The sequence below is a fragment of the Papio anubis genome, chromosome 6 (genome assembly GCF_008728515.1).
Source record: "Papio anubis isolate 15944 chromosome 6, Panubis1.0, whole genome shotgun sequence".
NCBI lineage: Eukaryota > Metazoa > Chordata > Mammalia > Primates > Cercopithecidae > Papio > Papio anubis.
This window is the reverse complement of record NC_044981.1, coordinates 49150579-49217059: the sequence shown is the minus strand read 5'-3', so window position 1 is coordinate 49217059 and position 66481 is coordinate 49150579. Positions and strand designations below refer to the sequence as shown.

The 66481-nt window shown below is 40.7% G+C and overlaps 1 protein-coding gene and 1 pseudogene across 2 annotated transcripts; one reads left to right on the top strand and one right to left on the bottom strand.

Annotated features, from left to right (window-relative positions):
• Window positions 1-23344: 23344 nt before the first annotated feature.
• LOC110743079 lies at window positions 23345-23821 on the top strand (annotated as a pseudogene).
• Window positions 23822-33423: 9602 nt separating this feature from the next.
• TFAP2B (transcription factor AP-2 beta) lies at window positions 33424-63695 on the bottom strand. Of its 2 annotated transcripts, none has more exons than XM_003897726.5 (7): window positions 61991-63695; window positions 57152-57610; window positions 52376-52436; window positions 44786-45005; window positions 42979-43097; window positions 40742-40883; window positions 33424-37948 (listed from the first exon to the last, which is right to left on the bottom strand). In XM_003897726.5, the coding sequence occupies exons 1-7, from the start codon at window positions 62069-62071 to the stop codon at window positions 37648-37650; spliced, it is 1383 nt and encodes a 460-aa protein (XP_003897775.1). In that variant the 5' UTR covers window positions 62072-63695; the 3' UTR covers window positions 33424-37647. The 2 variants fall into 2 exon arrangements, with proteins under 2 accessions (XP_003897775.1, XP_021793056.1); XM_021937364.2 differs by lacking the exon at window positions 61991-63695 and adding an exon at window positions 58845-60084.
• Between the last annotated feature and the right edge of the window lie 2786 nt (window positions 63696-66481).

The following is a 66481-nucleotide window of genomic DNA, read 5'->3' as shown; positions in this document are numbered from 1 at the left end:
GTATCCTTTGTTGAAGCTCCCAGTTTATTTTGTTTGGCTGAAACCAGTGCTTTTTGTCTGCTTGTTTTAATGTGATGCCTTTAAGGTGGGTACAAGCTCTCCTGGTCAGCCCAGTTCCCACCACTCCTAGTTGCCTTAGATGTTTTCCCACTTAGATAATTAACATTGCCTGTCTAGCCCATAAAGGAATGTTAAGTTTGTAACTCCTGTCAATCAACCTAATTTAATTCCTGTCCTTTACCTTTTTGTCTTACCCATCTGCCCATATTTATACCTCTCTCTTAATCTGGAATATTTTCCATGACCTCTTTTCCAGATTCAACTGCCATACTCAATTCTTGCCAAAGGCCCAGCTTAAAACCTTCTTAGATTAACCTCAGTACTTTAATAACCTTGTATATGTCTTGAATTCTAACAGTACCGCATAGTTTTCAGATTATCCTTTTACTCACTGGCTTCATTAATGCACACCTTATAGCCCTCCTGACTCTCCATCAGAGTGTAAATATAGTTGATGGCATTTGTGATATGCCACAATAACTAGACCACAGTCTAGTTATTCAATCAAATACTAACCTATATGTTACTGTAAAGAGATTTTGCCGATGTATTTGGGGGCCTTCTCATCATCAGTTGAGTTTAAGGAAAGGAAAATATCCTGAATTACCTGTTGGAGGCTTTACAAGTGGGGCTGAGGCTTGAGAAACAGAGAGAAAGTAATATCATCTGTGGAGTTTCATCCTGCTCATAATTTTCCTTTCCTGACTGCTTGACCTATAGACTTTGGATTTGTTTTCCCAGCTCTGACAATGCAAGGCAATTCTTGTTTTTCACACACACACACATACACACACACACCCATTCTACAGGTTCTCTGGCTGAACCCTGGCAGATACACAGTGAGTGAAAAGAACCATTTTTTTCTTTTTGAAACTCCTACCACACTAACACACACACACACACAGAGATATGCTCACAGTTAATATCACTGAATAAAAGATAAAACTGTGAAAAAGTTTGTATGTTTGGAAAAATATGCAAGATAAATTAGATAAATAAATGCTGAGAAATAGAAAACAAGAAATTATTAGAGCAAGTTAGTATAAATCATGGAAACCTTTTGAAAAGAAAAATGTTTGAAATGAAGTCTTAAGTTTTGAATGTAGATTAGTAGAGTCTACATAACAGTGGAGGAAGAAAGAGAAAAATATTTCTAAAATAGTGGCAGTACAAGTACACAGTAAACCATATGTATACCTGCATATTTGTTTGAACAGTTTTTTCAACATATAGAGCTCCAATAATTAAAATGCAACAAAACATGTATTTTAACTGTCTAGGTTCCCCCATCTTTTAAGTTCATTCTACCAAGCTGTCACAGTGATAGCAATAATTGATGTTTACCATTTTAATATTAAAGTTTTTTCACTAATGGCGTTAGATATAAATGACTTTGATTTGTGATTTTCCCCCAACACTGTGCTTTTAGAATGCATGACATGATTATGTATGAAATGGGAATTGAAAATTCCCTTAATATCCATGAGCATGTATTTATGCAGTCTTTAAAATTTAGAATTATGTAGGTTGCCTAAGCACTAGATTCAAACTTACAAATATAAACAATTACATATATATGGTAATCTTCCCATATTTGAAGGAATTGCAAAAAGCAGGGAAAGAAGCAGTGAGTACACAAGTTCAAGGTTACAACTTTCTGGACATCTCACTATCCACACAGCATGCACATTTTTTAAATATTCTGAAGCTTCTAGTTAGCTATGCAACGACTCAGAATTGGCACAAAATGTCACTAAAACCAAAGGATATTATTTCGGTTTTAAAATTGGTTTCTTGTGTCAGTTAAAAATTCAGAAACATATTTTCTACTCCATTCCAACTCATTTCAACTCTCCCACTATGATGTAAAATTATTTTAATCAAATGAAACTATGTAGATCAAATTTAACTCTTCACCGAGTTATAAACCCTGAGTGTAAGAGTTATAGAATGGAAATATTAACGTTCCACTGGGCAAGTAGAAGAAGCAGCCTTTTTATGATATTGTTTTAGGAGCTAGAGAAAGAATTCTTGCCCCTAAAATATTAAATTTAGTTCAAATTTAATTTAGCAGACATATATAAAGTGCCTTCTATTTACTAGGTCCTGAGTTGACAAATGTGAGAACATAGTTGTTGCCCTCAAGAAAATCACTATGTAATGAAAACAATAGCTGTGAAGTAATGTGATAAGTATAATAATAGGTATCTACACAGAACATTATGGGACTAGAAAAGAGGGTCTCCTACCTCTGGAAAGGACAAGAGTATCGAGGGCGACTTTTTGAAGTAGTTATCCCTGAGCTGAGTCTCAAAAGATAAGCAGGAGATAGCCAAGTAAAGAGGAAGGATGAGGGCCTTACAGAAAAAGGAGGACGCATGAATAGAGCCAACATCAGAGCCACACTGTGTTTAGGCTACTGAAGATAATTTAGGGTTGTTGCAACATAAGGAATGTGGCAAGGGGTAATAAATACAAATACACCTATTTAAGTCCATAGCTAATTATATATGATGGATCATAAAGCCTCCCCTGCTAGAATAGATGTACTTGCCATTTGAGAGTGTGGAGAAAGGGAAAACCATGACCAAGACGAAGCCTCAAGACATTAAAGGCAAACATTGCACCTTCGTAATTTTGGTTAGGTGGGTCCTAAGCAGAGACAGACAAACAACTGCCCCTTTAACATCAAAAAATCATCCACAGACAATTAAGCTTGCCTACAACATAAACAATGAAGCCACAAACATGCTCTTAGACAGTGTCAAAAATATCGCCAATATTATGATGAATCAAAATATTATTATGAGTAATAAAATTATTGTTTTAACAGCTCTATTCCCTGTCATCACAAAAATTGTCCAAGTTGTATGATATCTCATATACCCCTCCATACTATACCGTAAGTATTAGATTCCCTGGATATTTTACATGTAAATAAACAAACAAAGGAAAACAATGTTAGGGTATGTAACATGGAATACTTTCCTTCAAGACATTTTAACTGTTAAATTTCCTGTCTACTATTCTGGGAATAGTGGTAGGCAAATCTATTTATTATCATTTCAAATTCTGGTGATAGTCTTACGGACGTAGAATTAAATGACATAATGACATAATCTTTAAAAATCAGATTATGCCTGATCACTAAGAATGTGTGATAATTTTGTTCTAACTCGACTTCTATCTTCTAGACTGAGGGCGGAAGTTAAATAGACATGAGATTATCATAAGAAAAAGGTGCCACATAGGCAAACATTACAGCTTGGTAGTTAAATAGAAGGTTTTGAGAGTCACACAGATCTGAATTAAAAATCTGTCTTCTGCCACTTGTTAGCCCTGTGACCTAAGGAGATGTACTTAACTTCCCTAAGCCTGGGGGACAATGAAAGAGACACATTACATACTGCTCCTCAAAAGTCCAGGCAAGATCAATCCCCAGTCCCCCCAGTGTGGCCTAATCAATAATACACACTCTTATATCTTTTAATTTTCTCTCCCTCATTCCTTATATCAACCCCTCCTCCTGAATTTTGGCTCCCTAGGATGGAAATGCCCAAATAAACTACCTCCATCCAAACTTTTGTCGCAGGCTGTGCTTTCAAGGGAATCCAACTAAGGCAGCACATGAAAGTCTACAACTGTGGACTTTAACTACAGAGTCAAGTCTCAAGTTCAGGTTTTTCACTACTCCAGACAGATCCCTAAGGAAACTGGGTCCTTCCTTGACTGGCTTGAAGGAAAAGAGCACTTCTGTGTTAAATACTTCTTACACTTATGGGACATTTTGTTTTCTCCAGGTGTTTCCAAGGCATCCAGAAAGAGCTCTTTCCAACTGTACCAAGTTCCATTTGCTTTCCACACCCTGTCCCTACAAGGAGTGCTGCAGAAGCACAAAGTCAGCCAGATGCATGAGCACACTTGGAAGTATAAGGCAAAATGTTCCAGGAGCAATTCTGAACCATTTCTGGAGCTTGGAAGCTGAAGGGTATACATTTCTTTCCTTGGTCTAAATTTCGCAAAGTATTGATCAGTTCCATAATGCACATTTTGATTGTTTTTAAATTGTTCTTGATTTCACATTTTTTAGTCCTTTACCCCTGTTCTGTGGACTTTCTTCCCAAAGTAACCACATCAAACACTTGTCTCAGCCTCTTTTTTAGGGGGACCTAGGCTAAGAAAATGTTAGCAGGTTACAGAGTACAACAAACATACCCTGAGAGCATGTTGTGGTCTCAGGTTGTTCCAGAGAGCTGGTCCTCTAGTCAACTGGATGAAGCCCTAACTCTCATCACAAGTGGCCAGGCCTTGCAGGCCTGAGATGCCCAGGGTCACAAAGTGTCGCTACCCCTTTAAAATACATAGCAAAAAGTCATCATACTTATATTTCCAACACAGCATTGGTGCTATGGTCAAACTATTGCATTATCATATTACAATACAGTAACATCAGTCAAATTTACATCAAAGGCCTCCAGTCTTCAGTTATTTTAGGTTGTTGAACAAAGCTTTAAAAAAAAAAAAAGTTTCATCATGAGTGACATTAGTTTGGAAGACCCCTAATCTCAGTGACATAGTATATCTCCTACCTATTACTAAATCAAATCTCTACCCAGGAGCTATGTTTAAATGGAGGAAACAGGATGCATAACTATGAAAAACATTGGTATCAATGTAATTCCATAGAAATTAAAGTTTTTATATAGTCTCATATTTTATAATTAATATCAAAAGTATATAAAAAGCTAGTGAAATATTTAAGTAAATGATCTAGACAATAGAGAATATAACAATAAAATTAAAGTTTAAGGGCAAAAAAAGTAGAAAAAGAGATAGAGAAAGGGTATAGTCTAAGGGTTCCAAGTTACCCTTCTGAAGCTCTAATTAAGGGCCACCTGGAAAGAATGGTTCCTGGTTCTTCATACGCCACAACAGGAGTGGAAGTAGGTTTACCACTCCTCAAGATAGAGATCCATTGTCTTGAGGCAAGAGAAATGGAAGAAGCAGGTGCAGGAAAAAAAAAAAAAAAAAAGATTGGAGATGTTAGGAGCCCTGCCCATTAAGATGGGAGCACCACAGTTCAGTGCTCAATACAGCTGCATTGCCAGTACACTGAGTCAAGGATAGCTGAGGAAAACAACTCCTAGAATACATTTCCATTCATGTGAGTGCACTTCTTAGTAGGGGTGGGGGAAATTGGAGCGGGGGGATTTGCTAAACTAATATTGATTTGAATTATGTAATTTGCCAGGCTTTGTGCTAAGTGATTTACACTCCTTACTCACTACTCACTTTAACATTTGGAATATTTCTATAAAGCAAACATTAAAACTGTACTTTTTAGATGAGAAAACTGAAGCTTAGATTTTAAGCAACTTTCCCAAGACCAGACAAATTAGTAAGTGGTAGGGATAGACAGACCTTTCTGACCACAAAGCTGCTGTTCTTTTTACAACACTAGGCTGCTCATCATCCTTTTTGTATGAATCAAGACAAATAATTACCAAGCTATTAATTTACATCGCAGCTTTCATTAATGGAAAAGTAATGTGTTTTCCCTACAAGGATGCCAGAATTGACAGAAGCATCTCACTAGCTTAATAACAAGAAGAGCAATTTTTTTTGTTCCAATATTGATGCTTGCATTTAGAAATGTAGACCTTGTTTTAGTATGGAATTGATTACATAGAAATTGACTGAACTAGGTTTAAGAACCGTGGAATACAAATAATTTTGGTGGGCATTGTATATTAAAACAAATCTGATGAGGAATGAATACCCAGGACTCATAATTTTCTTTTAAAAGAGAAAAAGCAAATACATAAAAAAAAGAAGCAGTATTTCCACACAGACATTCAGCAGAAAGGAAATTTAAGCTCCAGGTCTTCAATGATTCCTTCTAACTCTAAGACCATTCTCCAGAGAATGATCTGGAGGGCTCTCTGCTCCGAGCAAGTCTCTTTGGGGATGGCTCTGTATCTTCCTTCCTGCTCAAATTCTTCCCTTTCTAAAAATGTCTCAGGCTTGTCTTTGAACTATTTGTGACATTAAAATGCAATTCTGTCTTTCCTCTTGCCTTTTCTGCGAACAGTAGTCCATAATTACTCTCTCTACCACCACTCATAAACCCCTAGAATGTCTGCATGTATAATGTATCATGCATGTGCTCAACAGAATATGTTTTTTTTCTACTGAGAGAAAGCCTTGGACATCTGACAAAGTATTCAAGTTTCTATAGCTGAATTTTAAGCACAGTATCTTCTTTTCTGCATTTAATATTGACCTCAGGCATCTGCTGTGGCTTTAAAGTCTACAAAATTATTATTCAATTTACATTCTTAGGGTTATACGAATGCCAGTTCCTCAGAGGCACTGTAGTTGGCTTGTCCTGGGATACTTGAGTTGCCTTATCCCCATTTCTCTTGCAAACTTAGTCAAGACTTAAAATTCATGATTTTTATTAGCCTTTGGATGTCATGTTTCATGGAATGCCTCATCCATGGTCTGGAGTTCTAAAGAACTCCACAGTCACCTACATTGTTGACAGAAGCAGCTTTGCTTAGGGTGTTACACCACTTGGGAAAGCTCCAGATAGAGGAGAGTTTATCACAATAATAGTATAGTATGAAGTTATTTGCAGTGAAATATATTAATACCCAGATAAATACCCATCATGGATATCAGGGAGGATTATCCCTGAATACCATTTGGAGAAAGAAAACTACTTTGTAATGGGAAAATTATTTTTCTATCTCTGATCTCACCTGCTGCATTTCCCTCCCATTCTGCTGATAATTTCTTACACTTTTATGAAGAGCAATTCCAGACTCCATTATTGTTCCAAGCTCTGACATTCTCATAGAAAATGAAAAACTGCCATAACCTTCCCTCCTGCTCATAAAGTCCTAGAAGAGATGGAACAGACCAGAGAATCTTCTGACTTAGGGTAAATTTTTTATTCTTTTACATGAATCCCCCAGGCAGAAATAAGGAAAAAGTATTTCCAACCCAATTCCAAATATTTCACTTGGAATTGCTCCCTGAGAAGAATGGAGCAGCTGCCAATTAGCATATCTGTAGATCTTCTGAACAAACTCAGGAATATTTTCACTAATAAGTTGACTAAATAGAGCCCCCAGCTGTCATGTGGGTACATACTCCAACAGGAGATTTTTGTAAAAAATAAAAAACAAAGAAGGCTAATTGATTATTTCTCAAAATGCCTTCAAAAGGCATGGAGTTAAAGAGCTGACAAAGTCTATAAAGTTCAACTGTCTACCAAAGCCCCCTCATTTTATAGGCAAAGAAACCAACTCCCAAGGAGGTTAAGAGAATTAACTAATTACAAGGTCATGTGACTACTTAGTGGTAGAGCCAGCACTGGAACCCACGTATCATGAACACATATCTGGAGTCCTTCTTACATTGATAAAAATAATCTATAATATGCTATTCCATTGTTTTCATAGCTTGGAAATCTAATGTAGTGCTTTATTTTTCTCAAGAGCTTAATTATACCTACTAATCCCATATCATTATTCTTTCAGATATCCACTGAAACAACTGTAATGTCATCAAAATATATGTGTTGTGGCCTGTAATCTCAGCACTTTGGGAGGCCAGGGCTGGATGATTGCTTGAGGCCAGGAGTTTGAGATGAGCCTAGGCAACATAGCAAGACCCTGTCTCTACAAAATAAATAAAAATAAAATAAAATGTGGTGGTCCCATTTTCCTGAGGAGGAAAAGTTGATATGATAATCATAAGGCTTAGTGTATACGCTCTCAAAAATTCTCACAATAAGGAAATGGAACTACTCATCAGACCGTACCAGTATCTAGTTTTCATTGTTTTCTATTTTTCTCTGATTTTTCTCTTGAGTTACAGCATGCCCCTCCTGCTTTTATCAGATCCTCACTTTAATGCATAGCCCTTGACCTGTAACAGGCATTCTTTTTCAGTTGGAATAAATTGAATTCTTATACAAGACTTACCTAAACAAAAACAAAGCCTTATATTCAAAAACATTTGAGTATTCCTGAGGGTTTAAATATCGAGACAGACAGGAAGGGGCAAACAACAGAACCATAAAAGTCTTTGGAGTACCCATGAGTTCAGCAGCCCCTACATCAAGCTTCAGAGCAGCCCAATTTAGGGAGTCTATTTCAGGCAAACCAGAAACAAAATCAAAATGAAAATGGCTGAATGAAAGAAAAACTATGAGTTAACACAATCTATACTGCTTTGCACTACCATCAAAATTCTTTGCAAAACAATAATAATAATAATAGTAAAAGGGCTGAAAGTCAAATCAATGTAGGGTGTACCTAAACTTAAGTAAAAATTAGCTTTTCATTCTAGAGAGTCATAAAATGGTTCTCTGTCCAGAGTTGTTCTGGGCACATTGAATGGCCGTTGCTCCCCACCTCCAGAATACCTGTAACAAGAGGGGAAAGCCAGCACTATAATATCGACCTGACTCTCCAGGTACCCTCAATAAAGTTCCAGCTCTAAACTCCAGTATTCTTAGGACATCTGAATCTTCAACTGAAATCAAAATAGGTCAATACCACAAATGGTCTTTCTGAGTCCCTTAAAGGATCAGGGAGTTAGGTACAGGCACATAGGATAACATATCCTAATACATATTTGCACATATGAGAAAGAAATACCTATTTGGGTTCTGGGTTTAAAAGGAAACGGGGTTATCTTAGGGAGTGTTCACTCAATTATGCCTATATAATATGAAGTGTACAAATGCTTCAAATGAACTTAACATTACTAGTTCCTTGAGTTCTTTGGGGAAAAGGGAAAATCTTAAGAATTAAATTATTACTCTTCTGGAAGAGAATGTACTATTTATTATCTCTTTGAATTTTATTAAATTTCTATTTGTGCACCATACTTCAATTTTAGAGCAGATAAATACATTACAGCCAATGTCTGGACACTTCAGTCTTCTGATACTTCAGACATTGCTCATCAGTTGCACCAATTTGAAATGCTCTTTTTTGTACATATTAGTGTAGACAGAATTCTTTATTGGAAGAAGTTTTGTTTCTTTTCTAAATTCCTTATACCTCTAGGATGGGAAGTCTAAAGTACTCTATGAAAAACATTGAAAAATAATGAAATCAAAATACAATATGGCAACTACCTATTACCAAAACCTAGAGAACGGAAATTTGTTGTACAAAACTCCTACCATTTGACTCTGATAAATATTTTTAGATTTAAAAATTACATCTGCAAATTCTAAATAGTTTCTGAATTAACCTTTGATGACAGACTTCAGAGACTGAATCAATTGAATTTTAGTAGTAGTAAGTACTGAGATGCTGTGTTAAAAGAAACAGTAAAGTGGTCCCTTCTTTTAACAACATCCTCTCCTTTTAACTTGGTGCCAAATAAACACAACTCCTGGAATGAAGATTTAATAGGGGAAAAAAAAAAAGGGAAATTTCCCAACAAATAATAGCAGCAGCATGTAAAACCCATCAGGAATTAAGATACATCTCTGCCACCAGATTAATAATGAATAAATAGGGCCCACTAATTTTTACTGTGCTTGCAGTAAAATAGACCACACAGGCCTTCTCCTCTGGAATCTGTAAAGCAGTGCTTTAAACTCCGTACATGGCTGTGGCACCTGTAATGACTTAAGATGTTCAGGGATGTCTAGAGGAAAAGGTACTCAGCATTTTCTTACACACACAGTTAAAAATAATTTCCTGACTGTTACCTACTATGACCCAGAGGACAGCTGCAGGCCCAAACACCAGGGGTACTATTCTCTACTCATCTATTATCTACATTAGCTTTTTTTTTTTTAATGTGGCTCATCAATTAACCCTATATAAATTCATCCTCTAGCCCTAATGATTGATATAAATGTTCCCCATCTGTGATAACATAATTTACAGTACTAACTTCCTTTCATCTATAATTCTGCATAGGTTTTTGATTTGTACTAAGATCTCACATCACTTTAATTTTTCATATTGAATTCATTTCAAGAGCGGCACCCCAGGATCCCCCTCACAGGACATTTCATTTCCAGAACAATCTGTAAACACTCTGGCAATCTGTAAGCCAACCTGATAGGAGGCTATGTTTATGGAGACCCCAAGGAACTACTGCTGCTGAAGGGAGACTCTCTCTTACCATGTTGCTGCCCCTACATTTGTGACAGTTCCTGCTAATGGCTATGTTCTGACTGATGCTGCTACAGCGCTGACTCAGATACGGCAGAAATCACTCTTTGGTGGAGGCTTGGACCACTGTACAATCCTTAGTTGTCAGGAAACAAGACAGGGATCAGAATGTTTATATAGAAGCAGAAAAAAAAACCATGTTCCCCCTTCTCAATCCTAAATTTCCTATTCCCACTGTACTACCCAGCTGTGTCCTATGTTATGATGAAATCTTGACAGTAAAAAATTTCAAGAGAGCCCCATGGGTTCTGTGCATTTTCACATTTTGTCCTCTAGCTAAATTCTAAACCTGCTACTTTTTAAAACAGGGTGTGTCTTTGAAGATTTTAGTTTAGATCTAGGACCTTTTTCATGGGAAAACCCAATGAAATCACTGGGAGGCGTGTGTGTATGACATACTTAAGTGAGCCTGAAACAGTTAAACAGCAAAAGCCTGTCAAGGAATCAGTGAACAGCTTTTAACCAAGGGCTGCTGATGTCATGGGGGGTTATTGATAGCAAAACACAGGAAGTAACAATAAAGTAAATTACTTCTGAGTAGTGGGGGAGACACTTTTTAACTAGTGCTCAGCCTGAAATTTGTTCTGTTTCCCACCCCTAAAATCCAGGAATATCTACAAAGTCTCCCCATAGCTACAGAAAAAAAAAAAAAGAAAGAAAGAATAGAAAAAGAAAATGTTTCTGGGCAGCTATAGAATAACCAAACAAGTACCAAATGGGAGGCTAATCACATTTCCAGCATTAACATGAATCCATGTAGTAGGAGATAGGAAGCAAATAGCTAAAGCCAGCAGATAAGGCTTTATTTACCAGTAAACAGATACCAGTAGATAAGGATTTTGCACTTCAAATGCTAAACTTTGTTGTCGCAGGCAGAGAGACAAAGAATTCTACATAATTCATATATAAATATGACAGAAGCATGACAAGGCCTCTATGGACCACTGTAAGATGCAACACATCAGCATGGGTACATGGGCATGGACTGATGTGGACTCCGGCGGTAACAGAAAAATTGAGTGTCTGGACCTGAACCACAACAGAGATGTTTTTCTAGCCACATCTGCTGCTGGCTTTGGTGGGAAGAAATGAAGAAATAACACAGAACTATAATATCACTATTCCCAAATAATACTTAAAGTTCGTTTTGTCGGGCCGGGCGCGGTGGCTCACGCCTGTAATCCCAGCACTTTGGGAGGCTGAGGCGGGCGGATCACCTGAGGTTGGGAATTCGATACCAGCCTGACCAACATGGAGAAACTCTGTCTCTCCTAAAAATACAAAATTAGCCTGGCGTAGTGACGCGTGCCTGTAATCCCAGCTACTCGGGAGGCTGAGGCAGGAGAATTGCTTGAACCCGGGAAGTCAGAGTTTGCGGTGAGATCGCGCAGAGCCGGGATCGCGCCATTGCACTCCAGCCTGGGCAACAAGAGCAAAACTCCGTCTCAAAAAAAAAAAGTTCGTTTTGTCTACAGTTGTGTGTAATTTAATGATTTAGTAAGTACATCTATTTCATTCTATTATGAGCATTTAATTATTCTTAATATTTTTGTATCTTTATAAAGTGTCTTTATATATATTTCAAATAACTCCATTTGATCATTTTTAAAGAGAGAAAATTCTACCAAATGGTCACAAATCAGGTTTTCAATCAAGATTTTTGTGTTTGCATATTAAACAAAATGATATCTGACCTAGGCCTAACCCATTGTAGAGTATCTTGCATTATATGTTTATGCTGAAAACATAATATTACATATTACAAATGTGTGAGCTATGTTGTTTGACCAATGTGAACTTTCAACACTGCTAGTTTTTTGTATTTAATGTAAATAAATATGACAGCATCTAAGCCTGTTACTCTTATTCACTAGTGAGAGATGAAAAGTTATTAGTTGTAGAAACACAGTCCAAATGCATAATTCAATTTTCCTCTCTTTAGCAGCAGGAAATTCTTTCTGGAAAAAAAAAATGCTTTTTCCACTTTTTACAACAGTTTTATGTAGAAACATTATCAAACTTACACAAGTGATTTCAGAAGAAATCATTCCCATATTCACACAGATTCACCATTTTACCTCATTTTGTTACCTTCCTTCCTTTCTCCTTCTCTCATGTTCTCCTAAAATATTTAAAAATAAGCTCTACCCTGTAAGTGTGTGTGTATAATATACATATATATATGCATTACATTTTACCCTATAAATACATATGATTATGATTTGTCAATCAAAAGTAATATTAATTTTGCCAGGTGCAGTGGCTCACACCTGTAACCCCAGCACTTTGAAAAGCCAAGGCAGAATAATTGCTCGAGCTCAGGAGTTCAAGACCAACCTGGGCAACACAGCAAGATCTCATGTCTACTAAAAATTTGAAAAATTAGCCAGGTGTGGTAGTACAGGCCTGAAGTCCCAGCCACTTGGCAGGCTAAGGTGGGAGGATGGTTGAGCCTTGGAGATTGAGACTGCAGTGAGCTATGATCATACCACTGTACTCCAGCCTGGGCAACAGAATGAGATCCAGTCTCAAAAATAATAATTTTTAAAAAGAATAAGTTGCACATATCATGTCACTTTATGAAGGTACAAATATCAAAACTAGAAAACATTTGTGCAACATTATTTTCTAATATATTGATTATATTTCTAATATATTGATTATATTGATTAATATATATCAGTTTCTCCAATAAATCCTTACAGCAATTTTTTCTTGGATCCAGCTTCTATTCTGGGATTATAAATTGCATTTAGTTTCAAGTCTTTTAAAATCTGAAAGAAAGAGTTCCTTGGCCAGTCTCTATCTTTCACAGCACTGATATTTCTGAAGAGTGAAAGTCACTTATTTTGTACACTGTCCCTAAATTTGGGTTTACCTGATGTTTCTTTGTGATTAAATTCAACTTATGCATTTTTTTCCCCAAGTTTCAAACAGCAGTGTCAAAGTTTAAGTGGCTTCTTATGAGGAGACACATGGTACTTGTTGAAACAGTGGTAGTCAACATTTTCTACTGATAATAATTTTTCTCTTACAATTAATAAGTAATCAGTTGGGTGCATGCCTTGCAATTATATAAATAACTTGACATCCATCATATTGTACTCATTAATTTTAGGATCTATTGATGACTCTCATCCAAATCAATTTTTACAATGATGGTTGCAAAATGGTGATTTTTAAAAACTCTTATCACTCTCTCTACATTTATTTTGTTTTTTGTTTTTTTGTTTTTTTGTTTTTTACAGCAAAAAATATTTTTTACTAGACAATTTCAAGCATACACAAAAGACCAAAGTACAATATGAACTTCATTATAGCCATAACCCAGATTCCCGAATTAGCAAGATTTTGCCATTTGTGCTTCCTCTGTCATTCTTTTCTTCTCTCCCCTCCTCCTTCCTGACCTTTCTTCCTTCCTTTACTTTACTGAAGAATTTCAAAGCAAATCTCAGATCTCATTCCATTTCACTCCCACATACTTCAGTATGCATCTATACAACATGCAAACCTTTTTCTTTTCTTTTTCTTTTTTTTTTATTATACTTTAAGTTCTAGGGTACATGTGGATAACGTGCAGGTTTGTTACATATGTATACCTGTGCCATGTTGGCGTGCTGCACCCATCAACTCATCAGCACCCATCAACTCGTCATTTACATCAGGTATAACTCCCAATGCAATCCCTCCCTCCTCCCCCCTCCCCGTGATAGGCCCCGGTGTGTGATGTTCCCCTTCCCAAGTCCAAGTGATCTCATTGTTCAGTTCCCACCTATGAGTGAGAACATGCGGTGTTTGGTTTTCTGTTCTTGCGATAGTTTGCTGAGAATGATGCTTTCCAGCTGCATCCATGTCCCTACAAAGGACACAAACTCAGCCAACAGACACATGAAAAAATGCTCATCATCACCGGCCATCAGAGAAATGCAAATCAAAACCACAATGAGATACCATCTCACACCAGTTAGAATGGCAATCATTAAAAAGTCAGGAAACAACAGGTGCTGGAGAGGATGTGGAGAAATAGGAACACTTTTACACTGTTGGTGGGATTGTAAACTAGTTCAACCATTATGGAAAACAGTATGGCGATCCCTCAAGGATCTAGAACTAGAAGTACCATATGACCCTGCCATCCCATTACTGGGTATATACCCAAAGGATTATAAATCATGCTGCTATAAAGACAGATGCACACGTATGTTTATTGCGGCACTATTCACAATAGCAAAGACTTGGAATCAACCCAAATGTCCATCAGTGACAGATTGGATTAAGAAAAAGTGGCACATATACACCATGGAATACTATGCAGCCATAGAAAAGGATGAGTGTGTGTCTCTCTACATTTATTATTTGGCATCCTACGACCAGAAAGAGCTTTCTTCTCCTTTCCTTCTACTTAATTATCAATCAACTGATTATTAGTATGGAATTATCAATTTTTGTATTTTTCATGGGTTATAACCCATTACTATCCTTACTCATTTTGATGGCAAATTGTCCCAGATTTGTCAAATGTGAACCCCTAAAGTTGTCTCATTTAACAGTCTCTTCTCAACCAGACAAAATTCTAATAATATATATTTTTAAAAAACAATTTTCTGGAGATCACTTATTTTGTGTATTATCCATTGATATTATATGAGAGAAGGAAAATAACCTTCTATTTTCAAATAAATTTCAGTAATTCTTAAACAGGGATAAATAGTTTTTTTATTGCAAGATTTCTCAGACCATTTACCATGCATCTTAAAGCTGTAAGAGACGAAAATCCTGATAATGGTTTCAAGTCAAAGGAAACTTTTTCTAATGTAGCATTTGGCAGGACCATGTACTGAAGAACACAGCTTATTAATGATAAATTAGTTAAATCTGAAAAGAATGTTCTTACTTCCAACAAGTTCTGGTTTAGAGAGTAAATGAAAAGTAACACATTTTGGTCTAAATCTAATGTATTCTGTCAGACGACATTCTCAAATTAAACCAGAAACTTCCCCTAGTATGTACTTATTACCCTATCAATAAAATTATCTGATTTCTAGAGCTAATTTCCTTGAAAGGACATTGAAATGAAATTTTTCTTAGCATTATCTGAAGCTAATTGGTATCAATCATGCCTACAAGTAAGGTGAGAGTTTCCTATAAAACAACCTACCAGACATTAAGTAGAAATAATGAGCTCTAGTTTGGTAATTTGTTTCCCTCAATGCTCAAGCAGTAGGTCTGAAACTTAGTTCGCGTTAGAATCTTCTGGGTGGCTTAAAACAACAGAAATGTAGTCTCTCACCATTCTGAAATCCAGAAGTCTGAAAATAAGATGTTGGTGGAGATTCTGGGAGAGAACCTATTCTATGCCTCTCTCCTAACTTCTGGTGACTCTCCTTAATTTCCGTCATTCCTTGACTTGAAGACACAGCAGTTTAATTTCTGCCTTTGTCTTCTCATGGCTTCTCTTTCTGTGTCTCTTTGCATCTTCTTTTGTGTCTCTTTTAAGGATACCCACCATTGAGTTTAGGGCCCACCCTAATCCCAGATGGTCTCATCTCAAGATCCTTAGCTTAATTATATCTGCAAAACTCTTAAAAAAAAAAAAAAAAAAAATCAGGTCACCTTCACAGATGCCAAGGTTTAGGACTTAAACATATATTTTGAAGGACAAAATTCAACGCACTCCAGCTAAGACAATAAAACACATAAAGGTGATTTGCTTTCCTGTCTTTGCTTTCCTTATGTGCAACCTTAATGAAAGCAATTTATGTCTCTCTTCTTTCACATGCAAAATACAGAATAGGGTTCCTTTTTATTTTTCATTTCACGTGAAGTGCTATATTAGTTAATGAAAAAATCCAGACTCCTTGTAAACTAACATTTGTAGCACTGAAACAGAACACTTTTTCATATATTAATTATACTAACCATCATAGCAACTCTAGGAGGCAAGTGTAAAATGATATTTCCATTTTATAAATGAATAAACTAAGATACAGTCCCTTAAAGCCACAAGTAGCTAGTAATTGAATTTAGAGTAAAGTCACCTATCTCTAATTATCTAGTACTTTTTACTTGAAGATTCATGCCTTTCCTCTCTTTTACTTGGATACATTGGCATGTATAAACCTGGAATGCTAGGCCTTTGTTTTCTTGATTTCATTACAACAACAACAAAAAAATCAGCCTTTCTAGGAACTAAGGATTATCTCTGCTAAACTGATGAATGCCAGACTTGCTGACTTGCTTTGAGTAAAAACAAAGCTGGCACTCAAGGAAAAAAGACACGTGAGAAGAAATTTAAAAAGAGGACGGATGAAAGGATGGAAGGTAGGGAGAAGAGAAGGAAAGAGAAGGGAAGGGAAATTCAACTTAGCTTTAAATTATACATTTTTTTAAATTTCTCTTCATCTTATCCAACTTAAGAAATAGCATTGCCTCCTTAACTCAACTTTATGTTCTTTTGGATCTAGAAAGCTGTGTCTCTTCACCTTGTTTCCTCTGCAGAAGCTAGTGCATTGCACTCTATATAGTAAAGTTTACTATGTTGAAATTAATTGAATCATTTGCTCAGACTTATAAAAATATTTACCTGCAAGACAAAGTTTTCTGAATCTTTCTCTAGGGTTTGGAATTTCTCTTTGGTTTAGAAAAACCATCATTCTCTAAATCCGTCATCTGACTATATATCTGAGATGTATACCTTTGAGAGATGATCAGAAAGGCTACTACAAAGTAAACTGTCTAATTACACATATCACATTTACTAAGACATCGCTATGAATAACCTGTTTGCCCATACGCAAGTGCATGGATATAACCAGGTGCAAATTGTAAAATATCTCTTTAGAGTCTCCAGTGACTCCATTCATTTTTTGTGTAGTGGTAGCTCCACCTCATTATTGAAAACACAAAGAATATTTTACTGTGAATACAACTCGTATATCCAAACAAAAAATAAGCTGAAATTACCCTTTATATTTTGACAGAAAATCATTTATACTAATGTACTCTTTTACCTATAGATTTGTGCTTTAAAAATCTTTAATTTGTAATAGAGAACTGAAAAACTTTGCCTCATATTAAGAGAATTTCTGGCATTCAAGAATCAGGTAGAAGAGATATTTAGAGTGAAGGAAGCCTTTTCTTGTCTCGAACTCATGTTAAATATCTGGCTGAGTCAATTTCAACATCATCTTTGAGGGTCCCAAAATTAGCCTTCAGTCAGAAAGAACAGTGGTATTACCAGCTGTTTCACTTACTTTCCCAATTGTTAATCTATTTTTTCCTTTATTTCTCCATTCTGTCCTATCTTGCTTTCTTTTCCATCCTTATATTCCTTTCCTCATTCCCCTTTGGACAATCATTTAACATATCCTTTGTCTTTTCATGCTCTTAAATCCTGATGATTAAATGCCAGAAAGCAGACATCTTTCTAAAACTCAGTGCCCTCTCTTCATCTTACACTACCACCCATGACTTACATATATACACCCCACCCCCAGAAACCAGAGGGTTGGAAACACACTTAACATTCATCAGAAGACACTGGGTCATCAGGAACACTCTAGGAGTAGAATTAGAATTGGGTCCCTTATACACACATCCCTTTAAAAATATGCTAATTCAGACATACACACCCCTTTAAAATATGCTAATTCATTCTTTCATGATCCACCTAAATTATTGTAGTCAAATTGATAAGTGTGGATTGTCTATTACGATTTAGAGGACTCTGGTGTGGCAGGATGTCCAATGGCAATTAGAAGACTTCCAGAAAGTCAGGTTAAATCTCTTTAGTTTCTTATTGCTGAACAAGCCTATTAACTTTCCTCAACAGCCCTCTGCTTAACTAATTCTAAGTAGTTCATAATATATCAGATAAATTGTTATGGGGAATTAAATAAAATGTATGAAGGCACACTATAAACTGTACAAAAGCTAAACAAATATAAACTATTGTTTTAATTATACTTTTCAACAAAAGATTTTCCTTCAAGTTCATTCAAGGCCCCAATCAAGTTCTGAAAATATCAATTAGAACAAAATACACAGTCTCAAACGGAATGATAAAATGTCAAGATACTGAAGGTTCACTGGATATCCTCTATGTATATCCTGAGGGCCCTCATCTGAAAATGAAGAGCTAGTTGGCTTAGTGATCTATTTAAAGTAGAGGGAGAGGAAGAAGGAAATGGAGATCTACTTATATATTCAGAGACACACACACACACAGAGAGGGAGAGAGAGAGTGTGTGTGTGTGTGTGTGTGTGCGCGCGCGCACACACACATCTTGGCTTTACTTACTAAATCTCTATCAAAAAGAAGAAGAGGAGGGGGAGAAGGAAGAGGAGAAAGAAGACTATAAAACACAATATTCTGGCGTCTGGTACTATTGACTAAACACCCTGAGGATTTCGTATAAAAGGGACCCAATTCTAATGCTATTTCTACAGTGTTCCTGATGACCCAGTGTCTTCTGATGAATGTTAAGTGTTAAGTTACTTGGTTTTCTTCTCCTAAACAAAGAGGCTAGATACATTGCCAGTGCTTTGCTTTCTTTAATGCCACAATCGTGCAGGGATTCACTCAGCAAGCTAGAGGAATAACATGTGGGTGTTGAATAAAAGAGGCAGCAGGTTCCAAATGCAGCCTCCAAAAGACAAGGCTGTCTCCACACTCTGTATGGCATGGAATAAAACTGTGTTTTGCCCAAAATTTAAAAGCCTGACCTGCGGGTCCTCAGAGGAGAAAAAGACTTCCTGCAAAGGTGACATCTGGATTCTCTCCTTGCTTCTGCTGCTACTGCTGTTTTTACCACCATTTTCTATATTCCCATTTCTTTGCTGCAACTATCAAATTTTAAGTTTGAAAATATTTTATTCTGCCCTCTTGCATGAAATAGTTGGAGGAGGGAAAAGTTATAATTTCTCAAACGGATATAGTCATTTTATTGTAAAAGGGTTTAAAGGCCCCACCATTTCTTCCAGAAATTTTAATAAGCATATAGGAATAGCCAGCTGGCTAATCCTAGGAATATCCCTCCTCCCTGTTCATTTTATAGAAAGATCCTGTGGTCAGGAAATATAAAGCTTTCAACACATTGACCACAGCTAGGATTATAGCCTCATATGGTAGAGATTTTTCCCACTGTCTTTTTCTGGGTGTTGTCAATATCCAGCCGTCCTCACAGGTATTGAAGTCACCTTCACCCTTCTCACCAGGGAGAATTTCAAGATTGACTGCACTAATGAGGGAGTCTGGAATTGAGACATTATGTGTAAATCCATCACTGTGATTAAACTTAGCACGCACACTGTGTGTGCTTGGTAGTTTCAAAGAGCCTGGCTATTAAATGGCTTCATATTTTTATACCTTTTGGCACCCTCATAAAAGGACTTAAGGAAACAGAATTTTTCCTCCACAGCTACAGACAGACTAAGACAAATCTATGCTAAGAAGCTATAAAATAATTTGAAATTTCTCAGGTTCATTGATAAATCAAGTCAGTAGCTCTGCAAAGTACTGTTAAATGTATAAAAACATATATATTAATAAAGTTATACATGTATGTAAAGACAGATATATGGGGCAACACCTATTAAATTGCAAATAAAGTAAAACCTCATTAATTCAGACTCACCTTAAATCGGAATTTCTGATCTACTGAAAGGCTGGCTAAGCAGAAGTTTTCCGTTACCATATCAACAAACAAAAGACTTGCTGAACAAATCTGTAGTGTAAATAAAGTTTATAGGGAGCATATGTAGACTGTTTAAGAGAATACACTGTTGTTAGCATCCTCAAGTACTTGAGGAACACCCATTTACACAAAGATAATTGAGAGTATAATTACAAAACATTCTTAAGTATTAACCAAAGTAGGCACTCTAAGAACCTCTAAAAGAAATCTTTAATTATTGCAGGTCCACTTCTTTTATATACTTGAAAGAGGTAAATCTTCATCCTTTTAAAAATATTCGATAGTTCAATTTTGCACAAATGTGAGAAGCACATCTTTCTCTAGCTAATGCAAACTAATAAGCTGTTAAAACATATATTATGCTATAACACATTAATGTACTAGATTTTTTGTTTTTGCTTTTCAAGTACTTTAGCAAAACTTGGTATTGGCATATTTATATGATGCCTATGGATGCATACTTACATTTATGGCAGCATGGGATGACAGAAAGAGCATTGAACTTATCAGCTCTGCCACTATCTTGCAAGGTGAGCTTGAGTGTCAACTTGAGCCTAAGTTTCCTCACTGTAAAATCAAGAGAAGTGCTTTGGTAACCATCCTACATCTCAGACTTGGTGCAAGGATCAAATCAGATGATGTTATTTAAACTAATGAAAGTACTTCATAAAGTGAAAGGCAAATATGTTCTAATTATTTTCTCTGCAAAATGGATACTTATCTTTGATTTAGAAGGAAATGAAGATGACACATACCGTATTGAAATAACCAGATATATATTTTACGTTCATTATTACCCAAAAAGTGTACTGTGTCCTACTTGGGGTAAAACTGAAATTGAAGCAATCTACAAACATCTATTCATTCTATTTACCATTTAGAGTGCAGGGATAGGCACTGAAACCATACGATTTTTTAGTAATTTGTAGAAATCTTCTAGATTTTAAAAATCTTTGTGATTTAATGTGTCAAGTAAGTGGAGTTTAAATGAAAATTTCACAAACATACAAGTTTTAGAAAACACAAAATGGGTCAGTCCTAAGGGCAGATAAAACAGTATGTCCCAATCAAGACCTCTGTAGCTTGGTTCATCTGCCCTCTTGTAGCCAAGACCTAGCACAGTGGCTAGCAAACAGAAAGCATTTAATAATTATTTGTTCTACTGTGATGTTTCTTGGTGAGCTATTAGCGAACTCTAGATAGATTTGCAAATGCAAGGACAATATACTTGCCCTCAAGGAAAAAATACTGTAAATTTCATAAGGTAAAGGACTAGGTCTGTCTTATTTTCTGATGTAGCCCCAGATTGTAGAACTTGGTGATTGTTCAGTAGAATGTGTTGGGGATTTTTAAAAAGAAGAACTCAATTAGGCCAGGCGCAGTGACTCATGCCTATAATCTCAGCACTTTGGGAGGCTGAGGCGGGTGGATTACCTGAGGTCAGGAGTTCGAGGCCAGCCTGGATAACATGGCAAAACTCCCATCTCTACTGAAAATACAAAAATTAGCTGGGCATGGTGGCACATGCCTGTAATCCCAGCCTCTAGTGGGGCTGAGGCAGGAGGATTGCTTGAACCTGCGAGGTAGAGGTTGCAGTGAACCGAGATCATGCCACTGCACTCCAGCCTGGACAACAGAGTGCGACTCCATCAGAAGAAGGAGAAGGAGAAGGGGAGAGGAGGAGAAGGAGGAGGAAGAGGAGGAGGAGGAAAAGGGGGAGGAGGAGGAGGAGAAGAAGGAGGAGGCGAAGAAGAAGAAGAGGAGGAGGAGGAGGAGGAAGGAGGAGGAGGAGGAAGGAGGAGGAGGAGGAGAAGGAGGAGGAGGAGGAGAAGAAGAAGAACTCAATGAGCAAGCAACTCCTAGAGGTTATGTCTTATGTAAGTTGACTAAGACGTGGTCTTTATACTCAGTTTATCATATGAAGCGACCAGGGAGACAGAATTTTAAAGAACTGTGGGACAACAGAGTAAGTGTCCAGTTATGAAATAAAGTGCTCTGGGAACATACGGCACTGTTTTGCTATGCTGGTTGCACATTAGAATCATCTAGGGATTTTTTGAAGCAATATCAGTGTCCCAGATCAAATAAAGCAGAGGATGGGGCTTGGGGCACTAGTATTTATTTTTTAATTAGGTGATTCTAATGTGCAGCCAGCAATAGAATAGTTGATAGAGAAGTTAAAAAGGAGTAATTATAACAGGTAGAGGAGTTAGGAAAGGACATTTTCTCAGGTGAAGTGATACTTATACTAAGCCTCTTTGTCTTTATGATTCACGAAGTCCAGAAAAAATGTCAAATTTTTCCCCTTCCAAATGTTCAACAGACCTTCTCTTCTAAACGGATTATGAAGACGAGTTCCTCTCATGCGCTGCTCTTCCCAACCCTTTGAAGTTCTAAATCCCAAAGACTTAAAGTGATACCCAAGAATCTTAAAAGTCCTAGATCACATCTCACTTTGGAAAAAGATTCAATATCTGGATCAATTCAAGATACTGAATTGATAAAAATTCAATTCAACCTAGAGCAAGGTTAGGAAAAAAAAAAACGGAGAACAAGGACCTTGTGATTCTCAAGTGGATGAATGTTTGATATTTATCTAATTTTCTTCACTTCAAGAGTTCTTCACATGTGGGCAAACGCAAGGATGTGGATTTAATCAGGGCTAGTAGTATGACTTGAGAAGTCAAAGCATTATCTTTATCTGTCATAAGTTTCAATCATGTTCATACTTAGTTATAATAACTTATACTAACTTTTATTTATAATAGTAGGCGAACAACTTGGTCTCTCATATTGAGAAGGGAAACAACAGGGTTCTTTATCTTATTACCCTGACTTTCCAATACCAACCAAGTTGGAAGAAAAATTTTTCCCTCTTCTTGCAACTAATGCCAAAAATTGTGTACCAAAAGAGTATCCATTATAAAGGATCTGTTTTTAAAAATAACATACTCAGGAACAAACAGACAATCTACATAATGGGAGAAAATATTCACAAATATATATCCAACAACGGTCCAATATTCAGAATCGATGAGGAACTTAAACAATTTAATAAGCAAAAAGCAAATAACCCCATTAAAAAGTGAACAAAGGACATGAACAGACACTTCTCAAAGAAGACATACAAGCAGCCAATGAACATATTTAAAAAATGCTCAAAACCACTAATCATCAGGGACATGCAAATCAAAACCAAAATGAGATATCATCTCATACCAGTCAGAATGGCTGTTATGAAAAAGTCAAAAAATAACAGATGTTGGTGAGGCTATGGAGAAAAGAAAACACTTATACGCTGTTGGTGAGAATTTAAATTAGTTCAACCTCTGTGGAAAGCAGTTTGGAGATTTCTCAAAGAACTACCTCTTTTACCAAGGACCCACCAACATGGGCCACGTTTTCACCAAAACCGTGAAGAAGGCTGCCTGCATCATCACAGAAAAAGTACTACATGAGCCTGAGCAATGACTTCCAATCGAACAAGTGCATGTGCAAGGAGATCACCATTATCCCCAGCAAGAAGCTCCACAACAAGATAGTAGGCTATGTCACCTATCAGATGAAGCAGATTCAGAGAGGCCCAGTAAGAGGTATCTCCATCAAGCTGCAGGAGGAGGTGAGAGAAAGGAAAGACAATTATGTTCCTGAGGTCTCAGCCCTGGATCAGGGGATCATTGAAGTAGATCCTGACACTAAGGAAATGCTGAAGCTTTTGGACTTCGGCAGTCTGTCCAACCTGCAGGTCACTCAGCCTACAGTTGGGATGAATTTCAAAATGCCTTGGGGACCTGTTTAAATCTTTTCTGCAATGCTGTATTATTTTCAATAAATCTGGGACAACAACAAAAAGGAACTAAAAGTAGAACTACTATTTAGCTAAGCAATCTCATTACTGGATATATGTACCCAAAAGAAAAATAAATCATTCTATGAAAAATACACATGTCCCTGAATGTTCATTGAAGCATTAATCACAATAGCAAAGACGTGGAATCAACCTAGATGCCCATCAACAGTGAATTGAATAAAGAAAATGTGGTACATATACACGGTGGAATACTATGCTGCCATAAAAAGCAACAAAATCATGTCCTTTGCAGCAACATGAATGCACCTGCAGGCCATTATTCTAACTTAATTAATACCGAAACAGAAAACCAAATATACTTCATATCCTCACAAGTGAGAGCTAAGTATTAGGTATACATTTACATAAAGATGAGAACAATAAACACTGAGGACAATAAGACGGGGGATGGAGGGAAGGCCAGGCACAGTGGCTCCCGGCTATATGTTACTTTTCATGAGTATAAGGTGGATCACTTCAGGTCAGGAGTTTGAGACCAGCCTAGCCAACATGTGGATGCCGGCCTCTACTAAAAATACAAAAATTAGCCAGGCATGGAGGAGGGCGCCTATAATCTCTGCTACTCGGGAGGCTCAAGCAGTAGAATCATTTGAATCCAGGAGGCAGAGGTTGCAGCGAGCCAAGATCACATCACTGCACTTCCAGCCTGGGTGACAGAGCAACACTCTGTCTTAAATAAATAAATAAATAAATAAATAAATAAATAAATAAAATGGATTGGGGAGGTCAAGGTTGAAATACCACCTACTAGGAACTATGCTTACTACCTGGATGATGGGTTCAGTCATACCCGAAACCTCAGCATCTTGCAATATACCCACGTAACAAACCTGTGCACGTAACTCGTAATCTAAAATAAAAGTTGAAATTTTAAAAATAAAAAATGAAAGTAAAAAGTTATAAGTTTAAAAATACTGTACTCCAGTCCAATGGGATCAGAATTTTTTTAAGCTCTCTTCCTTCAAAACTATAGAAAGTTACGTAGAAAATAATTGACACTAATATCTAAAATAGAAACCTAAGCTCTAACATCTATTGTAGAGGAAAGAGCACTTTGAAATCAAAGTTGTATTTGCAGTTCTGTCAAGAGTTACATGCATGATGTTGGACAAGCCATTCTTTAACATCTTATGATGTTAAAAGAACCCTTTCCAAGCCAATGTTGCATCCTATTTTATATTCAACATATTAACAACAGTTTCCAAATGCATCCAAGGCAAGTGTATTAGTCTGTTCTCAAACTGCTAATAAAGACATACCCAAGACTGGGTAATTTATAAAGGAAAGAGGTATAATGAATTCAGTTCAGCATGGCTGGGGAGACCTCATAATCATGGCAATAGGCAAAGGAGAAGCAAAGGCATGTCTTACATGGCACAGGCAGGAGAGCTTGTGCAGGGGGATTCCCATTTATAAAACCATCAGATCTTGTGAGACTTATTCACTACCACCAGAACAGTATGGGGAAAACTGACTCCACGATTCAATTATCTCTACCCGGCCCTGCCCTTGACAAGTGTGGATTATTACAATTCAAGGTGAGCTTTGGGTGGGGACGCAGCCAAACGATATAAGCAAGCAAATGTCCTGAGGTAAAAAATGTTAACATCCCTCTAGTGCTTTCGGCATTGGTTTACAGATGCCAGTATTAAAAATCACTTGAAATTTGGTTTCACCACTACCACCTTTGAACAGGAGCTTTTACATGTCATTCTAAGTATTTAGCGCCCAGGCCATTCTACCTGGCCGAGTTATGAAGGTTATATATATTACATTTTTTTTTTTTTTTTTTTTTTTTTTTGAGACAGGAGTATTACCACATTGCCCAGGCTGGTCTTGCACTCTTAGGCTCAAGCAACTCTCCTGTCTCAGCCTCCAGAGTAGCTAGGATTACAGGTGTGTGTCACCATGCCCAGCTATATATTACTTTTGATGGGTATAGGTAGCCCATGTAGACTTTGTTGGTAGTCAGAAACTTTTTCCTACACAGCTATTGTTTATCTAAATAAAAGAGCCATAGCTCCTGCACTTTGTTTTTTCTGCCTAAGTAAAGCTGTGTGTGGATAAATGTTACTAGGTAGTAGAAGGAAACATTAAAAAGGTACTGCTATCATTACAGTTTTAAGTTCCATCATACTTATTCAAGGACTATAAAGCAATGGATTAAAAAGATGCATGAGTAGAACAAATGACAGGATAGATCAGTCCTACAGACACCATACTTTCAGGCCTGCCACTAATAGATCCAACAAGTGTATTCAATTCAACTGTACACTTACAGACCTAACCAGAGCCTGAGAACTCACGACCACTGTTGCCGGTGTAGATTCAGAAAAGGTGCTTCTACTGCCTCCATCCATATATATTTCATAAGCCCTTCTTTCGTATTAATGAGACCTTAAATATTACCTATAAGGCCCATAAACTCCTTGCTATATGCCCTGTGTGGCCAGGTGCTTATGGACCCAAAGACTTGTCAAGGAATCAGCTGGATAGAAAAGGAATATAACATGTGTTTGATTGGCATGATGAATTATATTATTAAAACAACCCAGGGTATGGATGATGGCAGGCCCAAAGGAGAATTAAAATCACCCAAATCTTCCCTATAGCTGAGAAGGGCCACAAAGGACCTAACTGATTATAAGGTTAGAAATTACATTTTCAAGTTCCCATCTGGAGGCATGTTTGTTTCTTGCTGTGTAAGTTTGCTCCTGAGTTCTTCAATGGCCTGTTTTGAAAGGGTGCAACTGAAACAAATGTCTCTGTCTTAAAGACTTGAAAAAAAAATCATTGAAAACAATGTAGGGATATAAATGTCTGTGCTCACAGCCAAGATAAAAAATGCAAAGTCTGGGCCACCTTGCCTTTAATTTTCTAACTGCTGTTTTGTAAGGCTGTGTCATGCTTCTCAGTTCAAACACGCTTTGGCTCTTTATTATTCATGGACCTTTTTCTCAGTCAGTGGTGTTGAATAATAAAACAGCCCAGGATCAAATGGGCCAATTCTCCACGCCTGACACCAACTGCTACTGTTCGCTGGGCTCTGCCAAGCGTTGCCTCTGATAATGAGTGGGATTTGGTTAAACAGTAAATTAATGAATAATGAAATATCCAGGTTGATCAGTTAGAGAGCACGCTTGCTTTGCCCTGGGCTAAACGCTTGGGGCAGAAATTACTCTCAAACGGCACTTGCCTGGCTGCTGGTCTGGATAACTATTTTACAGCCTACTGCTTGACAGAATGCTGGGGTGGGGGGAGTCAGTGAGGGAAAGGAAAGGAAGGACAGAGTTATTAACAGCAAAAAAAAAAAAAAAAAAAAACGGAACAGAAGAATAACCTAGTTATCACCTTGTAGGTTTCTAAACTGCATGTGTAAGAACAAAGTCACAAATATGAATGACCTGGAGAAGTTAGAGTTCCAAAATTCCCAACACATGTTTAACATCAAGGAGAAATGATGAGTGATAACAGTCTTCTATGTGTGCACATATGTGATTAAACGTAGAATGATTCAACCGCAAACTCATGTTTCTGTGTCGACATTAGAGTGATGACATGCAGGGAAGCTATCCAGTATCCAGTTGACAGGAAAACTCTTCCCTCATTTTAAGGTTTCACACTGTGGTTACTAGACACACATCCCCTTCTACAAATTTTAAAACATTAAAAATAGGATGGCTTTTCCAAATGACCTCCATTAGGAAAAAAGTTTCACTGCAATTGTGATTCCAGGAGATACATACAGAGGGATAGAGATATGGAGAGATATTTTGTCACTTTTCAACCTTAACTTCACCCAAAAGTTTTAAGTTGTTACGGAGTTTTCTGCATGCATATGTAATAGGTTTGCTCGTTCAAGATCGCAGGTATATCCTTTCCAAGAGACAAGCTTTGGATCATCAAAAACCCACAACAGAGTGCCATAAGGACAACATGTATTGAGAAAATGTGTTATTTCACTGTTGACATTTGTTTTGGAGATAAATTTCTCTAATTGGTTATCTCTGCTATATCTTATTCTTTCAGATCTTTGACCCTTTCGAATGGGCTTGAGATTAGTGGACTTTGCAGTTTTACACACTAAAGGTTGAAACACTTTTCAAAAAATTGACAAACATGTAGTGAGTATTAGTGTTTTGTCAAGGTTTGGGTGTGGTTTGACTTTAGTTTGTTTTTAGGTCAATGAAAGAGGGAAGCGCCTTCACAAAACTGATGAGAGAGTGAGAACGTATTCCGGAACCTAATTTAATAGTCCTCACACCTGAAAGTAAACCCCAAACAAGGTTGAAGAGAGGCAGACTGTCTTCTGTTCCTGGTGTATAGGTGACATATGATAGGATCGTTTTTTAAATGCCCACAGACTAATAAAGATGGGGAAGAAACATATGAATTACCTATAGCTTGAGAGTACATAATTAGTACACTCCATTCCTCAGGGCCTGAGAAGCAGCAAGGCTTAGTGGATGTTATTCCACTAGTTTCATCCTGAAAAGCAGTGTCATAGACAAAGATTTAACCTCTGCACACTGGCACCCAACTCCCCCTCCCCAAGAAAAAATAAAATGCTCTAATTGTCTTTATTACTTTCAGACATTGGCTCCAAACACAGATGTTCACTCCTGAGAATTAAAGGAAGGGTAAAAGGTCGCAGGGACCAAGATCAGCTTGATCCTTCTTTAGATTATTTGGCCCCATTGTCTTGAATGGTCTTCATCTTTGAAGAAGAAAAGAATATTTCGATTGAACATAAAAGTGAACACATGATTCGGGGGCTCATTTCACTGGGAGGGCTCATGCCTGTGGCCCCCTCTTCTGCCTCCAAACATAGCAAAAGGAAAAGCATATGAAACAACCTATTTTTTAAAAGCCTTGCTTTTGCCTCAATCTTGATAGTTCCCCATCTTTAGGAATCCCTGGCCAAAAGAATTCTATACTGAAAGCAAGAAAAGCAAGAGTCTTTAAACCTAAGCAATGAGAAAAACAGCAACAACAAAAATTCCTTCTGCTTAACACATGGGTCTCTCATGGCAAAGAAAATTCACATCGGCAAACACTACTTTGTTGTGGTTGAGTTTTATTTAGTCCTGATATTGGGGAGTTCCCATATTGCAATATTGTGTGTATGAGTGTGGTAAGTAGCCCTAACTACAGTCCCCCAAAAGGGCCTTTCACCTAGTCACTTGGCAAATCAGGTATCGGAGAGGATAACATTTGCCAAAAATTCTTCCCAAGATTGATGCTTTAATCTCAAAAGTTAGTACTGGCATTTTTTTTTTTTTTGTATGTATTTTATTTGTTTGGCGACGACTAGCTAATGGAGCACTGAGCCTTGATTTGGTTTTATACTTGTTTTCGTTGCATTGCCTAGCACTTTCTCAGTCATTTTGTACAACAGCTACCTGACCCTTTTCAAACTTAGAACAAGCAGCTGACTATAAGTAAAATCCAACGCTGTGTAGAAACTAAAGATCGGATTTCCTAAATCCGAGAAACTCGAGTTTCGAGTCGCACTATCTTTGCCCAAGTAACCACCACCAGCCTTCCGCGCAATCAGGTGCTTCCGAGCTGCAGGGCATCTGATTGAGAGTCCTGACGCTGAATTTCCAGTGTTCAGGGCCTTATGGTTCACATGGCAAGTGCTAGGGCTCAGTGACTGGACTCGATCCTCCACCCTATTCTAGGCAGTAGATCTGTCTGGTTTGGGGAGTTTCCACACTAGAGAAGACTTGCATGACTTGCATGTTCAGTCCCAGTCTCAGAGAAGCTTCCCTTTCCACGTCCCTGTAGCCCAGTAGTCATGTGCCAGCTTTTCTCCAGTCATTTGATAAATGTCTGCACAGCTCGGAACATGCGGCTATTACAGGGAACAAACTGTGACACTCCTGCCCACCCCAAATTCTACGCCTATACGCCGTGGTCATGCCCTCCTCCCAGTTAGGCAAATGGTTGGGTAAGCAAGCGTTGGCTAATGACATCTGACAGCCACATCCTTGAAACGTTTGCTAATATCTCTGCGAACAGGCACGTTCGGGACGTTAACTGGTCGAGTTACAGATGACTGCCAGAGTTGCCCTCCGTGCAGCCTGGGCAAGTCACGCTTTGTTAACTCCATTGGCCATTATGCTGATTTAAAAAAAAATTTTAAGAGCATTTTTATGCAGAGGACAGCAGGTGTGACCCCTATTTGGGCCCTGGACGCCTCTCGCCCGAGTCAGCTCCAGAAGGCTGCAGCCCTTCGGAGAGAGGAGGAAAAGCGAAGAGCAGGGTGAGCAGGAACTAATAGGTTTACGAGCAAGTGGGCGAAAAATCACTACCTGACCTTGTTAGCTTGTGACCAGCGTGGAACGTGTTGAACTTGTGTGACAAAACTGCTTCCTCAATCTGGGCACACGCAGCTTACATAAATAAATAAATAAATAAATAAATAAATAAATAAATAAATAAAGCCTTCCCACGCTGCAGCCCCTTAATACCCCAGTGCCCTGATCCCGAGGGCGCGCCACAAACTCTAGCAGGCGAGCTGCGAGCCCTGGCCAGTCCCGGCGGCTGGCTTTACGCCCGAAGGCGCCACGGCGCGTGCGCCTGCGTGGGCATCTGCGCGTGCGCGCTTGTTGACACCCTGCTTGGCAACCCGGAGAGCGTGCCTAGACGCGGGCCCCTGGCGCCGCGTGCGTCGGCTCGACGCAGGCTGGCGCGGCGCACGCGCGATTCGTTGGCCCGCGGTCCCTGTGCCCAGAGCGTGTGTTATTACCCAGTCTCCCAACTGGTGTCGGCGATTGAGCTCTGGAAACCTGAAGGAAAGGCAGTGGGAGTGCGCCAACATGTGACCCAGGGGAGGGGCATGGCGAGACCCAAGCCTGAAAAGTAGATCCGGGGAGATGTTTGACCGCATCCTGAGGAAGCCCATGAGGTTATTTATGAGGCCTGATTTAAAGTAGTGGCTGCCAGGAAAGTGAAAAAGAGCTCACCTCAAGCTATGAGAGGAGCTACAGTAGCAAGAATGCTGTTTATGACTATATAAATCACCGTGGAGCGTGTGATGGGAAATATGGAGACTGCGAGTTTAGGATAGAAACAAGGAAACAAAGTCAAGAAGGAAAAATGAGTTTTCGCCCTCTCTTTTCTAGCCACTCCCTCCGACCGCGCGCAGTTGCTCCCTCCCCTAGGAGGCCGCGATCCCCGACGGGGAGGAACGGGAGGAGAGCGCACTCCCCCGTCGTGGGTAGGGTCTGCCCGAGTCTTCCCCAAGTTTACACGAGGATCGTTAGAGAGCCAGGGAATACATGTAAATAAACAACTTGGAAGATTTATGGGAAGGAGTTCAATTTTATAGGACTGTATTTATAGAGCAAGCGCTGGCTCACTTATAAATAGATTAATGGGAAGCTAAAATTAATGGACTTGCGAGCTGCACGTTTAATTTCTGAGGCTTCAACATGACAGACAACCGCCCTCGAAGTCCAAGCATGGAAAGCAGCTTGCCTCGGGAAGCCGTGAGCGCCCTCAAGAAAGGGACACTTCCCACCGGGCCAACAACTCTCAGTTGGCCCCTAACTTCAGCGCCCGGGGTCCCTGGGGAGGGACCCTACGGAACTGTTATTTGCAAATGAAGAAAAGGAATGTGTCTTCATAAAAAAATAATGGGGTCTTCCTTTCAGCACTATTTTTAATCAAGCCCTTAACCCGCTAACACTGGCCGGCGGATACGCACCCGTTCTGGGTCACCGTAAGCCGCCTACCGGATCTTGCGGACTCTTGGCAGTCAGGGACCACAGCAGCCCTCTTCCAGAGTCACCCAGGGTCCCCGCGCTGGGCCGGTCAACGACCTAGAGGTTCTAGCTACTGCTCTTTCCTTACTCCCTCTACAGCCTCCTAACACCGTAACAAAGGAGCCGGGGGGCTGTGACACGCAGCCCAGGGCTGTCCAGCTTCTAACCCCTTTTCTTTCCTTATTTGGTTCATCTTGCCTGGTCTTTACTCCAGTTATTTTCAGGCTCCTCAAAATCTTGGGTTTTACTTGCTAAAGGTGATTGTTTCAGACCCTCTCTTTACCAAGTGGTGGTGGTGGGTAGGAGTAGCCTGGAGCTTACCTGCGGGATAATAGATTGCAGGTCGGTTTATCAAGGGCTCCAGCTAACCTTGGGCAGGAAAAATTGCCATAGGATATGGAAATTACACACCACCTGCTTTATATAATCCCAGTGGTAATCAACCCCCATCCTCTGTAAAGCAAATGAAAAGGACACTCAATGTAACAATTCAACCAGAGACTAAGACATATCTATTTTTTTCTAGATAAATGTATGTCCCCATAAGCACACATCCCTTGGTTTTCTCTGCTTCCTTGTTTCCTTTTATTCCCCTCCTTTTTTTTCTTTTCTTTCATTCCACTATTTATAGTTCTAGCCATGATCTCCCCGCTTTTAATTAATAGGACACAAAGGGGGAAATGTCACATAAAGCAGATTCCATTGTTCTTTCTGCCTTTCCCTATAGGGAAGTCCAACTGAAAAAGATTCACGTTTAAAAACAGAAAATTGGTATGGGAGGAATATTAACTGAAAACAAACTGTATGCTAAGCACTCATATATAAATCTGGGATCATCACGATTTAACGTTTCCAATTCTCCTTGAACTCATATACAGGTTGCTGTTTCTGCTTTTTATAATTAAACTATAGGCAATATTGATGAAGTAAAGGATGTTAGGAGGTCCATATTTGTTTTTACAGATAAAGATCTTGAGGCACAAAAAGGAACAGTGACTCATCCAAACTGTATAACATCGTGAATGATTTTGCTTTCCTGGCCTCAAGGAAGACACCTAAGCCTTGGAATAAAATACAGATTGAGATGATGTTTGATCACTGCAGCCCATTAGGGCCGGGCTGAAGCCTATTAACCCAGGTGTGAAAAGCTCTGGCTTCTCTAGGGAGCCTCTGAGCCTAAGGTAGGAGCCCCCCAACTTCCTAAGACATGTACACTTTTTTTACTTTTCTCAGTTAAGGGAGCTTTTTCCTCCTTTGTTTACGGAGGGTCTTGCACTGCTAATGAGGTCAGGGTCGGGTTCAGTCTTGAAATGGGGGTTAACTCCTTCATATCCTAAGTAGAGGGGTGCAGGAGCCCACACCCAGCCGTGAAGACTTCTCCTGCACCGTGCACCATCTCCTTAGAACACGATGCCAGAATGCCAACCCATGAACAGTGGGAAGGGAGCATCATCTTTGACAGCGACCCAGAGTCCTCCAGTTACCTGGGAAGTAAATTTGACTCCTCGATTTGTAAAGGGCAAAATAAACCAAAAGATTCAGTTAACATTAGCTTTTATTGCAAATCTGGTTAGAAATAGGAGAGAAGAATGTAAATTTGGAATTTAAAAAATAAAAAACAGTTCCTAGTGAAAAAAGGGTGTTCATTTTTCTGAGAAGCAAAATTTATTGTATTTCTGTTGTAATGAAAACGCTGTGGGTGCTTCAATGAGAGGAGACAAAAAGAAAAAAGCTTCTTGTTATACTTTTCCTCTGTCTGTAGAATTAAAAACATTGTCCACATTTAAGAAACTGAAGATGAAAACACAACAAAAACACAACAATCTTTTTATTTATGTAAATCAGATTAACACTGGACAATAAACCAATTTCTACCCATTACCATAACAGCTTGTTTATAAAGAACAGAAAAATTCAGATAGGATTCTACCTAGGGTCAAGCGGTTTTTTAACCACCCATTCACAGAGGTATAGATTCACAGATAAATAATCCCAAACTACTTGCTCGCCATATTTACACATTCCCATTAAATTAAGCATAAATAAATATATACAAACTTAACATGAATACCCTCTAGAGCTCTTCCCGTGAAGAGTCAATAGATTGATATTTCTTGATTGTGTGGCAAAAACAATGTTAGAGAATTAGAGACCAACTCAAAAGAGGAGTCGATTTTGGCATTTAAAGAAGGATAGTGTTCATTCCGTAAAAAAAAAAAAAAATCGATACTTTTTTTTTTAAGCCAGTAATTTCACATACATTGTCAAAGGTGGGGAAACGCTGTTTGGGCTCTTGAGGCAACATCAGATGGTTTAAGGTTATTTCCTTTCCACATAATGTATTACAAGTACAGGATATCAGATGTGATGACAAATTCTTTATAAACACTCTTAACTAGTAACGCATTGTAGCAGAGGAACAGGGTGTAGATAAGGTCGGGGTTTCGAGTTTTCCATTCGACCAAAGTTTTCATAGGATATGAAATAATTGCTTGAGAGAAAGTGGCTTCCTTGGCCAAAGAAAACAAAGCAGCCAGGTCTTTGAAAGCCTTTTCGGTTCTTTAAGTGGGGGTGGAGGAAGCTATGGATGTGGAGGCCAGAAAGAAGGAAAGAAAATGCAAGGTAATTGGGGGTGTAGGAGTGAAGGTGGTGGAGAAAGGGGGGAGAAAGTTACCTTCTCACTCTGGGGGAGAAGTTAAAGATCTTTTTAGATGACGGAATCCTCACCCAAACAGGACATTTCTTGCTCCCCAGAGACCCACAATACGTGCAGGAGGCGGCAGGGTTGGGCAGAGAATGGTCTGGAGATATTTGGAACCTTAAAAAGAACTTGCGAAGTGGAAAGTGTGAAGGCAGCACTGCCACATCCTGACTCCTCCTGTCTTTCGCTATTTTGTTTTGGGACCAAGCGTTTAGGAGTGGGCACTCGACAGGGACCAAATGTCTGAAGAGTGAAGAGGTCAGAGGGAGAGCTGCAACTCACCTGTTTGGTTTGAAAACAAAGTTCAAAGGGGCTTGCCTTAAACGTTTCCCTTGACTTAAAAGGCAAACTCTTGCGTTAATCCTACTGTTTATTGATTTATAGGCCCAAGGAAACCAAATCTTTTAATAACTCAATTATCAGATAAACGTAGCGGGCCTGGCTAAGGAAAGCGAGGGGACGGGGGTCCTACATGAAAGGAGAAGTGAGGGAGGGAGAAGGGGTAGTGGGCTCACTCCACTAAACGGGGTCGGGGGCGCAAAAGGTTCTATCTCGCTGGAGCAAGGAGGAACATACAAATGAGGGCGCCTGGCAATGAAGGTAGCCTGCCTTGCCAAGTAAAACAATTCCCATCCCATCTCCCCGCTTTAGGATTGTGACGGTGGGGTGTTTCCGTACTGGCTGAGGTGGAGGAGGGGAAGCTTCGGATTCCTTGGATATTTCTAGGCCACTCTCCCTCCAGGAGCAGGCGCCCGGGGAGGCCGCTGGCAGCGCTGGGAGCCCTCCCCACCTGCAGCCCACCGGGCGCCACCCCATTACCTACTGGTGAATGGGGCTTTCTCGGTCGCCTTAGCCCTTAGGGTGAGACCGAGAGCGGGAAGGGCCCGCGCAGTCGGCAGCCCCTCCAGCGGCTGATTCTATGTCCTCAACACGACTGGGCGCCTGTGGCCCACAGGCTCTCAGGACCTGCACAGTAAGAGCAAGGCGCGTCCATCGCGTCTCTCGCACGTCACACGCGTGGGGCGCGTTGCCCTGCAAGGAAAGGAGACGATCGTTTTCAGTGTGGTCTCTCCTGGCCTTGTGCAATCAGAACACATCTAATGCGATCGGCCAGGCTCTAGGACGAAGGCGCAGGCCTCTGGACTGGGAAAAGAGAGTGACTACACTCTCCATAACGTCTGATTCTTGGCCATTGTATTCCTCTCAACAGTTCTAGGGCTGGGCCCTGAAGATCAGAGGTGCCAAGCGAAGCTAGGGGTTGGAGAGGGGCTGCAGTGTGGCCCAAACAGTTGCTTGGGCCCTTTTGGTGACCTGAGACCAGTTTCCTAACTTCCCCTTCCTCTTTTAATAAAAATGGGCAAAGCTCTCAGCAGGTTCCTAAACCCCCAACCCAATCCCCACCCACCCAATCCCCACCCCCACCAAGGCAAACCGGGAGGGGAGCAAAACTGAGAGTCCTGGAGAATTGAGTGGGTCCTAACTATAAATCCTGCAGAACAACATCTATATCGTTATCTTCAAGGAGTATTGCAAAGATCCTGTCTACTTTGTTAAATAGGTGAGTGTATCTACACTGTATTTAGAGACGTCTCTCATTCACCCCTATTCCGGGATAATTTCTCACTGCTTTTGGGGAGGTGCAGACAATGGATTCCAGATCTTATCTCATGATAATGCTAAGATGGAGCCCAAGAAAGGAGCTGGGCTGCCAGAAGTGAGAAATATTAAATGCATGAAACTTTATCCACTGGGAATAGTCCCAGTATATCCAGACGGTAAAAATCAAAGCTGAAATACATCTCCCTTCACTTTGCATTATTTTGCCATTATATGCCGAAACAAGTGCACGTCTGGGAGGGAAAAATGCCTCATTCATAAAGCATCTTGTAAGAAAGCAATTGTTACAGAAATGTGGGCGCTTGTGCCGCCCTCCTCCCCACGTCCACTCGCAAAGCTGCTGCTTTCCTCGCTTAAACAGCAATCACCAAAGAACCCAGGGAAATCAAATCAATTTTAAATGCAGGGCGATACTATTAGAATATAGGGCTCTAAGAATCTTTACTCTTTTCCCTTAAAATTCATTTTGCAGACGCCCTCCCCCGCCACCCCCATCGGAACTGGAGTGTTGAGGAATGTTAGCATGTAGATTCAAAGCTGCTTCCAACACATTGGCCACTTTCTAAATTATTCCCTTTGAGCTTCTTTAAAGAAGTGCACCTGCAGAATTCTGACACACAGGCTTTGATTAAAAAGGGATCGGATTTTTTTTTTTTCTCTGTACCTTATAGATTGTGTAGGAAGCCCAAGTCCTCTTTGAAGAAGCTCATAAACCATGCGGGCAAAGCTTTGGAAAACAGAAGAGAATGAAATGGTACATACCCCTCCGAAGGAATTACATACTAATCAACGTATTCATATTGTGTGTGTGTGTGTTTTACTGTAGTTCATAAAATTAGTAGATGACACAAATATAACAAATGTGAGATTCTCTCTATGCAGATGCTGTCAAAGCTGGGAGCTAGTAACATTTCTGAAAGGAACTGATGATGAGTCTGAATCAACTTATTGGTCCGGATTTTCCTCAGCCGCCAGAACCTGCTCGGCCGGCTTGCACCAAAAACTGCAGCCTCCGCCTGGTCTCCGCAGGCCTCCCGCCCCGCCCTCGCCCTCCCTAATTATGCAAGCGGCAGGGGAGCCGGGCCCGGTGAGTTAAGATCGCAGGGCGGGGGAGGGGGGGTGTACCGAGAGGACTGAAACAACGTAAAAGGGCCAACCACACTCATTTTCATCCCAGAAGATTCCCGTAACAACGTGAGGAAGGGAGGATAAGGGTGGCTGGAAGAGGGGTGAAGTGAGATGGAGGGCGGGCACTGCGAGAGAGTTTCCTAAAAATATATTTAAAATTAAAAAGTTCGTGCGTCTCAGTCAACCAGCTCTCAAAGCATTGACACCAACGTTTCTCCGATTTTCTTCCAATAAGTTAGCGTTTTCTCATGTTTAGTCTTATGTTTATTTTCCAAAGGGAAGGGGAAATCATAGTTTTCTTTTATTATCAGTATTACTAAGCTCGAAAGAACCGAAGTGGAAAATCCGGACGGTTGTCTCCAAGTGTATCTTGAAATAGACACTGAGAACCGATATTGTTGCTCCGTTGTACGCCTCAGTTTTTTTTTTTTTTAAAGTTATTTAGCTTTTTTAAAATTTTGATTGTATGTGTATTCTACCTAATATAATTCTTCCAAAGCCAATCCAACATTTTAAAGCTAAAATTAAATTTTTGTCTGTTTTTCCTTTTGTATTTAAAACATTTTTCCTTCTTTTTTTAAAAAATTTTTCATTTCCTGTGTTTCTCCTCCTTGTCGCCAGTTTTACTACCTGGGCCTTCCCCAGACGTGTGCCTGTTACTGGTGGTGTTGTTCAAGAACATCTTGTCCATGCCTTTGAGCGCCTCGGTGAGATAGTTCTGCAGGGCCGTGAGCGCGGCGCAAATGGCCGGGGCGCCGAAGCCGTGCGTGATGAGGCTGAAGTGCGTGAGGCAGCTCTGGATCCCCGGCTCCAGGATGGGGCTGGGTCGGCTGTTCCCGATCGGTGTCCGGTCCTGCGCCAGCAGATCCGTAAATTCTTTACAAAGTTGCCTGCAAAGGGGTGGGCGAGGCACAGAAAATCACCCTCAGTGTCGTTGTCATTGGCATTAGAAAGGAGACGCTCATACAAGCCCAGAGGCGCCGGGTCACCGAAGAGCGAGGCTAATGTGGGCGATTCCGCTCTGTTTCCTTTCCCAGCGCTCTCTCTTCTCGAGCAGCTGGGACTGAAAGGAAAGCGGGGGTGGGGAGGTAATGCACCCCTTCCACCCCAAAGCCTTGCCTTCCCCCGACTTCAGCCTTTTTCCCTTCCATTCCAGGACCGCGTGGACTCTGCTTTGGGACATTCGCTAGGCTTTAGCGGTTGATTTTGAATACTTCATAATGTTGAGCTCTTACCTGGCATTTCTTTTGAGCTATTTCCCCCGCGTCCCTCCCACCTCTCCAACCTCTTGGCGATCAGGCGCAAAAAGCCCTGAAAGGTTTAGGCCCCTCGGCCACAAGCCTGTCCCTGACACTGAAGCAGATTGCTGGAGCCTTCCATGGCCCAGGGCAAGAAACTGTTTATTCTAGAGAATGCTGATTCCATTCAAAGCAAAAACCTGTTTACCTGCAGTATTGGGGGAGGGAGGTAGTTTCTGCCTTCCCCCTTTTCTTTCTTCTAAGTGTAGGCTACTGAAAATCTTTGTATAACCGGACTTGTCAATATAAAAGGATTCCCATATAGTTTAAATAAAACTTAAAGGTAGGCTGTTAAGACACTAGGGAGAATAGATTTTTATTTGTTGAAGGTTTTTATTTCCTCAAGCCACCTACAATTTAGAGGAATCTCCCAGCCTTAGAAAGTCTGCGTTCCTATCAATGGATTGAGCTTATTTGAGAAATTTTAATATAGGAGCTGGATGGGATGGTTTTAGCCCTGCAGGTCAAATGGCTGGCAGGCAGACACACAGCATCCCAAAGGCCACAGCTTTTCACAGATGGGCAGATTTCTCATGTCCACCTGCCTCTACCCAGCCTATGGGTCTGTGGGGTTTAGAAAAAAACAAACCCACAGCACTCCAGTCCTAGACCTCCAATGGGTTGGCCTGACAGATACCTGGCCACACCTGGCCTAGCCAACAGGTAAACAGGGCAGGTGATTGGACTCAAAGAACCCTGAGGCATCCTTTCCTAGGGTGCTGCCACTTTGGGATAGTGGCTAAATCTGATGAGGAATACCACCCAGTCACAGCAGCTAAACAGTTGCTGGTTTTAAGGCAGGTGGATAGAGAACACTAACAGGCACCCTCCATTCTCCCTTTGAAATACACACATACATCCTCACAACCAGGAAGAAATAGATAAGGGTTCTAACCAAAGTGGGGCAGTTTTTAAGCTCTTAAGAGGTACACCTTAGAAACACCTGTGGGGTTCAAACACACACTCCCAGGCTCCCACCTCCAGTAATTCCAATTTAGAAGATTTGAGGATAGCCCCATACAGAAATATCTTGAAAAAGCTCGCCAGCTAATTCCGATACCCCAAGGTCAAAAGTGCTGGCCTAAGAGAAGCCACAGTGCTTGGACAGGGGGCAGTTAGATGCATACCTTAGGGAAATGAGAGTCATGTGTGGGTCCTATCTGATTTATACAGTTTGGTTTTATTTTTTTCCCTAAAATACCCTTCCTCTTTTATAAAGCACAACTGATTCCCCCACCCCACCCCCCACCCCCAACACACACACCAGACACCAGCACAAGGGGTAGGAGGGCAATCTACTGACAAATATCTATTATATTGCTGGTTGATACAGCAGATGAAAACCTTTTAAAAAGAGGGTGGATGCCAGGTTTTGATCATTGGGAGAGATGGGTAAAGTCTTTCCTTAAGTTTGTACTCATTACCAAAGTGCCAAAAAAGATATTCTGAACTGGGGAGAACAAATGCTTACAGTCAAACATTTTAAATCTTCAAAGCCCAAACCAGAGTCTGTAAGCAATTAAAGTTCTGGGACATTAATATTTTTTGACCCTGCGGAAAGGGGCAATCAAATTCCAATCACGTCTCAAAAACATCTGGACAAATTTGAGCAAATGATTTTTCAGCCTTCCATATATTTCTTTAAATTACGCTGTCAACGGGACAAACCGCGTCCTCGAGCACTAAATAAATGAGCGCCGCTGTTTGGGCCGCGGCTGCAAGAGAAACGTGCAGGCGCACGCAGTGCCGCCCACTGCAGGCCTGAGCCGGCCATAAAACACCAACAATATGACACCGAAGCCAAAGACAGGAGTAAATCAAATAAATAGAAAACCCACTGTAAAAGTTCAAATGAGCTCTAGACCTAAATTTAGCCAGAGATTTACTATTTTCCCCTCTGGAGTTGTAGTAAATTTTACAAGTCTGTGGAAGATGACAAACAGCAACGTTGGAAACGGAGTAATTAGAGCTCTGTGTAGAGATGGGTACACGTGGGTTTTATAGACACCCTGAGCGAGCACACATGGCTATGTGGCTACGACAGGGAGATAGATGTGAAACCCAGGCAGAAATATGCACCTTCGGATCCAGGGAAGAGCTGGAACGAGAACTACTCAGAAAAGATCTGCCTGACATTCCCAGAGAGATAAAAGAGAATTGTAAGAAGCCTGGATTCAGATTAACAAAGCCATTTTCCCCAGAGAGAAGAGACCTGAGACAAACCTGTAGCCCATCAACTCTGCCCACCTTGCTTGCCACAGGCTGCAAATGCTACTTCTAGACAACCCTCTGGATTCTTTCTCTGCCCCTCCCCACCACCTACTCCAAAGTCGGGTGGCCCAGCCAGCTGGGAGTGAGATGAGGGCCCAGAGTCTAATCACTCACTTGGTGGCCAACAGCATATTCTTTCGGGAGTGCAGGTCACTCGGGTCTGTGTGCTGCCGGTTCAAATACTCAGAGACGGCTTTGGCGGGAAACTCTGTTTCGCAAATGTACCCAAAATCCCGAGCTAAGTGAACAGCTTCTCCTGAAAAAGACAGCAGTGAAAGTAACATTCAGTGCCCAGGCCCTAAATATCCCAGGGCAGGAGACATTCCCTTGTCAACTTTGTTAGTATTTCCAGAGAAGGCCAGCTGTTGGAGCCAAAAGCAAAGGTGAGAGATGCCTAAAGGAAAAAAATGATTCTGAAGCTGTAATTAAAATTGGTGGGACCAACTTTGCTCCTGCCCCTTTTTCCTGCCTCTCCCTGAGCCAAGTCCTAGGTAGACATCCCCTGAATAGCTAAGGGGTCTCCTATATCCCACTTTTTTTGTCTTAAGGGAAATGTGCCGATAAATTCAAGAACCACCTTACAACTGAATCTGGACATGTGGCTGGACATTTAAGCCAGATCCCTCTTTCTTTTTAAAGTATCTGTTACACTTGCTTTAAATAAAACTTAAAAGTCACCATTATCTTGCTACAATTGTATTACAACAAATATATAAAAACAAGCCTATGTGTATAGATGTCCACATATATTAAAGACTATATGTAAAATGTATATGGAAAGAGTATTTCTATCTGCAATGAAATAATAATTCTCCTTGTCACTTTTCCTGCTAGTCAAGTTTCAGGTTTCCCCACTTCAGAGGTTCCTTCATCATCCTCCTACTTCAGGACTTTTCACTGCACAAAGATGACACAGCAGCTACAGAAAACTGGGGTATCTAAGGTATTACTCAGCTTATGCGAAAGCCCCTTTCAAGTAAAGCATTATTACCCTTTAAAACACAGCCTGTTGGGGTTCAAGGAAAGATCCCAAACATGAAAAACAGATATGTTGAAATACACCATAGACCCCATAGCTACATTATTTTTAAAGAGGATGACTTACTTTTAATCATTATTATCATAATAACAAAAGACTTCCAGCATGGTGCTTACAAGGAGTCACAAAACTAAAAACTGGCAAACAAATGTTGGAATTTTAGTGGGATTTCCAGTTTCCTCCCTTCTCCACTAAAATCCCTATCTTGAGCTAAGGTTACCTTGATTGCTTTTCAAAATGAGGACTATGATATTAGCAATTCTCTGAAGGGTAAAATGTGAAACTTCCAGGCTGAGAGTCAATCACTAGTAAGTGTGGTCTGGAAATTCAGTGACTCCTCCCTCTGGAGGGTGTTCAGGCCAAGCAACTTTGCCTTAAAAATGGCCAAGTATAAGGCCTATAACTATAATTATTAATGGTTGCTACTTAAATATTTTAATATTCCATCTTGTAAATACCAACTCTTTACAGAAGCGTCATAATATTGCACCCATACAAATGGAATTAAAACACAAGACCTACAAGCTAGATGCTAGAGAAAATTCTGCATCTTCCTCCATTAGGACCATCTGACTATATTTCATATTACTTTCCACAAATTTAACTGCAGATCCTCTTGTTCTAGACTGTGTAGATGATTTTGTTTATTACATACCATCAATATCATCCTGAAACCCAAACTGATGAGCAAATTATAAGGTGCTTATTGCAATTATCACCCTTTAATTCACAACTGATGAATCTACATTGAAGATAACACCGGACTCCCCTACATATTTCCTCACCCCTCCTCCCCAATGATAGCTAGGGGAAGCCCTAGCTATCATTGACCTTACTAAGCTATCAATATTTCAATAACAATATGTCCCAGGTAGTCTGCAGATTTGGCCCTAGGAGTGACAAAAGTTTTTAAATAACCATTAGGGGTCATGAATGCAATGTGTTTTCTACTACTGACAAATTCAAATCTGGCAAGGTGAAGGGGTATAGAATGAATTATTGCTTAAAGAGTTACTCTTGCAAGAGTTCACATAGAGGATGTCCTGCACATGGCAGCAGGAGTGACCCCTGCTTTGGTTTGGAGGCTGGACCTGAGCACTTTTCAGAGCACTTCCCTTGTCCTCTCTACAGCTGCTGGCTTCCTCTAACTAAAAGGACCTTTGAACCTCTCTCAAGCAGACGCTTGACATCCAGCTCATAAGAGCACAACAATCACAATGATTTCCAGTTAATCATGAAATGTGTAAAATGTCAGCCTCCAGCCGACAGTTAAGCTCAGCCACTTCGTGAAATGGCCACACGTCTTGCTTACCTTCCACCAGGGAGGTGAGTAACGTGACATTTGCTGCTTTGCGCCTGCCCGCGGGTAAATTCAAACCGATTTTTTCTAGCCTTTCTCGCAAAGATCTCCCCCCATTTTTCGATTTGGCTCTGAAATTGCAAGAATTAACATTCTGATTAACCTTAGAGTGTTCCTGAAACAAAGTTTAGACTTAGCAATCTAAAGCCCAGTGGAGCTTGAAGAGGTTTTAACTTGAGGTTAGCACATTTTTCCCCCTTCCTTTTGGTTATTTGCTGATAGTTTGCTGAGGTTTGCTTAATTTCTGCAATACAGAGAGTTTTTTTTTTAACTGACTTTTCTTTTTTTATCTTGTAAGAAAATAAAAAAAAAAAAAAGGATACCAGATGGGAATAATTAGGTGTAGGTTATGGGTCTAGAGAAAGTAGAAGCTGCACATGCACGCACGTGCATGTTGCTTCCTTGTCAAGGAGTCAGTGAGGTGAGCAGAAACTGGGCAAGCATAACCTTGCTGAAAAGAGGGAAAGAGCCAGGTGGCTCAGAGAGGGGAGCACGCTTACTGCAACAGGTGGGCTTTGTGAGGAAGGGGTCAAGAGTTGCTGTATATGGTGTTATGTTAAAAGGAGAGGGCAGACTGAAATATGAAATGGTGATGATCATAATAACAGTAAGGCTAACATTTTTAGAAGTGTAGTTATGTGATAAGCACTTTATATTGATTATTTTACTTCATCTCAGCAAGTTTTTATACACAGGCTTAATGTTCAGGGGTGATCGAAAACTTCCACACTCTGAGGCTCAACGCACTCACTTGAAAACTGAATCAAAGGAGGTCAGAGCAAGAGGATTCAAAATGAGAAAGTTCCTGGGTCACACTCTTAATTTCCCCCAAGATTCTCCTTGTATGTGCTAAAGTATGGACAAAAGTACAAGTAAAAATCCTCAGTTACTATAATCTCTTTTGCTGTACATACAGTCACTTTTAGGAAAGAAAAGGACTGTCAACCCCCAAAACGGGTTATCTTAGAAAGTTTTGCCTCAGACAAAGTCACTTTCATATCAGGGACACTGCCAAAGTGTTCAGGCATTGGCGGGGACTTTAAGGGAGGCATTACATCTTAACATAAAAGCCACATTCTCTCCCATTTCCATGAGGAGGAGTCAGTCTCTGGGCTATGGAATACTGTGAAGCACCTGAATGGCTCCAAGGAATACCTATAAATACTTCTAAAGTGGTATTATTGCTATTACTGGTGGTGGTGTTATTGAAGGAGGGATATCAGAAATTTAGAAAAAGAGTTTATTAAACTGGGTTACGGTGCATCAGCAGGTTGAAAGACCAATTTCACTGGGCGCCAACTGCATTTAAAACACGCAAAAGAGAAAGAGTACCCTGGAGGTATGAAGAGAGTTGCTTCATGAAACTTATGGGGTTTTTTTATGGGGGGTAAGGGGAGATGTTAGTTCCGCGTTGTACTCAGGCTAGAGAATGCCCCCTGAGATGTCCTAGGGGTGAGAGGGAGAGAGGCGCCAGGCGCAGGGCCAGGAAAGTGAAACATTCCCAGGGCGGCAAAATCTGCGGTAGAACTTGGCGGCGCGGGCAGGCCTGGGTGCAAGGGCACCAGAGTTTGTGGGCGAGCACGTGGCGGCAAGCGCGGCGGGCCACCTGGTTGCTAGGCAACCGCGTCAGCCGGCAGATTGGGTTTTGCTGGAACCTTCTCCTCCCTGTCCAATAAAAACTGGTGTTTTTTTGTTTTTCGTTTTTGTTTTGTTTTGTTTTGTTGGTTTTTTTTTTTTTTTTTTTTGGTGGTGGGGTTACCTTCTGAGGACTCCGCCGAGGAGAGATGCATTGAGGCATTCGGGGGGCGACAGCCGTCTCTGAACTTCTCCCACAGTTACTTTGTACTTCGAAGTTGAACTGAGCAGAGACAAACGGCCTGGAACGGAGCAAAACACCTCGCCGGTGTTGACAGACATGCCTCCCAGGAAGCCATCTTTATTCATCATTAGAGAAGTCACCGATTTGGGAGGAACCGGAACTAGAAAGAGAGAAAAATTGCCATAAAGGTGACAAAGTCTCGATCCTGGTGACAGGTTGATAGAATAAGTTTCTGTGTGAGGCCACTGGACAGACACCAAGTGGAAAGCTGAGGGAGGAAGTGTTTGTTCCAGTGGGGCTGCAGTGTGTTCAGAGGGCTGTAAGACGGCAAAAAGAGACGGCAAAGCCATACCTCCTCTGGAAACTTACGTCGTGTGTAGACATATGAGTGTCATTTGCTACAGTCCTGCTCACTACACAAATCAAGATATCAAACAATCCAGAGTTTGGACTGTGCTGTGAACCAGGCAAATCCTATTCCATCGTGTGCTAACTCTGTGACCTTAGACACCTGATTGACTCTCTCTGAACCTCCTCAGTTTCCTTATCTGTCTCCTGAAGATAATAATGCCTATCTCATTTGGTGCTGAAGTCTGATGGTGATTATCACCATGCAGTGATATAAAATGGTAATTCCAATGGAAACCCCTTCCTCCTTTCCTATTGGACCCAGATCTATGGTCATCACTAGAAAGGATAATGAGGGTGGACCCCATCAGATACTATGCCCAAGAACAGACAAATAATACCATTGAGCTGGGGAGTTGGGCCCAAAAGAGCTGCTCATCTCTTTAAAGTGGGCCCCATTCTTCCCTACATCATAACAACAGATTCATTTAGAAAGGAACCCAAATGCTCATCTTCAGTGAAACCAATTCTGCAGTGACATGAATTTTGTTTACAAATTAAAGCACCGGCTGGTGATTGTTTGGAGCAGTTATGATTTACAACAGGTGCCCTGATCAATCAACCAATCACTCTAATTCATATGAGCGGCGGTCTTGCCTTGCCCCAGTTGTTTCATTTCAGCAAGTAATTGATAACAAACCGCACTCAAGGTATGTTTTATGCAGAAGTTAATAAGAGTTGACAGCTGGTTGCCACTGCTACCCTGGCGCATTCAGCCTCTCCAGCCTGTATTTCTGCTTAATTGTGTTTCAGTGTCATCTGCATGTCAGAAAGAGGCTAGGCTCAGTGGAACCAGAAGGCTGGGAATGAGGAACAGTCAACCTCCCAGTTCCCTGGCATTATTGCCCCTTGGACTTCACTGCTTAAGCCCATTTTCTTTATGTAGGTTTTACAGGCCCCTGAACAGGTGACTATACCTCCTGACTTTCCCTGTAACTTTGCTTCTTCCACTGGGATATGACGCTTCCAAATCTTCATGGTATTTGTTGATCACCAGTCCAAAAAATCTATGGAAACATGCATCTAGTGTGGAAAAAAAGAGGTTTCCAACACTACCTATTTAATAAAGTCTATCTCACTCTGTAATTGTGTGGGGGAAAGATATGCTGTTTCTATCATCTGGAGCCTAGAACCCTATATATCAAACAAGATGCATAACCTCCCTTCTATGGAACAGACTAACCAATACTGAGTATTTCTCTAACAGTTTATTCTCTCTACCACAGATTCCAGTATACAAACCTCCATAGTTGTTTAGAGACTCCTAAAAGCCAGGTTGGTCCCAAATCTTTTATTTACTATGAATTTCATTAGATCCTTTATAAACACCTTGTGGAAAAAAGCTTTATTACAGGAGTGGATGAGGAGACTAAAGCCTTCCCTGGTAGGCATTTTAGGATCTATAGATCTGTCCACAGAGCCCAAGACCTTGTCCCAGATGGATGAATGATGTTGGCAACAGAGTAAATATTCTGCACTGTCATGGGGTGGGGACAGGGGATATAGAGAGGTGTTTCTTCTTTTTGATTTCCCTCATTTTCTCATCAGTGAATCTGCTTCCCATTTAAGAATGAATCAATGAAAAGTTGAAGTGTGAATGGTAATCAAATTTGAGTAAAATGTGAACTTAAAGTCCCCTAATAGGTGATTGGTGGGGGCATCTGTCTTATTCTTCACAACAGTGCTGATTTCCATAATTCAGACTCAGAGTGAAGGCATTATAAACAAATAATTGACAATCATGGGAATTAGCATTATGAAAACTTGGAAAAGTTCATTTTCCAAAATATAGATGACCCTTTGTAATTTTAACATGGTGTGAATTATAGAAATAAATTATATAAAAATCTCACCTCGATACTCAGCAACATATTTATCTCTAAATACTATTTAGAATATTTTTTTAAATAACAACAACCAACTCCACTAAGCTGAAAGTACTAAATTCAGTTCCTGCTTCCTACAGTGGATAACCAAATACCCACTGAGGACTGGACTCTTACCTGCTTCTCCCCATCCCAGAAGCTAAACCTCTGGAAAAGCTGGGCCTTTTAAAGAAATGTTATAAACCACCCTGTAATTTCACTATTGTTAATTGCCTGATTCACCTGACAAGAGCTATTTCCTTTGGGGAATGTATATTGCTCCCTGCCATGGGTTGAATACCTTTCTGCATATACATTATCACCTGCATATCCCCAATCCAATCAGCTTCTGTTAGTGCACTGCCCTCTCTGGGAAGGGTTTTTTTTTTTTTTTTTGCTCCCTGCAGTCAAAGCATGGACAATGTCAGAAGATGTGCTTTGGACTATATTTCCATTTTCTAATTTAAGTATCACAATTGTGTTCCTAGCCTCCTATCCTCATGTTCTAAACCTCTCTCCTTAGTATTGGTCCCCTAGACTAGATCTGACACATTTCTTGTCCCAGCTTTCCTTTAGGTCCATAACTCCATCATCAACTACTTTCCCTTCCACTTTCACACCTGCTTAGCTCACCTGATTAACCCCATATTTTATTTTCTTTGTCTTTTCCCTTCTGCTTTCTTCCAGTTTATCAATAAACCCAGCGCTCAACAGGGCCCGGTTGATTTGTTAGTAATTATGAGCACACTGTTCCTGCTCATGGAACCCAGAGATGACTGAGATAAGTTTAAAGCGACAGCAGGAAATAGTAAGGAAATGGGGCATGGCGAAACTCAGCATGAAGCTTTCAGTTCTTTACATGTTTACAATTTTCTGTGCATATATTAAAAGTATTTTTTTTCCTCTTCAGTTCCCAGTTGGGTGTCAAGGCCAAGTTCTGGATGTAACACCCACAAAACTCATTTCCCCCCATTTTTTGCTGCATTATGTTGGGGAGAAGTAAAAAATGGCTAAAAGCAGATCAATATTTCATTAACATGGTTGGAGTTTTAGTTAAGAGAGAGGAAAGAAAAATGATTAGAGAAAATTTTATTCATTAGTGGACTATAGCTCTTTAGAAGAGCTAAAATGTTAATAGGCTAGCTTTTATTCTCTACTCTTTAAACTTAAGCGTGAAATTATAGTTTTGAGACTTTTGTGTTTGATTGGATCTGCTGGTGAGGAGAAGGGAAGAAATGGCCCTATTTAGATTCATGGGGTAAGTCCCTCCGAAAGGCACTCTTGACCTAAAGATGTAAATGATGCTGGAAACAACCAGGAGGCTTAGCATTAATTCAAAGTGGCCCCTGAAAGTTAGCACTCTTTCTCTCCAGCAGAGCACCCTTTCCTCACATTTGAACACTTTCTCATGTACCTGAGCATAAAATTTTATTCCACAGCTATAGCGTGTGTGTAAGTGTGCGGACTGGAATTGTGGAAAGAAAAATAATTTCCACAAATAAAGCAGGGATATTAAAAAACTCAAACATCCAGTATTGGCATCTTGTAGGGACAGAGTCTAAAAGGCTAAGAGGCTGGAAACTGAGTTGGGTCTCATCACTTACATGGTGTATAGGACCATGAGAAAGTCATTTATTGTCTCTCTCAGTTTCAGCACTTGGAGTGTTGAAGAAGAATGTCTAATCTGCCTGACTTTGAAAGAGTGGCTGCAGTGTTTCTCAGGGTCTCTAGTTGATAAATAGCTATTGGGATCCAAGTCCACCCTGGAAATGTGAACTTTTTCCTTTTGAGAGGAAACTCATACCATTCAGAAACTCTGACAGACTCTCAGAGCATTTTACCTTCTAGGTCAGAAGAATCCCAACAGAATCAATTGTAACAGAAATTTGGCAATTTCTTTACTTCCCATGAAAGAAAATCCACACCAATCAAAGTGTTTATGTGGGGAAGGGGCCAGAACTAACGGGAAAAAAAGTGGAAGAGAATGGAGGTTGAACTGAAACTAACCAAACAGGATATCCCTAAGACCAATGAAAATGCCCCACAGTCACAACATTTGAACCTTGGATTCCAGCCACGCTAGCCTTTCCAAGAAATCCCAGCATATTTTCTGCTGTCTAAGGTGTTAAACAGATTGCACAGTGGCCTCTGATTGCACCAAAAACTTTTTTCTTAAAGTTTAGGTGAGCCTTTTTCTGAGTTAAGCAATATGATGGTGGCAGTGATGATTTTTATTAGCTGGGTACACCCTCTTCCTCCCCCCAGATTTCTAATCTTAATGGAACTGAGAGTTAAGAATGATTTTTTAATGTCTCGTTGGATTTTTAGACTGTTAATGTACCGAATCCTTCTCATTATTACTTTATTGATTGCTCATTGACCAGCCCCCTTCAAATCGTATTAACCACCCTCTGCCGGTTTAGATTAGGAGAGTTTAAAAAGCACCTTTCATTACTCTCCCCCCCACCCCCACCCCCACCCCCACCCCCCGCCCACTTCTGCCATGGAGTTGAGACTAGGCAGCTTAATGGGAGCTCTAATGGGGCAGCTAAGAGGAGAGGGGCCACGGTCCCTGCCGATTGCATTAATAGCTCAAAGGGGGCCAATACAGAAAATTAGCCGTAAACGAGCTCTGGAGATCTTCAAATGAAAGAGCCATTTATCACGCTGGCTACCTTCACTCCACTCGTTTGCTCTCTCTACTGGGAACAACTCATTTCCTCTTAACTAAATTACTTCAGAAATGTCAGCTAAGCCCAGATAGCAAACATAACAAGAGAGGGAGCCCATAATCTATGGGATGATATAAACACAGGTGAAAAATTAGACTGGTTAAATTTTAGAAGGGGCCTTGCCATAATTGGAGAAAGAGATATAGAGATAGAAACATGTATCATTTATGCCTAAGTCTTCCAGCTTCATAAACACAGGGTCAGAGACCCCCAAACCTAGACCACTTGCCAATCTTTTATTAATGAGGTAGCATTTTTTTTATCTGCCTAAAAGCCCATTAGAAAATATATTAAGAAACTATGCCTTCTTCCAGGTGCTGAAATGTGGAATGTTTAGTTCACAAGACTTTCTCACCTCTGTTACAGAATTAATCTCTTGGAAACATCTCTCATAATTGGGGAGATGATGAGCAAAGACAGGAGCCTAGGGTGCAGGGAAGGGGCCAATGAACCCACCACAACTTTAAGTGGCTTATAGTGAGTTAGAAAAGTAAATCAACCTTGTATTCTTGTTTTGCCTATGGCTCTCTAAAGAAAAAAATGACGTTAGGATCTTTTCTTAATGTAATAAACCAAATATGTCAAATATTAAATAATGGAATTGACCTACCATTTCATCATATTCATACCACACCCCCGAATCAATTAAAGTAACTGGGATGCTACTTAAATATTTTAAGCTGCACATTTTTTAAAAATCTGCACATTTGGGAGGACATAAAATGTACTCTTGTGTTTCCAAAAACAGAACCATCAACTTTAGTCGTCATTCTCCTTTTCTTATTCCTGGAGACAACCTTGCACATCGATATTCACATTTCACTGACAAACATATACAAGCTCTGAAACCAAAGCATCCCACATCTAAGAATATCTCCAGCTCTGTTTTGCTAGGCAAGCTAAGTTACAAATATTTTTATTGGACCGGCTATGAATAACATTTCTGATTGGTCATCTGCTGGGCATGTTCCCTTACCAGCCCAAATGATGTTGCTAGGATACAGAACACTGAGCTAAGTGGTTCTAGCTTTCCATGAAAAGGGAGGAGGAACTAAAACAAACCGAAAAAAGCCAGTGGAGAGGCTCCTCCCCGACCCCACCCTAATCAACCAGCAATTAACAGAAAGAAGAGACCCAAGATAAAATGGGAAAAGTGAGCTGTCAGCACAGTTGAGAATTTAAGCACCGAGCCTAGGTGTCCTAGCAAACCCAAAAGCTGGCATTAAAAGCCAAAACAATATTATTTAAAGACAGAGAGAGAGATGTTTGAAGCAACCATTGAAATAAATAGTTTTGCCCCAAACCTTACTATACTTCGGGATATTCATTCCAAGGCCCAATGGCATCTTTAGTACAGCTTCCCCCACCTACCTTTCAAAGCTACTCTTCCTGCCTTTGTAAAAGAAGACAATTTAGAATACCTCACCCTGTTTGGAATCCTTATTCCACAACCCTCCTACTATCCCATTTGAGTCTGGATGAATTACTTCCCAAAGCATTTTTTCTTTTAATTGTTTTTGTTGAATGTCAAGTGGCTCAAGTGAATCATAAATGATTGAAAGCTGGGGATTGTTGACACTAAATATAGGGACAGAATTTCTCCAGCATCCATAAGAACGGGTTACAGTATTAAAATTGTATCTTCAAATGCCAGTTCCTGTGATAATTAAAGATTGCCCTGTTTACACATTTAAGCTCCTAAATGTGTGGCATGTGAGTGACATTCAGGCCTTTCAGCAGCTACACTAATCGCCAGAAATTCTCTCAGTGACTGTCAGAGAAGTGGAGAAAAAAATTAAGCAGCTGCAATACGCCCAAAATGAGTTATTGTAATTACATTTAATTAGTTTAATTAGTTAATTATTTTGCTTACAGCTGTACAAGAGACTGCAAACATTTGTTAATATCACATGCCCTTTAACAGTATGGGGTGATTCCACAGTCACACTAAATCATGAATGCATATGTAGGAAGATTTAGAAATGTGCATAGGCTGTCTCAGCTTCTCAGGATGCGCATATTTAGCAACACATTTGGCACAATGAAAAAATAAATAAATAAAAAACAACATATAAAACATAGAGAACTGGGAACAAAATTACCACCAAAAAATCAAATACAAAACGAAGAAAGAGCTGTCTCAATAATGTAGGATTTAACTCAGCAAACTCCAGTTATCATTGAAATAATTGTAGCACCTTCTTGAAACCAGTGTTTACCAGCCAATTCCACACATGATAATAGCTCAATTATTTAAGATGTATCGAGAATGGCTATCAAATATGCCATAAGAAAAATTGCAACAGTCTGTCTCACTCATCTGAGTTTGTGTCTGAGGTTTTCATTCTCCCTTGCCCAACTTCCGTCTTCCCAACATGCCCTTTCCCTTAGTCTGACAGCCATTGTCCTATGATTGTGAACATTTATGTCTTGTCAAATAATGAATTCCCCCAAAGTGAAAACTCATCATAAAGACATTAATGCACGAGAAAACTTTGCTTACTTTTGGGGGGAATAATCCATACCTTTTTTAATGACAGACTGGTCCAATAGATTCATGCCGCTGTTATTGGCATCTTCAACTGACTGTGAATATAAAAATATCACTATTCAAATTGACTGGATATTAAAGAATTGTACACATAAATCATGTTATTCCAAACTGGAACTTCTGTTATTTCCATTTATATTAATTCACAAAGGGCTGTTTTATTATTATTATTACCTCCAAATCGACATAGAAATGAAATTTACTCAAATTATAAATTTTTCCAATGGAAGAAGTGGAGAAAGAAAACTTTGAGAGACATCTGGGAGCAACATTGGTTTAGTTATTATATAAAACATAGATATTAGACAGATAAACCTTTATATTATTTGCTCTTATGAATCGTAAAAATTTGGCAACAGCTGACAGATTTTCACCAATATTAGTAAGAGCAATTTGTGTTTTCCATTCTATCCCAGTGCATCTTAACCCCAGAGCCATTTTACAAATACATAATAGTTTACATTATGGGATTTTAATTAAAGTCTGAGCAATTTGGAATGGAATGCAAACAGCAACACATAGGAACATGTTTGCAAGCCTCTAGGACTGCACACCCATTACAGTCCATACACGTTCCTGTAGACTATGAGCTTCTTGCTGCACAATGACAATCTCTTGGAGGAACCTTCACAATTTACCCTTCCTCCCAGCCCTGCTGATGCTGCTTCCCAGCAAGGAGCACACCTGCTATGAAGGCAGTAACTACAGACAAGCAGACACACACAAAGGTCTAGATCCTCCCAGTCAGTGCCTAGGTAATTGCAAGGAATGTTCATCTTCCGTGCCACAGTTTCATTCCAGAGAAGGAAAGTTTTAACTCTGAGCACTGGTAGCACTTCTGAGAGGAAATAGCTGTTGGAGCAAGTTTCTTACTGTCAGAATACACATGAACAGTTCTGGCTGTGCATCCCAGGGCGTCCAAAAGCAGTGAGTTCCCTTTCTCTCCCACCAAGAAAATAAATACTAGGTCTTTCTAAAATCTACAACTACTTTCTTGATCCTTCAAAACCTAAGTTGGGACCAAATTGTTACCCACTTTATAGAGAAGTAAAAAGCAAAGGGCTTGAGAGTGAGGAGGTGTTTTCACAGCACTCACACCCACTCATGCTGCATCCTCAGAGAGTGAGTTCATCACAAGAAAAAGACTGTCTACCCCAAACAAGCAGCACTTTAGAAATGAGATGATCTAATCGTAGAGGGGGCATGTTGATTTGTTTCTTTTCATTTTTAATAGTCACTCTTTTGTTCTCAGAAAGGTGAGCAAAATTGTTATTCTCTATAGGAACTGTTTTCCTTGCTGCAACATGCCATGCACATCTTAAGAAATAGTAAAAAGGTGTTTTAAAAATATTTCATGTAAGTTGTTCATAAATCCTCAGGGGACCCTGCCACACACAAACACACACGATTCACACCTTTCTATGATCATGTGTATACAGTGACAATGTTTCCAGGCACGACAGAAATATTCTCCTGTGCCGTGAGCAGCCAGACCCTGACTTACACTGACCTGGACCCGGGAACCCCCACACCTTACCCTCACTCTTGTACGTAAATATGTATAAACGCCTCATCAGCGACGTGGGGTAGTTGTGGTAGTTAATGAGAAGGCTCTTGTCTGATTTTCTATCTAATTACGGCCGCCTGCTGGGTTTTTGTACAGGATATTCACGCAGCATGCTGGCGCTTAATCGTCACAGGGAGGATCGTAAAGATTTAATTAGGACTGCATGCGGAAGCGCAGAAAAACAACTCAGACTCGTAATTACTAGACTTCTTTAGTTAAAAGTGATACCAGGGGTTGCTTTAAGACACTCGGGTGTGTTTGAGTGTGTGTATGTGTTTGGGGGGGAGTTGACTTAACATCCTTATATGCTCATATTCTTGGGTGCTAGAGGTAATGGGAGGTAAGAGAGCAAAGGTGGGAAGAAGAAAAGAGGTGTACATGGCAACTAAACAAATCCCAAACTAGGTGTCATTTCACTCCCTCTGTCTCTCTCTCTGTAGGTGTTTTCCTGAGTTTTTAACACTTGTAGCCCCCTCCCCAACACCACACACACACACACACACACACACACGCACGCACGCGCGCGCATGCACAATGGGTGAAATGTAGCATACCCAGAACCCAAACAGCGATTTGCTAGTTTAATAGCCCCTGTGAGTAAATTGAAATAGAAATTGACAGGGTTTTATAGTTTCATTTAAAAAAATATTAGAAGCATTTGGTTAATTAGCTCTCCTCCTTCTCTTCTCTCATGGTGGGGGCTGTGGCCCTGAGTGTGTGCATCTGGGTCACACAACAAAACCCTCAACCCATAGGCAGGGCAGCACCCTCAGGGTCTGCCTGCTCCCTGGCTCAGGGGGATCTGGAACACACACGAGGTCCTTGAGATCAGAACAAGTGACTTTAAGATCCAGGCCTAGGCACTCTCTGGTCTTTTTAAAGACTGGACCAGCACAGGCTACCCATTCTATAGCTGCAGGGAGTGTTGAAATCCCGACCTGCTTGTGTAACTTTAGCCCCCGTACCCCAGATCCCTAACTCAGAAAGGGATCCTTCTGTATTAAGCAGATGAGTGGAAGCCTCTGGATTCGAGGCTCTGGTCATGGAAACATAACCCCTGGTCTTTGTCACCTGCCCTGCATCAGTCAACTTCACCCTGGCCTCAGGAGGTCTGTCATCACTGGGGAGACACAGAGCGTCCCTGTCTTTGCTGTTTCCCTCTAGGGACAGGAACAGGGTGTGTCCCTTGCACTACAGGGGTCGTCCCAAGAAGATCCTGAGGACCTCCCGGCAGGTGATGGGATGTGTTTAAGCAGGGAAGGAACAGGGTGGGGTGGGGTGAGTGGGGAGCCTGCAAGTGCCCCTGGTCTGCTGCCTGCTGCTTTTCTCCTTTCAGCTCTCCACCTCTGTGGTCTGTATTCCCAACAGCAACAACTTGGCCCTGAGGTACTCTGTTCACACAAACACTCTAAATCCTTTCCAATGCTTTGACAAGACTATTCTCCCAAATACTGATCTGGCCCTGTTTTTCTCTCAGACTTTGCATTTCACCAAACACAATAAACTCACTCAATTATTTCTTTAAAAACATTTAACTAAAGAAATCTGCTCCTTGTTTTGGGGGAAAAATTCCTGAGTTCTTCGCTAGAGTCACTCAGCCTGCAGGGTGGTGGTGACAGGACCGGCATTAGCATCACCAACAGTAATGGTGATGAGTTGATCTACTTTCATTATCCAGCACTTTGAACCATGCTCAGAAAGGTTAATTTAAAAACTTTTCCCCCCGAGACACATATTACCCCATGCATTAAAAAAAAAACTATTAAATATTTCCTTTCTCATATGATATTCTGAAATGAGCAGTATCTCTAGACAGGGACAGTCAAGCTCAGTTAAATCAACAAAACCATCATTACTCTTATTACTATCGGTAAATCCAGCCACAAATCAGGTAATTCCATCTTTTCTAAAAAAAATAAATAACTGAATTTCTTTTAAAATAATAAACAATCACAGACCACACAGACAGCATTTGATGCTGTCACCACATTTTAACTGTTTAAAACTATTTTTTTTTTCAGCAAGGTACAGAAGAATCACTCATGCACCCTTTTCTCTTTCCCATTTTATTTTCCTTTACTTCAGAGGTATGTCAAAGGATGCATAATAAATACAACTAGGACAATGAAACTGAAGTGTCAATTACATACCTGTAAACTATACTTATCTTTTCTGCAGACTATTTAACTTAGGGTGAAAAAGCAGACCTGCTCAGAATCACCCAAACAATTTTTAGGAATAATTTCTTTGATGTTTCTTTGTTTAGTTTAACCAAGTATTCTCAACCAAATCAGGCTCCATTGTGTAGACTGCAGATGGGATAGTGGGTGGGTAGGGGGAGTGTTTTGAGCCTTTTGTTTTAAGAAATAAACACGTGATGCCTCTCAACTGGGATGATGGCAGTGGGGAGAGAAGAGTGTTAATATAGGCGGAGGCCAGGAGAGGGAGGTGGAGAATATTACACTACAGTCACTTAATGAACCAAAAAGTGAAAAGAATTTCCAAAATGGTATCTACCGTCATGTACTCCCAAAGTATGGCTTTCTGAGTTTCTCCTTCACATATGTTCTATTTCTCAGATGACGACTGCAACTCTATCTTGGAAAAAAAGCTCTGTGGCTTATGAGACATCCAAGGCAAAACCTGGCTTGGATGATCATAGCTCATTGTCATGCTTAGCAAAATCTTTGCACATCCAGCAGCAACCTCTGGAGCTTACAGAGGCCCCTGGACCTTCAGGCTGAAGCTCTAGCCTCTAGGCAGCCAGGTCTTCACCTGTCAAGTCAGCAGGACAGCCCCACTATGGGGTGTGTGTGTTGGTAAAGAAGGGGTACCAAGCTTGCTTCCACAAAGCACTAGAGAATATGCAGGAGATGGTAGCTGAAGGCAGGACAAAAGCATTCGCCTTTATTCTAATAATCTTAAGGTACCAAAACAAATACATATTTCTCTTCTTCAAGATTTAATTTCTCGTGGTTTGGATTATCATAATTAGACCTCTGGAAATCGCCACTATAGAGCCATACATACAGACATACATAAACAGTTCTATATCACTGTCTAGTCCTGTTCTAAACATGGGAACAAACTCCCCAAAAAGAGACAGAGCTGCCCTCTCCTGCCCTCCCCCCTCCTGAAGCATTCCTTATTCGTGGTCTTGTTTGTTTGTTTGTTTGTGGTTACCTGGACGTCTTCCATGCCGGGATGGCCGAGGCCGTGCAGCGAGAGGCTGTCACCCATGCCCGCGTCCAGGCCGTGGTGCGCCGAATGCAGCAGCACGTCCGGCCGGCGGACCGAGTGGTAGTCCCTCCGGGGGTCAAGGCCCGAGAGCTGGGGCAAGGCGGCCCGAGGCTGGGGCAGGAGAGATCCGGCTTCCGAACCCACTTCTTGCCGCTGTCGTTGCCCCCAGGGATGCTGCTGGGGCTGGTGCAGTGGGTTCAGGGAGTAGGGGTCGTTGACGTGGGAGTAGGGGTCCTGGCTCTGGTGGTAGGGGAGCGGCTGGTAGGGGGGTGGAAAGTAGGGCGGCTGGAAGTCCGACGACGGGGTGTGGGACAGCGGCGGGGCGCTCGAGTAGGGTCCCTGGGACACCGAGCCCAGCTGGGAGAGCCGCGAGCTGTGGCTCGGGACACCATCGTGCCGGTCCTGGGAGCGGAGAGAGGAAGGGACAGAGAGCGAGAGAAGGAGACAGAGAAAGAGAAAGAGACAGAGGCAGAGAGAGACAGAGAGTGACAGAGAGGAAGAAAAAAAAATACAAGTGACAAATGGAAGAGCCCGGCTTTTGTACGCTCTTCCCGGGACAAGGGAAGCAAGGATCTGAAACTTAGACCCCCCCCAAGTTGACTCAGAGGGCCACATGATTTCAGCAATTTCAAACCCGAGGCTTGGGGAGAAAATGGGAAAGGAATCACCCACTTTAACATTTTAGCCGCCTTTTGGGGAGTGCAAAGCAGGCAAAAGGCAGGGGTACAGGAACAGTTTGTATGGAGGGAGATTCTAAATGCCTTAACTAAAATTGTAGGAGTCTTACATAAGGTGCTTGCTCCTCTAGGTGTTTTTAATTACTTTTTTCTAACTCTTCCAGAGGTCCAAATCACAACAAATAAAACTTCATAGTATTTGCTGTGCTACTCCCCCTGATTAAAAACCAACTTCTGCCTTCGCTGGAAATGCAGCTGGCTGATCAAGAGGTGCTTTCCACACAACCCGATCATTCCGCGAGCTCCAAGGAATCAGCCTGGTCTGAGTTCCCCGTCACTCCTCCCTCCCCAGGAGAAATTAAAGAACTTAAATAGTATTTCATTGAAATGGATCTCATTCGAAATCATATCCTAAGCCCATGTTGAATTAAGTTGAGTTGTGGTTCACAGGAGTTATTTCTAAGGCTGTTTTTCTATATCTAATGCTGTTATACTCAGGTTGTGAAAATGAAGGACCTAAAGTTGGGGTGGGGGGAAATAAAAGCCCAGACAACTTATTCCTGGTCCTATCTGGAGTGTGAACTAAGTGAAAGAAGAAGGGGGAGGTGTGTATACGGGGGGGTGGACTTTGTTTCTCCCTCTCTTCTATGGAACTCCCCATGGTTCTTTTTGCAGAAATAGTCACCTAAATTTCCAAACTGCAATGGCAAATAAAAAGTTTTTCTTTTTGACCTCTCCCCTCCCAGCTGACTCATGGAGCTCAGACGGAGAACACACAATGCAGAGAGAAGCAGCTGCAGCCTCGTCCAATTATGGTGCTAAATTACCAAGCCAAAGGCGCTCAAAGGAAGACAGAGAGAGACAGAGAGTGTGAGACACACACACACAGAGACGCAGAGACAGAGAGACAGTGAGAGGAGGGAGCATGCAATTCTGGTAACACGTGAATCCAAACTCACCATGGATGAATAGGTGTGGACTAACATCTGGAAAAAAAAGCCTGGTTACTGCTCAAAATCAAACAATGATTTAAAAAAAATCAAGGAGTCCAGCAGAGAAGCGAGCTGGACACAGGAGCTGAGCTTGATGTGTTTCCAGGACAAGCCATCAAAAAAAAAAAAAAAAAAAAAAATTCACTCCCCCCCCCACCCCAACAAGATTGGCGATGCCTATCACACACAGACAGAACTATTCATCTGTCTCTTTGCTGTCTTTTTGGCCTCTTTTCTTCTGTCGTTCTTCGGGGCTCCAGATGCAGTCCTCTTCCACCCGAAGCTGGGCTCAGACTGCTCGGGCGCCCCTTCCTCCCTCCGCTTGCCTACACCGCCTCATAATAATTGATATTCATGACTATTAATATTACACGAGTACTTTAAAGGGAGAATGGAGGACAAATGGAGCGTGAAGCAGCAGCGAGCGCAGAGCTCCCCTACTATTGTAAATGACGTTCATTCAGTGGAGAATTACTAGATGTAATCAGACGAGGGGGCTGGCAAAGGCAGACTGGGGAAAAAGTTTAGCAGAAAAGAGGCAGAACTTCAATTAACTGTGCCGGGGACACGAGTAAAGCAGCCCCTGCTCCTTTGGACAAGGCAGTGAGGGAGAACAGTGCCGGGAGGTTGTATAGAATGGAGGTGTCCTCCTACCTGGAGAGAGACTTTCCTAATCGGAGGAATTGATTGCCCTGGGCGCTTTGTGTGCGGATTACAAAAACAAAATAAAAAGGATTGCTTCATCATTTGGAGGCGAGAGAAAAGAAAATTGGTGGGCCTGGTTATTTACAGTGACTTTTGCAGACTTTTGCTAAATGTGGAAGATTATGCTCATTTGTTAAAGGACAGACGCGAGATGTAGGTTTTTCATTCCTTGTGCTGCCTTTTCCTGTTTAGTGCTCACATAGTTTGCGATTTTTACCTCAATTTAAAACATAAGCCATCAATCTTCAAATACACTAAACTTATCCTTTCCAGGCAAAGCCAGGGGCAACAGAAAACCTTTTTGGATGTTTCAGGAACCCGTTCAACTGGCCTGACTGCCATTTCTGTTAAAGTTCAACCTTAGTCCAGACTTAAATAGGCTCCTTCCACCAAGCTGCGGATTCTGTTTTTTGAGCAGAAAATTTAGGCAGACAGGACTACCTGTAATATTCCCTCTCTCCCTGTTTCTTTCTCTCTCTCTCTCCTCTCTGTCTCCCTCCCCCCTTTTCTCTTCTCTCTTCCCTCCCTTCCACTCCACCCCTCCCTCTTCCTCTCTCCCTCCCTCCTTTCTTCTCTCCCTCCCTCCTTTGCCATTTAGCTACTTTACTTTCTGTAAAGAACGAGCGTTACCCTGGTTACTTTTTAGAACCCACTGAAATGCCTCTACATACATATACCTTGAGCTGTTTTCACCATGGCCCCATGGCTGCTAATGTCATGCCCACTTTGGGTGCCAATATTCTTTAGGACAGTTCTAGCGCCTTCGACTCTACCATTATCCCGCCTGTTAAGGAAAGAAAAGGAGGCCGAACCGAAACAATCCCCACCAGGCGCGTAGGCGCGGCTCTTGGTTACAGTCGATACACAACCACAAAGAGGAAAGGAAAACCCCAAGCATCATTCAGCAACAAGACGAATCTCCCTACTCTGCGCTCTCGCGCGCTCTCTTGCTTTTCTTCCTCTCCTCTCTTCTCCTCTCCTCCTCCTCTCTCCTACACACCTCCATACATACACCCCAACTTTAGGATTCAGGGAGGGCAGTAGGTGTGGGCGCCGGGCGCTGCCTGTGGGCGCTCGTCGGAGCCCGAGTCCCGCAGGAGCTTGCCGGCCGCTCCTGTGAGTCGCCCACTCTTAGAATCTTCGAGGCGGCTCCCCGCTGGGCTTTCAGGAGCTGTCCCGATCCGGAGGAGTCGCGTGTCTTTCTCGGCTCTTTGGGGAGCCTCTGCGTCCCTCCACCTTTCGTCCGACCAAGTGGCCCACGCCCGCCACCCGGGAGTGTGCTTGTCTTCCTCCCTTTTCTCTCCAACTTTTCCTCTTAGCAATCTCCATGGCCCGCTTCGCCCGTCTCGACTTCCCCCCTTTTCTAACTCCGCTTCGCCTTTCCTTTCGCCTTTCTAAAGTTTTTATTTCCTCCCTCGACGTCTCCGCAAAGCCTTCGCTTCCTCCCTTACCCCGGCAACCACATAGGGCTGTCCCAGGCCATTCCGTTCAAGAGCGAGGCTCCGCGGGCTTCCCGGTCCCCAGCCCGGCCAGCCGCGCGCCCCGCGCCTAGCCCGCCTGGCCCTCGAGTAGCGGAGCCGCCCAGCCTCCGCTTCAGCCCTCGCCCGAGCCAGAAAAGGGCATTGGCGAGCGCGGCCCCGGCCTCGGAGGCGGCTGGCGTTCTCCCGGCTGGGCGCAACTTCTCCTGTCGCGGAAGAGTTGAGCGAGACTCAGCGCTAGAGACCCGTGCACATTGAACGTGGGCAGAAATTTCTGTGAAAGATGCCCAAACAGGGGGCGGCTGCGTCCTCTGTTTGGACGCACTGACGCTCAAGGAAGCAAAACACAAGAAAATAGAAAATAATAAACTGCTACGACTCCTTCGATTTTGCTCTATCCATCCATATCTCCATCCGTCTATCTACCTCTTTCCCGCTAATTCTCTGTCCTCTACTTGGAACCATTTGTTATCAATTTCAGAAATTTTATTGAAAATAAAAATTAAAAGCCCGAGTCTGTTACAAATGAGGCTTGAAAACCCAATTCTCTTCCACACTTAAAACGAGAAAAGTCCCTGTCTTTATCAGAATCTCGATTTTCTCTGACAGCATGCCCACATTCAGTAGCACCACATTCCCCATCAGAGCTCAAAAGGGTGGGGTGGGGTGGGGGGAGGCGAAGAAAAGAGAAAGAAAAATAAAATAAATAAAAAAATTCCTAAATTAAAGTTGTCAGATTTCAACCTTAAAGTCCCTTTTCAGAACAGCGAAGCCTCCCCTAGCCAGCTTTTCTAAAAGTTAAAGGAAGATGAGAAAACCGACCGGAAACCTACGAGTAAATAGCTTTAAAATACATATCAGTTGGGGTATCAAGAAGCTCAAATTCTCTATCTGCAAAGCTCTAAGATGCATCTGGGGATGTCGACTCACCTCATAGATATCTTCGTACTTGACATTCTCCACGAGCTTCCAGAGCATGATGGCAGCCTGGTCTCTAGGAGGTGAGTGCATTCATGTGAGGAGCAGATGTCTGGCTTCTCAGGACTCCGCTGTCTGTAATGATCCATCTATAATTGGAAATGGGGGATACACACCAAATCCGACGCTCCTCTCCCATCGCAACTTATATCTGTTGTCTCAAACAATAGGCTGGACAAGTAAGCCTCAGCAAAGAGAAAAAACATTATTGCACACACAGGAGTTAGATGCAACCCACAGACATATATATTATAAAAATCATAAACCCGTATTTACACCCAGACACCCACATATAGTTATATAAGCACCTCTGGGTCACACAGTCTGCAGACTCCAAATGTGCATTTAACAGAGAGTTGTTCAGGGTAATTAATATAATATATACATTTTAAAACCTCTATATCGAAAATGACAAATCATTGTAGCCACTAACTGAAGTCTTTGCAATTCATAATGAGAAACTAGGGGCCATCAGTCCCCTATTTTCTATGTAGATTTTAAAGGGGGACCATTACCAAGATTTTAAAACACAAAAGCTCCTTCCTATTCATGTATGTTCTGGAGGAGAGTATTTTGAAAGACTGGATACGGGGGATTTGAAGGACTATCTCTCTGTGTTGATGGCTACACAACTTTTTTTTTTTTTTTTTTTAACTTTATCTCTGTCACCGTAGAACAAAAAAGCTAGCCACCATTGGTGACCATTTCTAATATTTTCTGGTCGTTTTGCCTAAAACCTTTGGAAACTTAAATACACCTCAGTTTGTCCTGCTTGTTATTTTAGGTGTTGTTTGTGTGCATTTTCAAGGGATTCCATGCACCATTCCTCTTGGCTGGAGTCTCCATTTTATCAAGTTTTTTTCAGATGTTAGAGGCAACATATGCACACATACACAAAAGGTTAATTCTGAGCCTTCTTTGCAGAGGCAAAGGACATTTTATGTTTGCATCTGTTGTGTATGACTTGTAAGTGGTTTTAATCATGGAGAGTCAAGAAATGGCCACCCGAATCTTTGAAAAGGTTTAAGCAGAATGTCTTCAAAGAGATAGTGAAAAATATTTTCAGGCATGTGGAGTTTTTTTTTTGTTTGTTTGTTTGTATAATTTTTCTTACTAAGGTGATTCATATAGTTTTTTAAAAAAGAAAACATCATCAGCAACAAGAACAATATTAACCAGACTTCGAAAATGGGCACCTTTTAAGGCGCAGGGATTCTGAATTTTGTAATGAAATGAATACTCATGTGTTCCCCCCTTTCCCATCCCCTCTGTTTTTCTACTCCCTTTCAGGGTTCAGAAAGCTCCTCACAGCCGGGAACAGACGCCCAGAAGAGGATCTCTGCCCCTGGGACAGAAGAGAAATGCCAGGAGGGACCGAGGAGGGATGGGGCAATTTGGGGTGGAAGTTATTAAGCGTGGTGAGAGTGAATCTGCAAAGGGTGATTGTCTTTAAATTCAGGACTGCTGTATGCAGCTCTGCGCGAACAGAGATGGACGCTCTTTGAGTAGAGGGCTCCGGACAACCGTGTTGGACGTCGATTCCATCAAAACCAAGGAGAAGCTTCACGAAGTGCAGAATAAACAATTCTGCAGATTTTTAATTTAATTTTTAAAGATAAGTCAAAGGAAAAGAACACAAAGAAGGTGCTTCAGAAGGAACTTCAGAAATAAACCCTTTATTTCCGGTTGAATTTTTTTATGTTTTGTCTTTCTGTTTCTCCTCTTCCTCCCTCCTTTTTGTTTTCCTTTTTTCTTCCCTTCATTTTCCTTTTCCTTCCTTCCTTTCTCCATTCCTTTCTTCCCCTTTAAATGTTAACCTTAAATCATACACAGTCTATACAGATTTTTCACTAGGAGCATCAGCAAAGATATTCTTCTTTGCTCTCGGAGCTAGTTAGGAGATGGGAAGGGATTCTTCCTGATATTATTGTGTGTTGAGACTAGAAACGGGTTCCACACCCCCTGACTTCTAGAACTAAAATCAGTGCGAGATCAATACTCTGAAAGATAAATATTATAGACTTGGAAATCCAGATTCTCCAGACACAAGACATTTCATTAATGGAAATAATTGTTTTCTCCCTTTCAAATCAATAATTCTATCATTGTTATTACCTAAAGATCATTACAACCCAAATAAAATGCATTTGGAAAAATCTTACTTTTTTTTCTCTAAATGCTTTTAACAGCTTTTAATATCTTTTTGGTATATTATTGCCTAGTCTAAAATAAATAAACTCTGAGATTTAACAAAACAAAACCTGCAAGAGATAATTTTATATATAAATTAAAATATATATAATGTATTGTGTTAGTATAACTATTTTATAGCCTTATATATGAATAATTTCAAACTTTTCATATGTAATTTTATTTTATGCTAGTATTAGGTATTTTTTAAAGTGGAAATAATCTTGAGATATTTGGTTAAAATTTAAGTTATTTAGGAAACCTGAAAAATAAGAAATCTGGTTTTATTAATAATGAGATATAAACCTAAAAATATACACATATAGAGAATAGCCTTCAAAATACATAATCATAATTAAAATCCTAGTTAATTTTTTAACGTGGGCGTTATTCGAAAAATTCTAGACATTACATTGCAAGGTAAACCGTTCCCACGGAGCGTTCAGTCATTGAACGGGCAACAGCGCCCTCTGTCGGAATTTTGTAGACGCAAACCCTGCAAGGCCCCTTGATTTCTTTTTCGGCAAAGGTTTCTTTCCGTTCTTGAAAACCTGTGATTTCTCGAGAGGAACATTGTTAAAGTTCACTTCTTATGATATTTACTAATTTTAAAAACGATCGTTCCAGCGTCTAAAAAGTTCAAACGCCAAACGAACAATAAAAGCTCAGCCGCTACGGAGAAAATTTTTCTTAACTTGAACCTACCTCTGTTGCTTTTACTTTCTATTGCCTTTCGAGTTATCACCCAATCACTTGACGTAGGGAAAAGATTCCCGCAAGAACTCAGTAAATGGAAACACAAAGGCAAAACAAACTCTGGATTTGAAGGAAATTAAATGAGTAGAATATGCATTTTCCTCGTTATTTTATCTTGCTTTATGTCCGTATTTCTTTTTCAGGATACGCACATGCTCGCCTAGGTGGAACGGCGCTGGAGACATCCCAGATAGTTAATACTCGTGCTTTCCTCTTTCATTTATATTTATTTCAGTTTAAAACAGCAAAGATATTTTATTCATACCCTCTTTTTTCAGCCTCAAATAGAGGGAATAGTATTCAGTAAGTGTCGGAGTATAATAAAAAGCAAATGCACCCAGCATGAAGCCCTCTGCTGGTGATTTTCGAAGTAGGTTTAGGACTGTTTTTTTAAAAATGTAACAGAAAAATATCATTATTTAATCAAGGTCAACTAGGAGCACTTTCATGTCTTCTTTCATCTTTCTTCTAAAAATCTAATTATGAATTATCTAAATTTATTTGATTTTCTTCCTTCCACTAGTCCTCACCTTTGCACCCATGGGTTAAGACTCCATGAGCTATCTTCCTTTGCAGATGCCCACTGTACCACCTTTTCTTTTTCTATTACACAATCTCCCTGGGTGTCCCCTTTCCGTCTACCCAAAACACAAAAATAATAAAGTTAGAAAAGTCAAGAATTAGAATTATTGTGTCAAGTTCGCACCCTGGACTTTCTCATTCTAGGTGGTGGGGCAAGCTATTTAATAGCCTGAGGTTCAGTGCACTGAACTACAAAATGGAAATGATTGTGAAAATTTATTAAAATAATACCAGGGGAAAAATACATGTGGTACTACTGCTTTGTAAACAATTTAACTTGTTATCATTGTCTCAAAACACTGAGGAGGGGGTCAGGAAAGTGGAGGCTTCTAACAACTAGGGCTTTGCAATAAGCTCCTGGTTAGAAAGTGGAGGTGGGAAACACAACGAAGGTCTTCAGACTGTGTACTCTATATACTCAACACTTTGCCCACAGTCTCATGATGCTGTCTTCCTTCTTTCCTTCTGAAGTTAAGAAGACAGTATTTTTGGATCATTGCGTATTTCCAGGGTTATTTTTTATAGTCTTGGATTTGTAAGTAGGCAAAGGAAAGAAGAGAGGAAGGAAAAACTGTCTTACTTCAGCATCCTCAGATATTGCCCACCTTTTACCCATCAGAAGCATTATTGTCCACTGGGTTGAATAATAAGACATGACATCCATATAACAGATCTTGATAAGTTAAAAAATGATAAAACATGACAGCTCCATTTTTTATTGTTGCAGTCTGGCTCCTTATTTTCCTACCATGTTTCTGTCTTGAAGCTTTCTAGTGATTTTATTTTTTTGAAAGATTCGGTATGTATTTTTATCATCAATTTGGAAACAAAATGTTGTTGAATGTCTGAAACTACAATTTAAGCACCTGCCTTCAGATTTATAGGGCTTTGATACCATATAGGTTTCAGTGACTT

What these genes read in the sequence shown, in the direction of transcription:
- TFAP2B (XM_003897726.5), bottom strand. Translation starts at nt 62,071, where the DNA reads ATGCACTCACCTCCTAGAGACCAGGCTGCCATCATGCTCTGGAAGCTC. An exon ending in CTCGGCGGAGTCCTCAGAAG is followed by an intron (nt 43,098 to 44,785) that starts GTAACCCCACCA and finishes TTGCAATTTCAG; the next exon opens with AGCCAAATCGAAAAATGGGG. An exon ending in ACTCACCTCCCTGGTGGAAG is followed by an intron (nt 40,884 to 42,978) that starts GTAAGCAAGACG and finishes TGTCTTTTTCAG; the next exon opens with GAGAAGCTGTTCACTTAGCT.